This window comes from Pyrus communis, chromosome 7 (assembly GCF_963583255.1).
Source record: "Pyrus communis chromosome 7, drPyrComm1.1, whole genome shotgun sequence".
Taxonomy (NCBI): domain Eukaryota; kingdom Viridiplantae; phylum Streptophyta; class Magnoliopsida; order Rosales; family Rosaceae; genus Pyrus; species Pyrus communis.
In genome coordinates, this window is record NC_084809.1 from 18,012,446 (window position 1) to 18,084,534 (window position 72,089).

The 72,089-nt window shown below is 38.5% G+C and overlaps 1 protein-coding gene across 3 annotated transcripts; it reads right to left on the reverse strand.

Moving 5' to 3' along the window:
* Positions 1-32,019: 32,019 nt before the first annotated feature.
* On the reverse strand, positions 32,020-35,726 carry LOC137740043 (uncharacterized). Of its 3 annotated transcripts, none has more exons than XR_011069125.1 (5): positions 35,492-35,726; positions 35,245-35,356; positions 34,863-34,981; positions 32,847-33,087; positions 32,020-32,659 (listed from the first exon to the last, which is right to left on the reverse strand). XR_011069125.1 is itself a non-coding variant. In XM_068479830.1 (4 exons), the coding sequence occupies exons 1-4, from the start codon at positions 35,507-35,509 to the stop codon at positions 32,944-32,946; spliced, it is 393 nt and encodes a 130-aa protein (XP_068335931.1). In that variant the 5' UTR covers positions 35,510-35,726; the 3' UTR covers positions 32,020-32,943. The 3 variants fall into 3 exon arrangements, 1 of the variants encoding a protein (XP_068335931.1); XR_011069126.1 differs by having other exon boundaries at positions 32,847-33,928; XM_068479830.1 differs by having other exon boundaries at positions 32,020-33,087.
* Positions 35,727-72,089: the final 36,363 nt, after the last annotated feature.

The window sequence follows — 72,089 nt, forward strand, 5'->3', positions numbered from 1 at the left end:
CGCGGCGCGCCCGCATCACTGCTAAGGCTCAATTCCAAGCTAAGGTTCGATGAGTTTGCCATTTTTCAAAAGTGTTCAAGGGGTGGATGGAATTAATTCTCAAAGGGCCGGAGTCGATTTTTCAAGAATGGGATTTCTTCAGAGTGTATTTGTTGGGGTGATCGATAGCTCCATAAAAAGCCATGGCGACGCGTCCACCGATTCAGAGATCCGGATTTTCCTCCGCAAATTTCGACGACGCATTCGCGGCTTTTCAGAAAACGCGCTCAGCTTTGTCAAAAGATATCTGACAAAGCTGATAACACGTGGAGGCCATCATCTCAATTACACGTCTTTAGCCGACAAGCGCAAAGTTCGGCGACGCTTTCTCTGCTTTTCAGCAAACGCGTGCAGCTTTGTCAAAAGAGCCGCACCCGTGACTACTTTTGCCATGCAGAAATCGAAGAGCCGTTCGTTCAGAAATCGAAGAGACGTCTGTCGACAAAGGGTAAAAGAGCAGTACCACCACTTTCTATTCAGAAAATCCCTATATTTGTCGACCTTCATCTCTTATGGCAAGGCAGACTTGAAGAAAATGCCCACCAACTCTCTCTCACCTCTGAGGGCGCACTCCCAGCAAAGCCTTTTGAATTACTCAAAATTTTCTTCTTCCCCAAAGATGATACCAGACGCCTGGAGTAAAGATGACCCAGGAGGAAATGCATGTGCTGATTCATGCACCGCTTCTTCAAAAGCAAAGGTATCTCATATCATAAAGGTCAAAAGCAAAAGTATCTCATATCATGCTCTTTCCCTGTCTTTTTCTTTGTCCTTGTTCTTACTCGCATGGCAAAGTGAAAGAAGCAATCAGCCGGCACTTGGAGTCAGTCTTCCGATCTGGAGCCAACTGCCTGGAACCTATTCCTGATTGCTTACCTAGCGTTGCTCTTGAGTAGTCATCTTCAACGGTTGATACACTTCCAGAAAAGGGACCACTCCTGCACAGATTGAACAAAGAAATAGATAAAGGGATAAGCTCAGACCTTCGGGGGAGACCAAAAGAACCATCCTGCTGCCCAGTTCAAGAAGTAGCACAAAGGAAAATCAACGATGGGCAGAAACCAGTTCAAGAGTAAGCCTGTGGAATCACCAAGATAAAGCCTCAATGCAATTACCAAGGAGAAGATGGAATTTACACTCTATAACCAGATTTGCGTCTCTAAACTCTTCTCTTTGTTAATTACATTCTGCCATGTTTAGTATGTTTAAGTGCTTTTTGTGTATTTACTTATGCTTTGTGTGAATCTATGCTTAAAACATTGAGGACAATGTTTGATTTAAGTGTGGGGGGGTAACTAAGTATGTTGATGCAAATTTGTTGAATTTTATCACCCATAACTTCAAGTGTTGTTCCTTGTTGTTTTAAATGTTTTTAAGGTGTTTTTAAACTGTTTTAGCGTGTTTTGTTTTATAACTCCGAAAAGAGTGTTTTGAGTTGTTTTTGTGTCTTAGGGTACCTTCCAACACAATGATAAGGATTTGGTTTGTAATTGCATGACTGTTAAAGAGAGTTATTAACATAGAGAAAAGTTTGATTTACTCTTGGTATATGCTTGGTTATGGTTATAATGTATGACTTCACATGCAATCATAAAAGAAAAATTCGTTTTTGTAACATGCTTGAAGGAAGGAATTCAAACAAACGCTAAAACCCTGTGAGACTCGAGCCATTACCTTCTTTGGAGAGTTATTTTCTGTGATTCTGTGTTTTCTAAAGTTGTTGCATGATCTCATTATTCCTTGCTTGGTTGCTACTTAGGATGCAATTGTATCATGATAGAACTAAATGCCAGAACTTATATCCGTTTCATTCAAAGCATGACATTGAATTGCATAACATATATCAAGATGAAGTTGTGTAGTTGCCACCATAACCAAATAGCCTTACTTCCCATATTTCGTATTTGTTGTAAGTTTTAACCCCGTTGAGCCGCGTTTAGCCTATTTTCTTTGCTAACCACATCACCCCTTACCTAGCCTAGAGTAGGACCATCCGTACCCTTTGTTCTTGAAAGATAGTGAGCATGACTTAATTGAATTCCTTTTTATTAATATGTTGCAGAAAATAAGTGTGGGGGAAGGGATTTTTGTGTGTATGTATGTGCCTAAGTCTTAAAGGAGGCACGAAAAAAAAAAAAAAAAAAAAAAAAAAAAAAAAGTGAAAATAAGTGAGAATGGACTCACAAGTGTGATTGTTGATGAAAGGGCCCAAAAAGTTTGAATATGGCCCTAAGTTTTGTGACTTCCCCTTGGGTGTTCAAAGTTAACTTCTGCGTTCTAAAGGGAATTCTAAGTGCCTAATTCAATACTTTGCTCACTATTGCTTTAAGAACGTTTGTGTACTCTACCTTTCTTTGTTAAACCATTACCCTTAGCCCCGTTACATCCCTCAACTTCTATCTTGAGTGTTATGTGTTTCAATTTGCGGAGTTTGAAATTGATATGAGCTTATGGAATCACTGGTTCTCATTCTAAGTAGTAGCATTCCATTCATGAGATCATATTCATGTCATTATCGTAAATCCAGAAAATGCTTTCTTTGTTATAACATATGTGAGATACTAGTCTTTCATGTTTACATCAATCTTCTCACATATACCTAGTGTAGGGAGTGTAGTCAGAAAATCTGTGTGAAAAACGAGTGCATATCTTGTAAGGATTTGAGCAAATTCTCTAAGGCATGTTACTACATTCAAAACATGGTTTTAAATGCTTAATTGTGAAATAGTATGTGGTGACTATGATTAAGAATGTACTTAAGTGTGAAGATGACTAAAATATGTGAGAATGATGATTTTTAACATGTCATGTGCATTGGAAATCCCTAAGACGGTTGTTGGAAGGTTTAGGTTGTGTTTTACGTGTTTAGTGTCGTTTTGTTTATTTGTTTTTATTCTATTTTGCTCGAGGACTAGCAAAAGCTAAGTGTGGGGGTATTTGATAGGAGCATATTCATGCGACTTAAATGGCTTGTTCTCGTGCATTTACGTTATGTTTCTCTCGTTATTTTAGTCCTTTATGCTTCTTTTGTGTGTTTTCAGGTTCTAAGGGCCTAGGGAGCAAGAAAGTGCATTTTGAGGCCATTTGGAGCATTTTTGGGCATGGATTGGATAGCTTATCCATGGAGCCAAGAGGATGGACGAATTTGAAGGCCTTGTATGCACTTGAAGACACAACACATTATGCCATACAAACCAACCTATTTTAGGCCCATTCTATGTACTTAAACCCTAGCCCTTTAAACTAGTTCATTTATCACTTATCAAACCATTCACTTATCACTCACCACATATCATATATTTATTACTTATCATATCATTCATTCATCTACATATCAATAACCACATATCAATAACCACTTATCTTATCACTTAACATAACATCCACCTACTTCACCTACAACATCCACCCACTTCACCTACAACATCCACCTACTTCACCTACAACATCCACTTCACCTACAACATCCACCTACTTCACCTACAACATCCACCTACTTCACCTACAAATGACATAGCCATATGTTCCCTCCACTACTCCTATAAATACCCTTGCATTCATTCAATTCATATCTCATATTTCCATTCACAACACTTCACACAACACAAATACCATTCCATTGCCGTGAGTCCCATTCCATTTTCTGTGCAGTTTTTCTCCTTCATTGCAGCCACTATCCAACCACTTCCCATCCCTCCAAAACACTTCACATAATCCCCAAAGCTCACTTAGACCTTGTGCTACAACAACGAGGAAGAAAAGAGTGCCTAAACGTTCATACAATTCAAGTTTGAGTTGTTGGAATTTTTAGGTGTTTCTTTGATTTCAAAGTTTAAATTTAATTCTCTTTGTTTTGTATGGAAGAGAAGAGTGCCTAAACGTTCATACAATTCAAGTTTGAGTTGTTGGAATGTTTAGGGGTTTCTTTGATTTCAAAGTTATGAGGAACTAAACCCCCTTTAGCTAGGGGGTGATTCGAAACTATGTTTATATTTGCAATATGAATTGATTACTTTTGGTTGGTATTTCATAAGTTGTGGATTCAATTCGTTTAACTGTTTGATTGATAAATTATTTATGTATGTTCATTAAGATTGCAAGCTTAATTTTCATGCATGAATATGACGCTAGAATATAAGTGAGTTTCACCTAATCGTTATGAACTTATATTCACAAGTAGTGGAGGTTGCTTATAAACAATCGCGTTAAACGAATTCTTGGCATAAGTTTCATGCGTATTCCATAGTAACGAGTGCCTCGTCAACACTTATAATTTTCATTGAACTTAATGATCTTTGTTGAATGTCTCTATCATGCGTATTCCATAGTTAGGGACTTTGATTAAGAATAATTTGGTTGTAATGCGTATTCCATTCAATCCAATGAATTTAGGGAAATTTGAAAGTTAATTTAAGCGGACCTAATTAACTTGGAGCATTGAGTTTCATAATTTATCGAAAGACCAACCGAAAATCAATCTTGTATTGCAAGTGTAACATGTGTGGAGAAGAACCCCTTAGCTATTCCATCATCCATATTTTTATCACATTCATATTTACATTTTGCCTTCAATTATATTCTGTCTTTTTAATTTAATATCGTCCAACCACAATTCCCCCCCCCCCTTATTTTGTTAAAGTCTTAATCATTCGTATTTGTTTTATTTGTGTATCTTTAAAGCTTTTGGAGTGATAAACAATTGCAAATTCGTCTAAATCAAGTTCTAGCTTCTATTTGAGTCAATTTGATTGTTTTAGACAATTTGAGTTTTTCAAAGCCATTCTGAGTCATAGTAGTCTTGTTAAGAGTATTTTAATTTAGTTTTTATGTTTTTAAGTCAATTTAGAAGGTTTTAGCAAGCCCTCCTAATCCCCGGTCTAGAACGATCCCTCACTTATCCATTCTACTACAATTGTCAAACGAGGGTTTAATTTGTGTGCGTATAAATCCCACATCAAGGCTCAATGGGGTTAACACCTAAACATATAATGGAGTAGGGCACACGGCTTTTTGGCTAAAGTGGTGGTCACTACACAACTTCATCTTGAATATGTGTTATGCTAATCAATACCATGCTTTGAATGAAATGGGCATGACTTCTAGTGTTTGGAACTAAATGATGAAACGCCTTCTAAGTAGCAACCAAGCAAAGAATAATGAGATCATGCAACGATTTTAGAAAACAAAGAATGCACAGATTTGAACTCTCCAAATACACGTTTAGGTTCAAGTCTCACAAGGTTGTAGCGTTAATTTGAGTTCCTTCCTTCAAGCATGTTACAAAAACTGATTTTTTATTTTTATTTTTATTTTTTATGATTGCATGTGAATTCATAAGTTATAACCACAACCAAGCATAAACATAGAGTAAATCAAACTTTCATCCATGTTAATCACTCTCTTTAACAGCCATGTATTTAAAAACCAAATCCTCATCATTGTGTTGGAAGGTACCCTAAGACACAAACAAACACACAAAAACAACTCTTTTTTGGGTTTTTTAAAACAAATTTTTCAAATTTTTCTTTGATTTTCGGATTTTTACTTCAAAACATACTAAAACACACCAAAACTGCTTAAAAACACTTAAAAACAGCAAGGAACAAGTTTTGAAATAATGGGTGATAAAATCCCACGAATTTGAATGAAAAACACTTAGTTACCCCCCCACACTTAAATCAAACATTGTCCTCAATGTTTTAAGCATAGAATCACACAAAGAAACACACAAACAGCAAGTAAAACAACTAAATAGGCAGATTAGAAGGAATCAACAAAGAGAAGGGTTTAGGAACGCAAATCTGGAATTGGAGTGCTTTCTAGGTCTTCCTTTGTTGAATGGCATGGGTTGCCTCCCAAGTAGCGCTTTCTTTAACGTCTTGCAGTGATAGGAGCATATTCATGCGACTTAAATAGCTTGTTCTCGTGCATTTACGTTATGTTTCTTTAGTTATTTTAGTACTTTAAGCTATTTTCGTGTGTTTGTAGGTCCAAAGGGCTAAAGGAGCAAAAAGATGCATTTTGGAGACTTTTGGAGCACTTTTGGGCTAAGGACGGATAGCTTATGCTTGAAGCCAAAGTGTTGGACGAAATTGAAGACCTAATTGGAGCCAAAGTGTTGGAACCTTGTTCTCTTTAGTTTTAGGACATTTAAACCTTTCCTAATCCCAATCATGCCATGCATAACACACATCCATTCTAACACATTGTCATTGCACATGCATTTCCTTCATTAGTTAACCCACATGCACTTATCACTTATCATCACCACTTAACCACTTATCATATCATAACCACATATCATATCACTTATCACTTATCACTTAACATATCATACACTTATCACTTATCACTCATAATCATCTACACATTTCAACCATCCACCTACTTCACCTACAACATCCACCTACTTCACCTACAACATCCACCTACTTCACCTAAAACATCCACCTACTTCACCTACAACATCCACCTACTTCACCTACAACATCCACCTACTTCACCTACAAATGACATAGCCATATGTTCCCTCCACTACTCCTATAAATACCCTTGCATTCATTCATTCATGGAGATCTCATTTCATACACAACACACCACAAACACATCCCTTTCTCTCTTAGCCGTGAGTCTCCCTTAGAATCCAAAAACCATCTTTCCATTTCCATCACTCCTCACTCCATTCCACACTTCCATTCCCCCAAACCAACTATCCTTAGACCTTATGCTACAATAAAGAGGAAGAGAAGAGGGCCTAAACGTTCATACAATTCAAGTTTGAGTTGTTGGAATGTTTAGGTGTTTCTTTGATTTCAATGTTTAATTTTAATTCTCTTTGTTTTGTATGAGGAACTAAACCCCCCCTTAGCTAGGGGGTGATTCGAAATATATGTTTATGCTTGCATTTTGATTTGATTACTTCTAATTGCATTTCATAAGTTGTTGATTCAATTTGTTTAACCGTTTGATTGATAACTTATTTATGTATGTTTATTAAGAATGCGCGCTTAATTTTCATGCATGAATATGACGCTAGAATATAAGTGATTTTCACCTAATCGTTATGAACTTATATTCACAAGTAGTGGAGGTTGCTTATAAACAATCGCGTTAAATGAATTCTTGGCATAAGTTTCATGCGTATTCCATAGTAACGAATGCCTCGTCAAAACTTATAATCTTCATAGAGCGTAATGATTCTTGCTTGTATCTCTATTATGCAATCATGTAGGGGACTTGTGGGGAATGTTTTGGGTTGTCGTATGCAATCATCCAATTCAATAACGTTAGGAAGATTTAAAGGTTAATTTAAGCGGATCTAATTAACTTGGAGTGTTGAGAATTAATGATTTATTGAAACGCAATTGGAAATCATTTTATTATGCAAGTGTAACATGTGTGGAGATGAACCCCTTGGCTAGCATCCATTCATCCATACTTTCATCATATTCATATTTACATTCTGTCTAGTTTATTAACTTGTTTCGTTATTTCAATTTTCGTCAAGTCCTAAACCCCCCTTTACTTTCTTGTTCTTTAATGCTTAGAATCTGTTTAGTTTATGTTTTAAAGTATTTTTGAATTCTTTGAGTCTAGTATAGTGTTTTATATTGTGTTTTTACGTTTTTGAGTCAGTTTCCAAGAGATTTGCAATCCCTCCTAATCCCCGGTCCAGAACGATCCCTACTTATACTTATACTACAATTGTCAAAAAGAGGGTTTAATTTGTGCGCGTATAAATCACGCATCAAATTTTGGCGCCGTTGCCGGGGATTAGCAACTTTGCTAATCCCTTGGTTCTTTTCTTTTTTTTTTTTGTTTAGTTGTTTTCGTTTTAGTTTCTAACTTAGTGTTGTTTTCTTTGTTTGTTGTTACTTTTGATATTTGATTTAGTTCTCTTTCTTTGATTTTAGGTACTAGAGAAGTAAGATATGGATTTTGCTAGCATTCAAGCTCAATTGGCAAATCTTACTTCTAAATTGTCGCCGTATGCCGAAAGGACCACAATGCAGAGTGTCCCTACATTTGGTGCTTCATATAGGCAAGGATTTCAAGCCAATCAATGTCCACAAAGAGATTGGAGGGATCATTCAAACTCTATATGGTGGGAAGATCAACAAGTTCAACGTGAAGCATATTGGCAACCATATGAGGAGTTCTATTCAAGACCTATGCAGCCACCACAACTTCATATGCAATATGCTCAATTAAATTCAAGTTCGCCAATAGATTATATTCAAATTCTTAATGAAATAAATTCTTTGGCGCAGGGGTCACAAAATCAAGCCAAGGAGGCTCAACAAGAAGCATATTGGCAACCATATGAGGAGTTCAATACAACACCTATGCAGCCACCACAACCTCCCCCACAACAATTCCAATCAAGTTCAAGTATGTCCATGGATAATGATAAAAATTTTCAATTACTAACCTCTTTGACGCAGGACGAACAAAATCAAGACAAGAAGTTGGGTAAATTGGACGAGCAATTTGGGCAGATTATGGAGTTCATGAAACAAATTCAAGAGCAAAGTGAACTTTCCAACTCAACTATTGAAAACTCGAAGGAAGATTTTGAAATCCATAATGCTATCACTTTGGGAAGTGCTATGGAGGTTGGAGCTGACCTAAAAATGTCCAAACATAGCCTAGAAGTGGAAGAGCTGCTAATTGAGGAGGAGGAAGAAGACATGCACACGGCAAGGGTAGAACAACCCTTGCCGCAGCCCCCTAAGCCCTCTAAACCACCCACCACCAGTAAGGACGTCCCAATTCCATGTTATTCTGATGTTATTCCACCCAATGTCCCTTTTCCTAGCAGGTTTTTGATTCCCAACCAAGAAGAGAGTAAAAAGGACATCGTGGAAGCCTTCCCAAATGTGCAAAATGCTATTCCAATTCTTGGTGCAACACAGCAAGTTTTAGATGGTGTTGAATTCTTCAAAGGACTTTGTACACCAAGAAGAATGATTCAAGAGAAGGTAGTGGCTGGAGAAGATGTAGAAGGCATCAAAGAGGACATATTTGAAACCACAATTCCCAAGGAAGTTGGATTTTATGACACGGGACAAGTCATAACTTTCGAAGGGGTGTTTATTCTGGAGTTCATTTTAGAGCACACAGGTAAGCCGCCTCCCCGAATTTCAATTTTCTTTTATACTAACATGTGGTTAATGATTCAGGCACCCAATCTGGAATTTAAACTATTACCGGATCATTTCAAGTATCACCGCCCATTCAAAGATAAATTCCATGCCGTTTGATTTTATTTATGTAAAAAAAAAAAAAAAAAAAAAAAAAAAAAAAAAGAGAGAAAGAAAGATACTAAACATGGAGAAAGGTGGAGCTTCACAAAGGTTGTTTGCGTGAAGCCCCACTACGAGGCGCAGGAGCGGGAGGCATCGGAGCGGAAGCCATCGGAGCGGGAGGCATCGGAGCTAGAGCATTCCAGGCCTCAATACTTGGCCAAGCGCTGGATGACCCAGGAAAAAGGTGCCTCTGGAGATAAGACGCAAGCCTTTGACGGTCACTGTGAATTCGACCCTCAGATTCTTGCAGCTCATCAAGCTTCCTCTTCATCCCCGACGAATAGTTATTTGCAAGCACATGCAAACTTCTATTCTCGTACTTAAGCTGCTGAATCTCTTGCTTAAGTCTTTCCACCTCTGCCATCAACGATTCCACTTGGCGGGACCGAGCAAGCAGGCGTTGGCCCATGTTGGACACAGAACTCGCACACTGAACACTAAGTGCGAGGGACTCTTGAACGGCCAACTCATCGGACCGTCCTGACAGCAGCCTACTATCTTTTGGAGTGAGGAGGTTTTTAGCTACTATTGTAGCTGTTGTGGCGTCCTGCATCACAGAGTCTTCACCTGAAAGAGGACCGTTAGAAGATAAAAAAGAAGGGCGCCATACATTACCTTGACGGGGCCCAACCGGATCGCTGCTGAGACTCAAATCTAAGCTAAGGTTCGATGAGTTTGCCATTTTTTCAAAAGTGTTCAAAGAGAAGGGGTGGATGGAGTTAAAATTTCACAAAGGGCCGGAGTCGAGTTTCAGGAATGGGAAATCTTCAGAGTGTGTATGTTGGCGGTGATCGATAGCTCTATAAAATGCCAAGGCGACGCGTCCACCGATTCAAAGAGCCGGATTTTCCGGCGTAAGTTAGGCGACGCTCCCTCGGCTTTTCAGAAAACGCGTTCAACTTTGTCAAAAGATTTCTGACAAAGCTGAAAACACGTGGAGGCCATCATCGCATCTACACATCTTTAGCCAACAAGCGCAAAGTTCGGCGACGCTTTCTCTGCTTTTCAGAAGACGCGTGCAGCTTTGTCAAAAGGAGCCGCATCTGCACTACCACGTGTCGTTCAGAAAGCGAAGGGGCGTCATTCAGAAATCGAAGGGGCGCCTGCTCAGAAATCGAAGAGGCGTATTCAAAGATCGAAGAGGCGCCACTATTTCAAAGAGCCGGATTTGCGGGATCAAAACGTTTGTCGACAAGGGTAAAAAGTACCACCACTTGATATTATCTCTATATATGTCGACCTTCGTCTTTTATGGCAGGGCAAACCTGAAGAAAATGCCCAACTCTCCCTCACCTCTGAGGGCGCACTCCCAGCAAAGCCTTTCAAAATACTCAATTCTTTCTTCTTCCCCAAAGATGATACCAGATGCCTGGAGTACATATGACCCAGGAGGAAACGGCGGATTAAAGCATGTGCTGATTCATTCATCGCTTCTTCAAAGCAAAGGTATCTCATATCATCAAGGTCAAAAGCAAAAATATCTCATATCATGCTCTTTCCCTGTCTTTTTCTTTGTCCTTGTTCTTACTTGCATGGCAAAGTAAAAGAAGCAATCAGCCGGCACTTGGAGTCAGTCTTCTGATCTGGAGCCAACTGCCTGGAATCTATTCCTGATTGCTTACCTAGCGTTGCTCTCGAGTAGTCATCTTCAACGGTTGTTACACTTCCAGAGAAGGGACCACTCCTGCAAAGATTGAACAAAGAAACAGATAACAGGAGGAAGCTCAGACCTTCGGGGGAAACCAAAAGAACCATCCTGCTGCCCAGTTCAAGAAGTAGCACAAAGGAAAATCAACGATGGGCAGAAACCAGTTCAAGAGTAAGCCTGTGGAATCACAAAGATCAAAGCCTCAATGCAATCACCAAGGAGAAGAGGGAATTTACACTCCATAACCAGATTTGCGTCCCTAAACTCTTCTCTTTGTTAATTACATTATGCCATGTTTAATATGTTTAGTTGCTTTTTGTGTGTTTACTTATGTTTTGTGTGAATCTATGCTTAAAACATTGAGGACAATGTTTGATTTAAGTGTGGGGGGGTAACTAAAGTGTTTTGATGCAAATTCGTAGGGTTTTATCCACCATAACTTCTAATGTTGTTCCTTGATGTTTTAAGGTGTTTTTAAGTTGTTTTAGAGTGTTTTAGTGTGTTTTGTTTTATAATTCGAAAATCCCATAAAAATTTGAAAAATTGTTTTGAAAAACCCAAAAAGAGTTGTTTTAAAAGTCGTTTTTGTGTGTTTGTGTCTTAGGGTACCTTCCAACACAATGATAAGGATTTGGTTTATAATTGCATGACGGTTAGAAAGAGTTATAAACATAGAGAAAAGTTTGATTTACTCTTGGTATATGCTTGGTTATGGTTATAATGTATGACTTCACATGCAATCATAAAAGAAACATTCGTTTTTGTAACATGCTTGAAGGAAGAAACTCAAACAAACGCTACATCCCTGTGAGACTCGAGCCATTACTTTCTTTGGAGAGTTATTTTCTGTGATTCTTTATTTTCTAAAGTTGTTGCATGATCTCATTATTCCTTGCTTGGTTGCTACTTAGAATGCAATTGTATCATGATAGAACTAAATGCTAGAACTCATGCCCATTTCATTCAAAGCATGTTATTGATTTGCATAACACATATTCAAGAAGAAGTTGTGTAGTGACCACCACCATAGCCAAATAGCCTTACTTCCCATACTTCGTATATGTTGTAAGTTTTAACCCCGTTGAGCCTTGTTTAGCCTTTATTCTTTGTTTACCCACATTTTCCTCACCTAGCCTAGTTTAGGACAATCCCCACCCTTGTTCTTAAAAGATAGTGAGCATGACTTAATTGAATTCCTTTTGAGTTACATTATGAAAGAAAATAAGTGTGGGGGAGAGAATGTTTAAGTGTTTATGTTTTGAGATTCAAAAGAAAAGAAAAAGAAAAGAAAAAAAAAAGAGAAAAGAAAGAAAGAAAGAAAAAAGAGCTTAAAAAAAAAAAATGAAAGAATAAGTGATTGAAGAAAGGTTCCAAAACACCAATTCTGGGCGTAAATTGTCTAAATTCTCCCTTTTTGTTCAAAAGTTGAGTTTTCATTCAAAAGTGAATTCTAAGTTGATTCAAATGCTTTGCTCACTATTTCTTTAAAAACCTTTGTTTTCCATATCCCTTCTTTGTTATCCACATACCCCAAGCCCCGTTACAACCCTTGACTTCTATCTTGAGTGTTGTGTATTTCAATTTGTGGAGTTTGAACTTGGTATGAGAGTATGGTATCACTGGTTCTCGCGTCTAAGTAGTAGCATTCCATTCATGAGATCATATCTTAACATGCTTATTAACTCCAGAAATTGCTTCCTTTGAAATACATATATGTGAGTGTTCGTTTTTATGATTACATCAATCTTCTCACATATAACTAGTTTAGGGTGTGTAGTCAGAAAATCTGTGTGAAAAACGAGAGCACATCTTGTAAGGATTTGAGCAAATTCTCTAAGGCATGTTACTACATTCAAAACATGGTTTTAAATGCTTAATTGTGAAATAGTATGTGGTGACTATGATTAAGAATGTATTCAAGTGTGAAGATGACTAAAATCTATGGGAATAATGATTTTTAACTTGTCTTGTGCATTGGAAATCCGTGAGACGATTGTTGGAAGGTGTAGGTTGTGTTTTGTTCGTTTTGTCTAGTTTCGTGTTCTTTTGTTTTGTTTTGCTCGAGGACTAGCAAAAGATAAGTGTGGGGGTATTTGATAGGAGCATATTCATGCGACTTAAATAGCTTGTTCTCGTGCATTTACGTTATGTTTCTTTAGTTATTTTAGTACTTTAAGCTATTTTCGTGTGTTTGTAGGTCCAAAGGGCTAAAGGAGCAAAAAGATGCATTTTGGAGACTTTTGGAGCACTTTTGGGCTAAGGACGGATAGCTTATGCTTGAAGCCAAAGTGTTGGACGAAATTGAAGACCTAATTGGAGCCAAAGTGTTGGAACCTTGTTCTCTTTAGTTTTAGGACATTTAAACCTTTCCTAATCCCAATCATGCCATGCATAACACACATCCATTCTAACACATTGTCATTGCACATGCATTTCCTTCATTAGTTAACCCACATGCACTTATCACTTATCATCACCACTTAACCACTTATCATATCATAACCACATATCATATCACTTATCACTTATCACTTAACATATCATACACTTATCACTTATCACTCATAATCATCTACACATTTCAACCATCCACCTACTTCACCTACAACATCCACCTACTTCACCTACAACATCCACCTACTTCACCTAAAACATCCACCTACTTCACCTACAACATCCACCTACTTCACCTACAACATCCACCTACTTCACCTACAAATGACATAGCCATATGTTCCCTCCACTACTCCTATAAATACCCTTGCATTCATTCATTCATGGAGATCTCATTTCATACACAACACACCACAAACACATCCCTTTCTCTCTTAGCCGTGAGTCTCCCTTAGAATCCAAAAACCATCTTTCCATTTCCATCACTCCTCACTCCATTCCACACTTCCATTCCCCCAAACCAACTATCCTTAGACCTTATGCTACAATAAAGAGGAAGAGAAGAGGGCCTAAACGTTCATACAATTCAAGTTTGAGTTGTTGGAATGTTTAGGTGTTTCTTTGATTTCAATGTTTAATTTTAATTCTCTTTGTTTTGTATGAGGAACTAAACCCCCCCTTAGCTAGGGGGTGATTCGAAATATATGTTTATGCTTGCATTTTGATTTGATTACTTCTAATTGCATTTCATAAGTTGTTGATTCAATTTGTTTAACCGTTTGATTGATAACTTATTTATGTATGTTTATTAAGAATGCGCGCTTAATTTTCATGCATGAATATGACGCTAGAATATAAGTGATTTTCACCTAATCGTTATGAACTTATATTCACAAGTAGTGGAGGTTGCTTATAAACAATCGCGTTAAATGAATTCTTGGCATAAGTTTCATGCGTATTCCATAGTAACGAATGCCTCGTCAAAACTTATAATCTTCATAGAGCGTAATGATTCTTGCTTGTATCTCTATTATGCAATCATGTAGGGGACTTGTGGGGAATGTTTTGGGTTGTCGTATGCAATCATCCAATTCAATAACGTTAGGAAGATTTGAAGGTTAATTTAAGCGGATCTAATTAACTTGGAGTGTTGAGAATTAATGATTTATTGAAACGCAATTGGAAATCATTTTATTATGCAAGTGTAACATGTGTGGAGATGAACCCCTTGGCTAGCATCCATTCATCCATACTTTCATCATATTCATATTTACATTCTGTCTAGTTTATTAACTTGTTTCGTTATTTCAATTTTCGTCAAGTCCTAAACCCCCCTTTACTTTCTTGTTCTTTAATGCTTAGAATCTGTTTAGTTTATGTTTTAAAGTATTTTTGAATTCTTTGAGTCTAGTATAGTGTTTTATATTGTGTTTTTACGTTTTTGAGTCAGTTTCCAAGAGATTTGCAATCCCTCCTAATCCCCGGTCCAGAACGATCCCTACTTATACTTATACTACAATTGTCAAAAAGAGGGTTTAATTTGTGCGCGTATAAATCACGCATCATGCAGCCGGACGAAGAACACGTTCAGGCACCATTGGTGCCCACGACATGGAGTGAGATCTCCTCCACAACCTGCCCCATGGCATTCTCATAGTATGGCTTCAATCTATGTCCGTTGACCTTGAATTCCACCCCATTCCTTAAGCTTTGGACTTGAACTGCACCATGTGGGAAAACATTAGTAACAACAAAAGGTCCAATCCATTTAGAACGTAACTTTCCGGGAAATAAACGTAAACGAGAATTAAAAAGTAAAACTTTCTGCCCAATTGTGAAGGTTTTGCCCCTAATCATCTTGTCATGAAACGCCTTCGTCTTTTCCTTGTAAATGCGGGCATTCTCGTAGGCTTCATTCCTTAGTTCCTCAAGCTCATTCAATTGGAGCTTCCGATGCATTCCAGCAGCATCTAAGTCCAAATTGAACGTTTTGATGGCCCAATGTGCCTTATGCTCTAGCTCCACGGGTAAGTGACAAGGTTTTCCATAAACTAGCCGAAATGGAGACATCCCTAGGGGTGTTTTGTAGGCAGTGCGATATGCCCATAGTGCATCGTCTAAACGCATGCTCCAATCCTTCCGGTTAGGCCCCACGATCTTCTCCAAGATTTGCTTGACCTCTCTGTTTGATACTTCGGCTTGGCCACTTGTTTGTGGGTGATAAGGTGTTGAAACCTTATGCTTGACATTGTACTTCTTGAAGAGTGCCTCAATGGTCCTATTGCAGAAATGTGAACCTCCATCACTTATAAATACCCGCGGCATCCCAAATCTAGAGAAAATGTTAGTCTTGATGAAATCTGAAACCACTCTAGAATCGTTAGTACGGGTAGCTTTTGCTTCTACCCATTTAGAAACATAATCAACCGCAAGCAAAATATAAGTGAAACCAAATGAAGAAGGAAAAGGACCCATGAAATCAATACCCCAAACATCAAAGATTTCAACATTGAAGATGGGTGTTTGCGGCATTTGGTCTTTTGCACCAATAGAACCTGTTCTTTGACATCTATCACATGTTAAGCAAAACATTCTAGCATCTTTGAACAATGTAGGCCAATAAAAACCAGATTCTAACACTTTACGAGCTGTCCTTTGGGTACCAAAATGGCCTCCACATGCATAAGAATGACAAAATGCTAGAATTGAGTTAAAATCAGAAGTTGGCACACATCTTCTAATAATCTGATCTGGGCAATATTTCCATAGATATGGATCATCCCACACATAAAATCTTGCATCATGTATCAATTTATCACGTTGGACCTTGCTTAGGGTGTTAGGAACTTGCTTAGTCACCAAGAAATTGACCAAATCGGCATACCAAGGGGTACTTACCTCAATGGACAGAAGTTGTTCATCCGGAAACATCTCAGAAATGGGGAGGGACTCTTCTTCACGCACCAATCTACTCAAGTGGTCAGCCACCACGTTTTCACAACCTTTCTTGTCCCTAATTTCAATATCGAACTCTTGAAGTAGGAGCATCCAACGAATGAGCCTTGGTTTGGCCTCCTTTTTGGTGAAAAGATACTTCAAGGCTACATGGTCAGTGAAAACAATTACTTTAGTGCCAATAAGATATGATCTAAACTTATCTAAAGCAAATACAACCGCCAAGAGTTCTTTTTCGGTTGTAGAATAATTCAATTGAGCATCATTTAAAGTGCGGGAAGCATAATAAATAACATGTGACTGTTTATTTTTCCTTTGACCCAAAACAGCCCCAAGTGCATAATCCGAGGCATCACACATCAATTCAAATGGAATGGACCAATCCGGGGGAGTTATGATGGGTGCCGTGGTTAGGAGCTCTTTGAGATGCTTGAATGACTTCTCGCATGCCTCGTTGAACTCAAAAGACACATCTTTTTGGAGGAGGCGGCATAGGGGTTGTGCAATCTTGGAAAAGTCCTTGATAAATCGTCTATAGAATCCTGCATGACCAAGAAAAGAACGAACCTCTCTAACCGAAGTAGGAGAGGGTAAGTAGCGTACAAGATCTACTTTAGACTTATCAACTTCAATTCCTTTTTCAGAGATTATATGACCCAAAACAATACCTTGTTTAACCATAAAATGGCATTTTTCCCAATTTAAAACAAGGTTTGTTTCAACACAACGTTTCAAGATTAACGTGAGATTATCCAAGCATTTATCAAAAGAATCACCAAAAACACTAAAGTCATCCATGAATATTTCAATAATCCTTTCAACATAATCAGAAAATATGCTTACCATACACCTTTGAAACGTGGCAGGGGCATTGCACAAACCAAATGGCATGCGTCGATATGCAAATGTTCCAAAGGGACAAGTAAAAGTGGTCTTTTCTTGATCATCCGGGGCAATGACAATTTGATTATAACCTGAATATCCATCAAGAAAGCAATAAAAAGAATGACCCGCTAACCTTTCCAACATTTGATCTAGGAACGGCAGTGGGAAGTGGTCCTTCCTTGTGGTGGCATTTATCTTCCTATAATCGATGCATACACGCCAACCGGTTTGGATTCTCATGGGTACAAGCTCATTCTCGACATTCTCCACAACCGTCACTCCGGATTTCTTAGGCACACATTGGATAGGTGAAACCCAACGACTATCGGAGATAGGATAAATGACTCCACAATCAAGAAGTTTGATTATCTCTTTTTTCACAACTTCCATCATTGGAGGGTTAAGACGGCGTTGAGCCTCTCTAGTTGGTTTGGTCCCCTCCTCAAGAAATATGTGATGCATACAAGTTGTGGGGCTTATACCTTTGATATCGGCCAATGTCCATCCTAGGGCAGATTTGTACTCCTTCAACACATGCATGAGTTTTTCCTCCTCTTGTGCCGTGAGGGATGATGATATGATGGCAGGCAGTGTCTCATTTTTTCCCAAGAAAATGTACTTCAAATGGCTTGGCAAAGGTTTGAGTTCAAGGATAGGTGCCTGAATTATGGATGGAAGCAACTTGTTAGTCGAAATGGGAATGGACTCTTTGTTAGGAAACTTACCATCATGTATTGGTGATGACTCAAGGGCAGCAACTACTTCAAGAAAATCCTCACTAGGAGGCACGGCATAGGATAGTGTATTTGTGCCGTGGGGTTGCATGGATGTTGCTCCCTTGGTTTTGACTTCTACACCACTTGTAATGACTTTTTCAAGCATATCATCATTCAAATCTTCAAGGTACCCCTGCGCCAAAGAGTCAACAGTATCAATAGAGAAACATGAATGATCTTCACTAGGATACTTAATAGAATCGGAAAGATTGAAATTAACAACTTCCCCATCAAATTCCATGGACAAAGTTCCATTAAACACGTCAATCTTAGTCCGGGCCGTTTTCATGAATGGCCTTCCAAGTAGAATGGGCAGCGAGGTTGCATGATCCGATTCATCCATCTCAAGTACATAGAAATCCGCCGGAAAGATCAAATGATTAACCTGCACCAAAACATCTTCCAAAACTCCCTTTGGATAGGCATTAGATCTATCGGCCAATTGTATGATAACACCATCCTTTTTCAATGCTCCTAGGTTCATAGATGCATATATGGAATATGGCATAACATTTATAGAAGCACCTAAGTCAAGCATGGCAGATTCAAATCTAGTGTTACCTATGACACAAGGAATGGTGAAACTACCCGGATCTTTGCATTTGGGAGGTAGTTTGCGTTGCAAGATGGCGGACACATTCTCACCTACTTTTACCACTTCCTTGGTCGACATCCTCTTCCTAGTGGTGCACAACTCCTTCAAAAACTTGGCGTATCTAGGGACTTGCTTGATTGCATCCAACAAGGGTATGTTCACTTGAACTTTCCTAAATGTCTCAAGGATGTCCTTTTCAGCTTCTTCCTTCCTTGTTTGCATAAACCTACTAGGAAAAGGAGCATTCGAAGGAAAAGCATTAGTAGAAACTGAATTTGACACATTCTTACCCTTTTTGGCCGAATTAGACAGTTTTGGGGCACTAGGAACTTGCGGCAAAGACTCTCCCACCTTTGCCGTGGGTTTGCTTGATTCTTCCTCTTCAATTTGCAAGTTTTCATCACCTTTGGGACCTGATTGTGATGGTGTAGGATCTGCCCCAATCTCTTCTCCACTTCTCAAGGTTATGGCCTTTGCACTTTCGAAGCTTCCCTTTGGATTTGGAACGGTGGAACTAGGGAGCTTTCCTTGTTCACGAAACTGCCCCATAAACTCGGCAATTTGCCCCATTTGTTTCTCCAATTGATCCACCCTTTTGTCTTGGTTTTGCATAGCCTTAGCTTGATCGTCCTGCCCATTAGACAACTTAGTTAGTATCTTAAGAAGTGCATCATTGTCAAGGGACGTACCTGAGGCACTTGGGCCGGATTAGGCTTGATTTTGGGGTGGGCCGTAGGTTTTGGGAAAGAACCCAGGGGGTTGTTGCCTAAAGCCTCCTTGGTTTTGAGATTGTTGGGGCTCCCTCCATTTGAAATTTGGGTGGTCTCTCCAACCGGGATTATATGTGTTGGAATAAGGATCGTTCCTTGGTTGGTTTTGGCCTTGAAACCCAATTGCATTGGCGCTTTCCCATCCACCATTTTCAATCAACTGTGGACATTTTTCAGAGGCATGTCCATGCATAGAACATACGCCACATACAATTGGTCCTTGCATCTTCATGCCCTCGGCCAACTGAGACACAATAGAAGTAAGATTAGCCAATTGTGAATTAATGTCGGAAGTAGAACTTACCTCATGAACATGTTGCCGTGGGGGTCCTCTTTGGCCTACTCCTTCGTATTGTTGATCGTTCAATGCTCGATTAGAAATCAAGGTCTTGGCAGCCATAGGTGTTTTGTCCACTAATGCTCCACCTGCCGAGGCATCGAGCATTTGACATTCTAATGGTAGGAGGCCCTCGTAGAAGTATTGCAAAAGTAGCTCCTCCTTCATCTGATGCTGTGGACAAGAAGCAACAAGTGATTTAAAACGTTCATAGTATGCAGGAAAAGACTCACCTTCATCTTGTTGAATTCCACTTATTTTTTTACGAAGAAGAATGATGCGAGAAGTTGGGAAAAACTTATCCAAAAACGCTCTTTTCATACTCTCCCATGAAGTGACAGTGCCAGGAGCCAACTCGTATAACCAATCCTTAGCTTTATCCATTAAAGAGAACGGAAAAGCTTTCATCTTCAAAATACTTCCGTCAACATTGACTCATGCTTGAACAAACTACTTCAAACTCTTTAAGATGCTTGTTTGGATCTTCCATGGAAAGCCCATGGTATTTAGGAATGTGGTGCAACAAGCTTGACTTCAACTCGAATTCATCGGTCTTGCCTTGGGCAGCCGCGGGGTATTGAATGCATAATGGTGCGGCATTGGCCAACCCTGAGGCCGAAAGCTCTTTAATGGTCCGATTGTCCGCTGCCATAACTTCTTCTTCCACTTCTTCAAACTCAGATTCGGCCTCTGAACTTGAACTAGGTTCACTATGTTTGGGATGCCTCATCTTTCTTCTCAAATCACGTTCAAAATCGTCGTTAAAGTCTAAGATATGTGCATGCACAGTTTGAGAACTCCGCGTCATGCACTAGTACCCTAAAAAAAAACAAGAAACAAAAATAGGTCAGAAACTAAAACAAAATCAGAAACAAAGTGAAATAAATGAAACAAAAACAATCCAAGGGATTTAGCAAAGTTGCTAATCCCCGGCAACGGCGCCAAAAATTTGATGCGGAAATATATTAAGCACACAAATTAAACCCTCTTCTGACAATTGTAGCAAAGTATGTAAGTAGGGATCGTTCAAAACCGGGGATTATGAGGGATTGCTAAACTCTTGAAAACTGACCTAAGAAGTCCAAAACAAAGTTAAAAACACTAATTTGGACTCAAAGAATGAAAAACCAAAGTTAAAACACTAAAACAAAACAAAAACTCAAAACAGCAACTAGAAGACTCAAAACTGCCTAAAAACCACTTTCTGGGCAGTTTTGAGCACCTACACTGATTTGGACGAAATTGGTTGAAAACATGACTCAAAACACTTAAAAACATGAACCAAAACAATTTCTAACTAAATTGAGACTTCAAAGTAAAGGGGGATTTGATTTGGACGAAATTAAAGTTGAGAAAACAGATTGCAAAGTAAAACTGATCTTGAAATGTTTTTGGGGTTTTTAATGGATGATGGACTAGTTAGGGGTTCTTTCTCCACACATGACAAGTATGCAAATGACTCGATTTCCAGTTATTCCTTCATAGAATTATGAATGACAATGCCCCAAATTAACCGTGACATCACTAGTTAATTCTCAAGTTTTCCTTGTGTTATTGAATTGGATGACATCATACGACAACCCAAAGCATTCTTCAAAAGTTCCTTACATGACATCATAATAAAGATACAATCAAAGATCATTACGTTCAATGAAAACTATAAGCATTAACAAAGCACTTGTGACTATGACATCATGACACTTATGCTAGGAATTGAACTTAACGCGATTGTGACTAGTAATCTTCACTACTTGTGCATATAAGTGTGTGACAATTATGTGAAACAAACTTATATTCTAGCATCATATTCATGTAAGCCAATTAAGTGTCGACCCCTAATTAACAAACACAAATACGTTATTACTCGCACAGTTAAGCCAATTGCATTCACGATTCAAGAACTCATAACTGGAATTTATCAAATCAACTTGCACACATAGTTATGGCTTCGAAATCACCCCTAACCAATAGGGGTTTAGCCACTCATGTTCATAGCAAAATGAAAGGAAAATAAATTAAACATTGAAATCATAAAACGAATTACACCTAGAATGCACCAACGACGAAGCTTGAGCATCCAAGAGTCCTTCCTTCTTTCTCCTTGCTACGGCACAAAGGTGGATGGGATGGTTGGGATGTGTTTTAGGATCAGGGATTATGGAATTGGATGGAGGATAGGCACGGCAAGGTGTAGTGTTTGGTTGGAATTGTGTTTCTAGGATTTTAGGATGTGGAGAGTGGTGTGGCTAGATGAATGGACGAAAATTGGGTGAATGAGTGATTCCCCAAGTGCCTTGCTGCAAAGCCTTATTTATAGGGCTAGGAAAGGTTTTGAACTTAGTTGAAACCAAAAGGTTTTTTGTACCAGAAATTCTATACATGAAACACTTAAAGGATATATGTGTGTAGCTTGGACAAGGTAGGAGACAAGATAGGACGGCTAAGAGACAAGCTAGGACGGCTAGTGACAAGCTAGGACGGCTAGGAGACAAGCTAGGACGGCTAGTGACAAGCTAGGATGGCTAGGAGACAAGCTAGGATGGCTAGGAGACAAGCTAGGACGGCTAGTGACAAGCTAGGACGGCTTGTTCTTCCAATACAGAAATTAGGCACCATGTGTGAATAGATAAAGCCTTCTAGAAATAAGGTTTTTAGGCCCCCTTGCAGCTCCCTAACTGAATTCAAGCCTTCAAATTCGTCCATCCTCATGCCTCCATGCTTGCACTATCCAATCTTGGCCCAAAAATGCTCTAGAATGCTCCAAATTGCTTCTTTTTGCATACTTTGACACTAAAACCTGAAATTGCACGAAAATGACTTTAAACACTAAACTAACTAAGGAAAAACAACATAAATGCATGAGAACAAGCCAATTAAGTCACATAAAAATGCTCATATCAATATTTCTCTGCAGGACGCTCAGAACAACCCAGACTTGATTATGGGTACGTTGAACATTCTTGGTTGTTTTGCTAGAGTCTTAATTGATTGTGGAGCTACACATTCCGTAATTTCTCATACGTTTGCTCAAGCGACGCAACCTCGCCCCACACCTCTAGGGTATGATTTAGAGTTTGTTATGCCTAGAGGAGAGAGTTGTGTCGTAGATTGTGTGTACCCAGGATGTCCAGTGATCGTAGAGGGAGTTGCTTTGTCAGCCGATCTTATCCCGTTAGATATTGTGGACTTTGACGTGATTCTGGGCACGGATTGGTTACACTTCTATCGTGCCAACATTGACTGTTACGGGAAGGTAGTTACGTTTCACCGACCTGGACTACCTGTGGTTACTTTTGTGGGTGAACAGAGTGGGGTGAGATATGGCGTTATTTCGGCGCTTCGAGCGAAAAAGTTGTTAACTAAGGGTTGTCAGGGGTATCTGGCTCATGTGATGCTGGAGGAGGCTGTTACTAGCAGAGTGGAGGATGTGAGAGTGGTCAGACACTTCCCTGATGTATTCCCCGAGGATTTACCTGGTTTACCCCCAGATCGAGACGTAGAGTTCACCATTGAGTTGCTTCCAGGTACTAATCCTATTTCTTTAACTCCTTATCGTATGGCTCCCGCGGAGTTAAGGGAATTGAAAGTTCAGCTGCAGGAGTTAGTAGATAAGGGATTTATCCAGCCTAGTACTTCGCCTTGGGGCGCTCCAGTGTTGTTTGTGAGAAAGAAGGATGGAACTTTGAGGCTGTGCATCGACTACAGGCAACTCAATCGGGTGACGATTAAAAACCGTTATCCCTTGCCTCGTATCGATGATTTGTTTGATCAGCTGAGAGGTGCTTGCGTGTTCTCTAAGATAGACTTGAGGTCTGGTTACTATCAGCTGAAGATCAGTAGGGATGATGTCCCTAAGACGGCGTTCAGGACTCGTTACGGTCATTACGAGTTTCTGGTTATGCCATTTGGGTTGACGAATGCACCAGCCGCCTTTATGGATTTGATGAACCGAGTATTCCAGCCTTACTTGGATAGATTTGTCATTGTCTTCATTGACGATATTCTGGTGTATTCTAAGTCGAAAGCGGAGCATGTTCGACATCTTACTTTGGTGTTGAAAAGGTTGAGGGAACACCAGTTATATGCTAAGTTTAGCAAGTGCCAGTTCTGGTTAGACCAAGTTGCATTCTTGGGGCACGTCATTTCTGCTCAGGGTATTTTGGTTGACCCTCAGAAGGTTGCAGCGGTAGAGAGTTGGGAGCAACCGCGAACCGTCACCGAGGTGAGAAGTTTCCTTGGATTGGCAGGGTATTATCGGAGATTTGTTAAGGATTTTTCGGTGATCGCCTTACCACTGACGAGGTTAACGAGGAAGAATGTCAAATTTGAGTGGGATGATAGGTGCGAGCGGAGTTTCCAACAGTTGAAGCATTGTCTCACTCATGCAACTGTTTTGGCACTCCCAGACGATAGTGGTGATTTCGAGGTTTATAGCGATGTTTCCTTGAATGGTTTGGGATGTGTATTGATGCAGCATGGTAGGGTGATTGCTTATGCTTCGCGGCAGTTGAAACCTCATGAGATGAATTACCCTACACATGACTTGGAGTTGGCTGCTATCATCTTTGCGTTGAAGTTGTGGAGACACTATCTTTATGGGGAAAAGTGCAGGATCTTTACAGATCACAAGAGTCTCCAGTATCTCTTTACTCAGAAAGAACTTAATCTTCGTCAGCGGAGGTGGTTGGAGTTGCTCAGCGATTACGATTGCACGATTGATTATCATCCTGGTCGTGCGAACGTAGTGGCTGATGCACTTAGCAGGAAGTCACAGGGCCGTATTAATGCGTTGTACGCTAGTCGTGCTCCTCTTTTGGTGGACTTGCGTACTACGGGAGTAAGGCTAGAAGCCAAAGATCGAGATGTGGCATTACTTGCTAATTTTCAAGTTAGGCCGATACTTGTTGATCGGGTGCTTGAAGCCCAAGTAGCTGATCAGGAGACTCAAGAACTTATTCAAGCTCGAGAGCAAGGAAGGAGGCGAGACCTCAGAGTTCGTGATTCGGATGGCATGTTGATGCTTGAAGAAAGAAATTCTCGATGAAGCACATATCTCGGCTTACGCTATGCATCCAGGAGCTACGAAAATGTATCATACCATTCGACCATTTTACTATTGGTCGGGTATGAAGAGGGAGATAGCCGAGTATGTGAGCAGATGTGCTGTTTGTCAGCAAGTTAAAGCAGAGAGGAAGAAGCCGTTTGGGTTGTTGCAGCCACTTCCCGTTCCGGAGTGGAAATGGGAAAATATCACCATGGATTTTGTGTACAAGCTCCCGCGTACACATAATGGCTTTGACGGCATTTGGGTGATCGTCGATCGACTCACTAAGTCGACTCATTTTATTCCTGTGAGAGAGAAGTATTCTCTGAGCCGTTTAGCGGAGTTGTTCATTTCGAAGGTTGTGAAGTACCACGGTGTCCCAGTGAGTATTGTCTCGGATCGTGATCCACGATTCACATCGAAGTTTTGGGTAGCTTTCCAGGAAGCTTTGGGCACGAGATTACTTTATAGTACGGCATATCATCCACAGACCGACGGGCAGTCAGAGAGAACTATTCAGACTTTGGAGGATATGCTGCGAGCTTCGGTGTTGCAGTTTGGTGATGCTTGGCACCAGCGGTTAGATTTGATGGAATTTGCTTACAACAACAGTTTTCATTCAAGCATTGGAATGGCGCCATTTGAGGCCTTGTATGGCAGAGCTTGTCGCACACCGTTGTGTTGGTCAGAGGTTGGCGAGAGAGTTTTAGTAGGTCCAGAGATTGTTGAGGAGACTACTCAGAACGTTCAGGTGATCAAGTCTAACCTGAAAGCAGCTCAGGACAGGCAGAAGAGTCTAGCGGATCGGCATGCTACGGACAGGGCATATGAGGTCGGAGATTGGGTATTTCTGAAGCTTTCACCGTGGAGAGGTGTTGTGCGGTTCGGAAAGAAAGGGAAGTTGAGCCCCAGGTACATTGGACCATACGTAGTCACAGAACGAGTTGGTGAGGTAGCTTACAGGTTGGAGTTGCCTCCGGAGTTGGCTAGAGTGCATAATGTTTTTCACGTGTCCATGCTCCGACACTATGTCGTTGATCCATCTCATGTGATACCTCCTCAACCGCTTGAGATTAACCCAGATTTGACGTACGATGAGGAACCGGTGACGATCATTGATTGGAAGGAGAAGGTTCTGAGGAACAAAACAGTGAATTTAGTGAAGGTTCTGTGGAGAAACCATTCAGTTGAGGAAGCAACGTGGGAGACAGAAGATCGGATGAGGGATTTGTACCCTCGTTTGTTCTTTGGCTACTAGGGGTGGTTACTAGGTTGTTTTGAATTTCGGGACGAAATTCTATTAAGGTGGGAAGGTTGTGACATCCCGTCCCGGGATTATTAAACGCACGTGTGAAATTACCTTTTTACCCTTAGTTCGTTTTTTTTTTTTTTTTTTTTTTTTTTTTTTTTTTTTTTTTTGTCACGTTGTGGGTTGTTTTGGTGTGGTGTGGCATGTGTTGGACCACACACACACTCCCACAGACAGACACTGTCTCTCTCTCTCCTTCTGTCTTCTCTCTGTCTCTCCCGTGCTCTCTTCCTCCCTTCTCCTTAGAAACGGTACGGACAACCCCAAAACCCCTCAAATCTTAGTAGATCGAGGGAGCCAGGTACACCTTCAAGCTCGTGAAGTTGAGAGGAGTCTAGTGGTACCATTTTCAAGTAAGAAAACTACCATTTTCACGTCGTTTCGAAGTGGTCCGAATTGTGTACTGTTCATGCAAAGTTTGTACATTAAGTTTTTGGGTTTTCTGAACTCGTAGTTGTGTTTGTGAGGTTCCCAGGAGTGTCGGAGAAGCTCGTTGGACGATTTTGGACGTCGGGAAGGCCTGGTTCGAAGTTGGCCGAACTTAGAGTTTTTGGGCAGGTATAATCTCTTAGTTTTAGCCCTTAAAACTTGTTGGGACTTGTTCTTCTAGTCTAGGGCTTTCATTTGGTCCAAAAATCACGAAAAACGGTTGAAAAATGAGTGAGAAAACCTGAGTTGCAGGTTTTCCCAGTTTCCGGCGCCGGCGACGTTGCCGGCGATCGAAGGAAGAAGGCGACGGAATATTCCGTCAATTCTGACGGAATATTCCTAACGCCGTTAATGGAACCAGTTAGATTTAACGGAATATTCCGTTAGTTTGACGGAATATTCCTGACGGCGTCTGTTGACACCGTCAGTGTGCCTGGCACGTGGCCGCGCGTGGGTGGCGCGTAGGTCCGTGCCTGTGCTGGCGCGTGGGGGCGCGTGCGGGGTCCAAAAATTTTTCTAAAAATATGGTTGTGATCCTGAGGTTGTGTAGAGCACGTGGGTATATTCATTTGTCCATTTTGAGCAATGTATGAGAAGTTATTACGAGAAACGGGTTATGTGCTTTAAAGTTAACGTTTTTATAGTTGTTTCGCATCTAGGTGACACGTACCCAGAGGACGAGCGTGCACACGCGAGACAGGGGGGCTACGACCCTTCTACATACCAGTGAGTGGGCTTTTGTTTTCCGTATATACCTATATACATTTATATTCCCAGAAATTGAATTAAAAAGGGTTATTTGCCTTATGCCATGCACTTTATTATTTATCGTTTATGCATCTTTGCATGCATTATTTGTGGCATACATATACATATGCATATGTCATATATATTTATATGTGGGTGCTGTGGAGGCATAGGTAAGTGCCAGGTAAGCGTTAATTAACGATTGCATTACATAGTGTTTAGAGATGCTTAGAGAGCTCATAACCTGCACCCCCGGTGTTAGTGCTCCCGCCCAAAGTAGGGCACAGTCCTTCACGTGTTGTTCACCTCCCGCACCATACGCTCAGCTTGGATCCAAGCTAGGTGCATAGGCCTGTCGTACAGACCACATTAGGTGGTTCCGACTCGTAGGTGACCCGCGATTATTCGCACAGCCTTCACGTGATCGTAGCACTAGAGCGTATATATGTATTACACCCAGGCCTGTCGTACAAACCACATAGAGTGGTTCCGACTCGTGGGCAGGTTTAGTTATTGAGATTGAGATTTGAGCTCTATATACAGTCGTACAGGTCACGTTAGGTGACTCCGGCTGCCAGAGGATTATGTGATTGATACGACTCATACCTGAGCACTTGCACATCATTATGAGATTTTGACATAGCATATATTGAGCATGATTGGGCATATATATACATACGTACATATGTTATTTTTCTGGGAAGTATACAGGTTTTACGGCGAGGGGTTAGATTGTGTTTTGCTAAATGGTTTTCAAAGAGCTTTGTTTTTGCCCACTCACGCTTTTGTTTTGCGCCCCTCCAGGTTCTAGTTGCTTAGCCGTTGCGGTGGTTTCCCTTGAGAGCTTTTCGGCGTTCTGACAGACACTCCACATTGTAGGGTCGCCTTCGGGCGTACTACCGTTGTTGTTTTATTTGGACTGCTATAGACCTGCTCTGAATTTGTATCGCACTAACTAGCACTTATTCTAGTACTTGTATGCTAGTTTTTAATTATTCGTACTTTTATATTACTACTCTATTAGCTTCCGCACGTGCACATGGCTACGTCGCCTTTGTGTGACGGCCAGCACGCTCCGATCTCGGTCGGGGTGTGTCAATCTGCTAGAAATTCACTCTCCATCTTATTGTGAATTCTTGTTTAATAAGATTCATTGCTGAAAAAGGTCGCTTAGTAGTTGTTGTAGAATCGGAGAGTGTCAATACAAGTCAAATTAACCTATCAATCAAATAGTACCTTTCAGACCTCTTTGTTTCAACTAATTCTTGACATAATTCAGAAGTAGTAGACATTCTTTTGAAACACAAGATGAGGTGATACGTTTGATTCATAGATTTTCAACTCACACCTCAACAAATGTAACTCTTTTTAGTCAAATCATAGGGATGAAATTTCTTTTCAGGCTTGGAAATGTTATCAATGCTAAACACCTTAAAAGTATCTCTCGGTTCTAAAATTGCAAATAAGAAGTTCAATTGGTTAATGACACACCCCGATCGAGATCAGGGCATGTTGGCCATCACGTGGAAGTGACGTAACCATGTGCACAGTGCGGAAGCTAATAAAATAATAATAAAAGTACGAATAAACAAAAACCAGCTTTACACAAAGTAAGAACATACATGTGCAAGCGTAAGTGTGAAAAACAAAGTTCAGAGCTCGAAGACCTAATGCAGTCCGGGAGAAATAACACTACAAAAACACATCCAAAGGTGGTCCTACACTGGTGATAATCTGTCAGATATGCCGGGGAAATCCTCTGGGGAGCCACCAGAAGTGCTAGCCAACTAGAACCTGGATGGGCGCAAAACAAAAAGTGTGAGTGGGCAAAAACAAAGCTTTTCAAAAACCATTTCATAAACAAGATCCTAACCCCTCGCCGTAAAACCTGTATACTTCCTAGAAAAATAGAGTATACATATATATAAGTTATGCACAGAAATATGCCATGCCAAAAGCCTCGAAATAAAATGCAAGTGCTCAGGAAATGTCAAATCAATGCCATGTAATCTGTCAGCCGGAGTCACCTAACGTGACCTGTACGGCTGAATCTAGAGCTCAAATCTCCATCTCACTAACTATACCTGCACACAAGTCGGAACCACCTAAAGTGGTCTGTACGACAGGACTGGGTGTATAATAAGTACGCTCAAGTGTTACGATCACGTGAAGGCTGGGCGAATAATCGCGGGTCACCTATAAATCGAAACCACCTAAAGTGGTCTGTACCACATTTCACCCCTACGGTACGAAAAATCCGGGACGGGCTGTCACAGTTAAAGTAAACAATTTATTTTACTTTTATTAACTTTTTTTTTAAGTAGTCTTAGGATTCAGTTTTTTATTTACTAGGTGGGCTATAACATTTAAAAATAATAAAATAGCCCAAATGATTCACATTTTTTAAGCTTAAATAACTAAAACTCTTCCTATGCTACAATCCACCACAGCCTGGTTAATGGTTCCACCAGTATTGAACTGGGCTCACGTTCATATTCGTGCTATGTGGCAAGGCCGAAGCTGATGAAGGACAGGAGGGCACATGCCCCCTTGATCAATTTTTCTGGGTTCTCTTTTTGTCGGAGATCAACAGTTGGAATTTAAAATTTGCAACTTGTTGGAATCAAACCAATAGTTACAAAGAGTCGAAATCTAATCTCGGTTAGAAATAATTAATTATAACATAAATAGTAATATAATCATGAGATCTTGGATGTGGTCACTAGCTACTAATAGTCTTTGACTAAAACTTTATTTGTTTTCAATTTTTTATTAAAGTCTTTTGATTTTGTACACATCAACATATTAATATTGGGTGCATTTTTGCTCACCTACATTAACTTTGATGTATACTCATCATACATCTTATTAGCTGCTATTTGTCATATTCTTTAACCTTAGTAAACTTGTTAATTAAATATATCTTTTTCAAATTTTGAAACTAATTTTAAGCATTAAAAATAAAAATAAAATTCCAAACCCCTCCAGCGTTTCAACTTCTCCACCCAGGAACCCCATGAGCACCCACCCACCCACGGCCAAAGATTCGATGATGACGATGAGAACGTTGTTTTAACCTTTTCTTCAACTGTGACTATATGATCGTCAACTCGATAATGGAAGACCATACAACAATAGCTGGAGACAACTACGACGGCTGCACCATTGCAGCCATGAAATTCGATAGCGGCCGCACCTAAAGAACTAGCCCTTTCTCTTTCTTGGCGAGGACATTTCTGTGCACATACAGATTTGAAATTTTTTTCGATTTGGGATATATTTTCTTGGCGAGGACATTTGTTGAGTTTTCTTTATAAAATAAATTAGAGTTACAGTGGAATAAGAGGGATGGCAGAGGGCGGACGACAGAGATGGCTGATTCGCCATGGCTTCTGAACAAGAAGATGGAAAGGGTGGCGTTTGTGGGTGGCGGTTGGCTAGTTGGGGAAGTTGAAAAGCTTCTAGGAGTTCACTTTATTTATTTAATCATGTTTAAATTAGTTTTAAAAATTAAAATAGTTATATTAATTAACAAGTTTACTAGGATTAGAAGATGGGACACATGGGAACTAACAAGGTATATGGTGAGCATACACCAAAGTTAATATTGGTGAGCAAAAATGCACCCATTAATATTAATGTATTTCCACATCCGCAATAAAACTTGAGATTTTATGGTATTTAAATCTCAAACTTAACGACCACTTAAAACTACAGTCTAGTGATATTTCTCTTCACTTGTAAGTAAGACGTTTTAGATTCGATTCTCGTAAAAGGTGAATTTGAATTACATTATTGTTAGTTCATTGTGAGACTAAGCTCATCACCTCCTCTTTAGTTAGATAATATCATCTATTCAAAAAAAAAAAAAAAAAAAAACTTAAACTTAGTGAGGTACTAGCCTCAGGCCACTCTGTTACATGTTTTTTGTTTTTTTTTAACTTGTAATTTTATTCGTTTATTTTTATTTTTTTAAATTAAAGGAAAATTACTATCTACTACATGGGTAGTTTTATTATATTAGTTGGGATTTTCTTTAAATTAAATCATTTTATTTCAAAATATTAATTAAGGAGGGGTATTTTTGGAATTATAAATGATTCATCATTTTTGCCTTTTTGACTTTATGTATATAGATAAATTATTTTATTTCAAAATATTAATTAAGGAGGGGTAATTTTGGGATTACGAATGATTCATCTTTTTGCCTTCTGGCTTTATACATAGATAGAGACTAGCAGGTGTCCGCACACATTGTGTGAACAATTTCATTTCATTTTGTTTTGTTTTTTTTTTTTTAATCAAGAAGTGGGATTAGTTTTTAAAATTCTAAAAAAAAAAATTAAAAAAAAAAAAAAAAAAAAACAATGAAGAAAATTGAGATAATAATGAGCAATTTCTTCTATCGTGGGAATACTTTTTATATTTTTAATTTTTAAATAAGGCATGCTATGCTAACCTGATTGTGAGGTTACAATAAAAAACGGCCAAATTTATATTCATACTATATTGCCCCTAATTTTTATTTGAGTTCAATTTTGGTACGGGGGTTAAAATGGTAATTTTTTGGAGTTTTGGTTGACAACCAAAGTTTTATTAATAGGTAGGTTAGATATTAATAATAAAAAACGGCCAGCAACAAATATGGAAATATTTTTCAAAATTTTGATTGAATAATGAATAAAAAGTCAGTATAACTATATATATATATAACAACATTATCTATACTAAGAAGAAGAGGGTGAACTTAACCTCACAATAGGCTAGCAATAATATAGTTCAAATTCGCCTTTGTCGAGAATCAAACTTAAGACCATTCACTTACAACCAACCATACAACATCATGCGTACCGAATCCAATTAAGATGGTAGATCATAGATGCAAAGCACATTTTCTTGGAGACAAGGACATGGCAATGGCAGGAACAATAACGTGACTGATATCACCTTCTATATCCTCGTAACAAGCTGTGTGGTTTTAGATACAATGGAAATGGCAGGAACAAATAATGGGGACGAAAACATTGAAACCGATTGTACGGCAAACAATCAAATCAAATCTCTGAACTTGGCTCAAAATAGCTCAATAGACAATGCCTTTTTGACAAGTCTTGCATCTACTTTCCCCAATTTGGAAGTGCTCGATTTGCGCGGCTGCAAGGGAGTTACAGAAAGCGGCATTGTACAAGTACTGAAGAGATGCTCTGAGATTAGGGAATTGATGATAAATGGTAGAGTGAGGAAGAACCTTTGTTTACTCCTTGAGTTTGAACTTCCCAAGTTGAAGGTATTGAGTTGGATGTATTCCGGAATCGATGATGAGGCGTTGGCTATGATCGGAAAAAGATGTCCCAGCCTACAGATATTGAACTTGGCAGGCAGCGGCAGTTTGACCTCAGAGGGACGAAGGGAGCGGTGAAGAACTGCAAAAAGCTGAGGTAGATAAATTTACAGCAACTCTTTACGAAGACAAACCATCGGAACAGAAAGCAGCAATGCTTGCGTCAGTTAAACACTCTATTACTTGAACATAACCGTCATCACTAATGGAAAATACATGAGCTACTTATTCACAATGAGGGAAAAAGTAAGACTGAAACTAGTATGGACCTTCAATTTCACTTTTATTCCCTACGCAACTGGAAAAAATAATAGTTGACAAGGCACGAATCAAAATGCTGAGGAAACAGAGAGAGTGCCGACTGGTCTAATTCTTGTGATTTTCCTTGTACCGGAGACCAAGTTTAGAGAGAACAAGGCAGTAAGAATCCCAGTCAGTTCTTCGAAGATACTTCAATAACCTCTTCCTCTGCTGCACCATCGCTTGAAGACCCTTCAGAGAATGCTTGTCCTACACAAAACAAATATGCAAAGTTTTTATATCGAGTAATAAACCAACTTGGCACACATTCAGCATCCTAAAATCCAACACCAGTATATGGTTTTATATTTTTGGTCACGAGGTAAACCCTGACGACTCAATTCCTTTATTGGGTACATGGCAGTAACAGATTCCAAAGGCGTATAATCACTCACAAACCATATCTATCGAGTAAACCTGAGTAGGTTCTGCTCCAGTGAGGTTTAAAGTTCACCAATCTATGTAAACAGTAGTGAAGATGGGGAAAAAATAAGGCTAACAATAACTACAACAGCTATAGAGTGATGGGGAGGGGCAAAGTATGTACCAGACATGTATGTCGGTGTCCGAGTGTTAGATATGTATTTACAAATGTCTATGTACTCCCCTTTGTATTTACAAGAGAGCAGCATTTGGAAAACAGAATCACCAGAAAATCATAGTGTAAACCCAAATACACCAGCACCTAGATATTTGCACAGAACTAGTGTCAACATTTGTTTTCAAGGTCAACGTTTCAGAGTAACAGCTAGGATAAGCTACATTACGTTGATCCACCCAACATGCCAACCATTAATTTATCTCTAATTACTGTGGACTATTAAAACTTCACAAAACTATCTTAAACCCCACAAGTCAAAGTTGTACCACATAAATTACGCACTAGAAACAGAATGAGTCGAACTACTAATTAATTACCTGGACTATTAGCATGACAATAAAATTTTAAAATATGAACATGAAAGCATAAAACGGAAGATTATTGGTTCCATAGTGACCATTTTGAGTAAAACTGAAGATAGATGCTTGATTTTTGTCATCAGTTGTGCCACTGCAGAGCAACCAAAAAAACAAAATGTTTATTAACCTTCAAGTCGTGTTAGAAGGGGTAAACATGCTATGAACGTACTAATTTCAGCACAGTTGAACACTTTATTTTTCCCCGGCAAAGGGGTATAGGGTTGAAGATTTTTTCTCTTTAACTAAGTTCTAGGCCATAAACCATTTTAACTCGTTTAACAGCTAAAATAACAAATCCCAGTTTCGACTTATTCTTTTTCTCCCCTTCAATGGAGACCTTAACAATTGTTCTGTGCAGGTTGGAATGCTTAAAGGACCCCAATTGGGATCATATTCTAAAAATGTCTACTGTTTCTTTCTCTTCATATACACAAGGGAGCCGTCTGCCAAAGAAAACCTTTTATTGAGCCAGACATAACCAACTGAACCACATAGAAGAAGAGGAAAGTACACAACTCTGAACTCGAGTATAGCAGAAAGTGGTCAACTGATTCCTAGCAACTTTTTTCAGATACAAAATATTTACCTAAGAAGACCTCCACTTCCTGAAATTTCAAAGGTGAAGACACCCCATACCAAAGACCAAGCAAAGAAAGCCATTTTGGCAGTACTCCAGCTCAACAAATGGCCCTAAACGAAGGGGACGGATTCAAGCCAATGACATTTCTGTAGAATCTACGAACTTAAAACACCCTTATTGAACCCCACAGACCATCTAAATACATCTCTAAAACTCTTGAATTTTCAATACATGTAAATCCAAAAACATAAAACATTTCTTCCTATTTGTCTGTTTAATTTCTTTAGTTAGCTGCATTGATGATGGAAAGGGGCCTAGAAATATTTTTTATTGTACTGATGTTTATTTGCTAAAAGCAAAAGTAAAGGGGGCTATCACCCATTAAAATAATAAGTGGACACAACCCTGCGATGCAAACCTTCGTGCAAAGTGTAACCTTTCTCACCTTTTTCTTCTCCAGGAATAGTATAATGTGACAGCACAAAGGAAGAAAACTTTCAAACGATAACAAATTTGTTATGGGTGAAAGGAGATTGAAAGATTGTTTGCAAGTCAACTGAAAACCTGGAAGAAAAAAAGAATTAAATTTCTGGACAATTCAAACATTAGCTTGAATGTATGTGCCAATGATAAAGATAGAACACTTGCATGATCGACAAGAAAATCAGAAAAATTCATTATTCTACAAATAAAAAATGTAATGAACCCAAAATCAAAACCGAGTTTTTATTTGTTCCTAGAGTTCCACCTAAAAACACCTCATTGACAGTAAAAGTCATTATTCTACAAATAAAAGAGTGTAATGAACCCAAAATCGAAACTGATACCTTGAACTCGAGCAGAATCACAATCCGACTCTGACATTTTAAACTCATCTCTAACTTTGGCAAGCTCAAGCTTCAGTTTTTCTGCAGAAGACATGTTATCTGGATGGAAATACTGCATAAACATTTTATTAATGTATTAGGCACCAAACTATTGATCAAAATTAACAAAATTTGCGATGTGGAATTATTTCGTGTGAGAACCACAACAATTCAAGTATCTATTAAGTGAAACCAAAATTTCTCTGACCTTTCCAACAGATAGCATACAACATTAACTCAATAAGACCTCTCAAGTGATAACAAGGCAGTTGTGCGTACTATGGGTTGTTATGAAGGCTGATTAATAGAGGACAACACCATAGCACAAGGTGGAGAAAGGACAATTTTAGTATCTAAATTACGTGAATCTTTACTTGCCTTTTCCACCAAATTTTCCTTTGGAGGTTGCAGCATAAAGTTCAGAGTTCGACCTATATGTGACAAGATATCAATTCTCTGTACTGCAGCAAAAACAGAATCAATCAGTAAATTGCAAGATACTCATCAAATACAATCGATCGACCAACATAATTTGAAACTTTTGTTGTATCTTTAACTGTAAATTTAAAACATACAAATCAACAAGCTGAAATTTGTTAATTCACTTTTTTACTTTACATTGTGATAATCCAGCACTTCTCTTTGGAAAGAAAACAGAAGACAGAACTTAAGCCAATTCCTGTACCTAGGCCCCGTCTTCAAATTTTAATCAAACTGGGAAGAGCGCGAATATGCTTCAGTTGGGTAAGATCACTATATCTGTAGCACATCTAACTTACTCCAAACATAGAAAATCTTCACGTGTAGTATGAAAGTAAACTTAAACCTATGACTTCTGTAACAAGCGAAAATCTAGTACGCAAACAACAGAATACTATAAAGCCTGGAGCTATTACAGTCATAACAAACTTTGGAACTAAATCCAATTATAATTTTAATGGTTCTTATTCAATAATTAGCGATACAGAATTGTGGCTCCTATAATGCAAGTAGCACAACAATTTCATCCCATTCCATCAGTACAACATCTCAGCGAACAAACTGTTTAATTCAAAAAGTGAACTTTTCAAATAACACAACACAAAAAAGAAATCCTGCAGAGAACTGCTCACTTACTCGATGATTTCTTTGCCTTTTCCTGGTCCGACCTTTGCAACTTCACCAAGCTTTCCCGTAAATCCTCGAATGTAACGTTGCCAATGGCGGCCTCAACTTCTCCCCCAACTCTGCGTAACTTTACATCTTCACGAAATCCGTCTTCATTTCATTCCAGCCATTTTCTGCATTTTTCTCGTTTCTTAACTCCTTATCGAAAATTGACCATGGCAAAGAAGTGCCAATCCCTCCTATCACATTCGGCTGGTTCAGCTTCTGGCGCAAACTCTCCGTATACTGCGACAATGACGAAGGGTCCTTCTATCATTTTGCACACTGGGATTATTTATCTTCCTCAAACTCTCTCGAATCGTATCAAAAGAGAGCTTCCGGTCACTATCGGCATTGCCGCCCTCGGCCTTGCCAAGCACATTTCTCTTGTAGAGCTCTTGAAAAGAGATTTGCTGTGGGAAACCTGAAGCCGTAGAAGAATGTTGCGAAAATGCAGGGCCTGATTCTGTGGGGTCCGGCACGGAGGATCCGCGCCGAAACTCGGAGAGGTTTTTGCGGATTTCTTCCAAGGAAGCAACTTTGGAGGTCCCGGATGGGGAAGGGTTTGTACATGACGGATTTTGAGGAGTGGGTCTACTCTGTTCCGGCGGCGGCGGCGATTGTTGCTGCTGTTGGTGTCGCCTGAGGCTGGCTTTGACGTCGCTGAAATAGGAAGAGAGCGGAAGAGTGAGAATGGGGGTTTGGGTCCGTGGGTTCCTTCGGGTCAAAAGGGTCCTTTTGGTCAGATGGAAATTTGAGAGAAATATTGAAATGTGGTGTAAGGTGTAAGATAATAGTAAGGTATTTATAAAAATTATATAATTTTAAAAAATTTGATTTTTTTTTTGAATTTTTATTAACTTAATTAATTTGGACCATTGGATATTAAAAAAGTTGAAATCCAACATCCAAATTGTGACATGTGGCCTAACGATAACATTTCTAATTTCTTTATTTTTTTTAATTTTTTTTAAACCCGAAAAAGTGGACCGTTGATCTGAAAATCAAATGGTCGAGATTGTGTCACGTCACTAGTCGTTGGGCAAGGTTTGAATTTTTTTAACCTTGGAAATCCAACGGCCTAGAAGCAGTCGTGTTGCTCCAATGCAACAGTAATTGAGTGGGCTACCACGTGGGGTCCACCTTCTGAAAACATTATCAGAGACGCACCCCCACGTTCGTGTATATGTGCCTGAAGCATGACGTCAGCCTTGCGTTACATCCATCCAGGGGCTTTAGCTGTGGACTTTCGCTTGACTTCTTTATCGGGCTTGCCTTGAGCCCAATTACCCGAGTAGGCTAGAGGGTTTTGGGTTTTTTTTTTTTTTTTTTTTGGGGGTTGGGGGGAAGTAGGGGCAAGACAATGGGTTTCATTGCCCATCACGGAAGTACTCTTATACCTTTTCTTTTTGTTTTTTCTTTTCCATTTGAGAAATCAATTGTCTCATGGGCTAGGCCAATAGGAAATGAAGCTACTCTTGAAAATAAAATCCAATTCCTTTCTTGACTTTGCGATACCTCCACAAAACCAAATTCATTCATCTTTTAATTTCTTAAAAGATCAACACTTTTAGGTCAAAGCTAAATAATTTTACCAACTAAGTCATTTTGACCAACAATACATATTAAAGCACAACTTAATAAATTACTAGAGAAAAATTACTTAACGGGTATAATAAAAGCACGTTAGACAAGCACTTTGAGCAATTATCATCTCCCTCTTTTCAAACAAGTGGACGTGCACAAAAATAATTACGGTTTAAAATAAATAGTAAAAGTAATTTCTTTACCCTTACTCTCCTAAAAAAGGTAAATTTGCTCTTAGAGATCAAGTTGACGACCTTCCTATTTTAGAGGCCACTTTTAATTAAAATATATAATTTCAAGGAAAAATATGGTCTTTGGATCTCTTCTACCAATACCGTCCGGATCACTAATAATTTCAAGGAAAGAGATCCTTTCTGGATCTCTTCCATCAAGATTACCGGATCAAGTGATCGACCCTTCCAAATTTCATCAAACGGCCCACTTGTTTTGACCTATTAAAAGTTGTGATATTTTTTAGCCGTTGGATGAAATTTGGAAGGTCCGGATCACTTGATGGAAAAGATCCGGAAAAGATCACTTTCCTTATTTCAAGAACCTATCGTGATAAAAATCTGACAATTAAAGTTTAAAAAATAAAACTAAAAGGAATTGCCAACATCCGAAGCCAAACGCGTCGCATCGTCAACTGACAAACATCAAGTAATGTCATTCATATCATATTTTTGTATCACATTTTCATACTATCTTAAGTGACATTTGATGTGGACATCCATATCATTTGAATTAATTAGATTTTTAAATTTAATCTATACATATAAAGGGAGAATGCCAGTTTGGTGAAGCTTTCCAGAATGCCAAAAATGCCCATTTGTTTCTTTCACATCAAAACCCAAAAAATTCAAAAAATGAGGACAAACTGGTAAAAAATCATAACTAAAAAAAAAGCTGTATTGGAAATCAAAATAAATAAATAAAAAAGAAAATGGAATTTAAAACCAATACTGGTCAAAAGTCCATGTAGTGAGTAACTGATCAATGCAATATTGCAAATTGATCTTTATTTGCCACTCACTACTACGATCTGATAGTATTCCTCTTCACTTGGAAGTGAGAGGTTTTAGGTTTGAATCTCGTGGATGGCGAATTCAATACCAAATTAGGCTGCCCATTATATGCCTTAGCTGAACTCTTCATCCCCGTAGTCTAAAAATGTCGATGTAGAAAAAAAAAATTATTGATCTTCATTTGAAAAAAGAATTTAAAAAAAAAAAAAAAGTAGATAAATAGATGCAGCAAAAAAACCAATCCAAAAAAAACGAAAAATGAAAAAAATGTTGGAGGGAAACATGGGACTTTGGGAGATATTGCAGTTTTCAAACTGCTTTCAATAATTGAATAAAATATAAAAAATAAAAAGAAACCTAATACGTTTACAGTTATAACTGCTATTCTACAATTGAAGGCTTGAACTGTGCAATGGGATTATGGGAGCGATAGCCGTGCAATGGGATTGAGCGGTTCTGTGGAATGCGAACGTGCATGGTGTTGGAAATGTGCCTTAAAACCAATCATATGATGATACTTTACGGACATTTCACAAAGTTAAACTAATGTAGCTTAAATGTAAAGGGCAAAGATTATTGTTTGAGCCATCTCATATAAATGTTATATGCTTAAACGATAAGTCCAAGGAATATGTGATTGGAAGAATGCGATCTAAAGAAGTTAGATTCATGAGACCATTCTTTCGTTGACACATCCTAAACGTTCCTGATCATAGGATTGTCAATTGGGCATTGACAGTCCGTTAAGATCAGTACATGCTATGTCTTCTCTCAGGGAGAGTGACTAGTCTCGAGTCATTGGTGTGTGTGTGACATCAAGACAAGTACGTAGGTGCTCAATAGAGAATGAGTTCACTGAACACGATCAACGAAGAGTTCTCATATTCATGTCACATGAGAACTCATGGTTGGGATAATGCAAATTAGTCTTTTGACCTGAGGCATCACAATGAATGCAAATCTTATGTTAAAGTTATTCTATAATGATAGAATGTATATGAGAGATATAGTCTATATAATGGAATGGAAATCTATAATGATATATTTCAAGATATAATTGGATTATATCAATCCCTAAAATAGACAAGAAATGCTAGGAAGTTTCTCATTTGATGATAAACTTCAATTAGAATGACAATTCTAGTGAGACTAGGAAGTTGTTCTTCTCAAAGAGAATGTACCCTTTGACTCCCAAAGAAATAATGCGTAAATAGAATCCTTTATGCATAAGCAGAAAGGTGATTTATGTATTTCATATTGTATGAAAAACATTGATATAAGATGTACCTAGAAAGGTACAAGACAATATCAGTGCAAGCCTCGGATCAGAACCATGGCAACTGTCAAGTGAGTCCTTAAGTATTTGAGAAATACTAAAGGATATATTACTCAATAATTGAGAAAGAATTAGAGTAACGTAATGAAAGCGTAAATGTATTAGATTATGAATCTAATCCATCATTGGATATTTCTTCATTATGAATGAAGAGATAAACATATATCTCTTTATTATGACTAAAAAGATATTTGGATGGAAACATTAAAGTAATGACTTTAGTGTGTTCCATTATGAATGCAACATATATTGCCATATAGAAGTTTACAACAATGTTGTTTGGATGGGAAAGTTCATTTATGAACTCTCTATTCGGTTCCAACCAGAAAGTGTATGACACTAATGGGGCGATAGCTCAAGCCAGGGAAATCAAGGTCCGAACTCAAATGAGAGACTGAACCACATGATTAGGAATCATGAATAATGGTGACGTCGTTATTCTCAAGGTTGCTTCTATGGATAACATATAGATATTCATCTTATTTAGGCCTACTACTCAGCCATTTATGAAATGAATTACAGAAGAGGTATCATCACTGATAACCAAGCTGATTGGCTCTAGTGCAAGTGGGAGATTGTTGGAAATGTGCCCTAAAACCAATCATATGATGATACTTTACGGACATTTCACAAAGTTAAACTAATGTAGTTTAAATGTAAAGGGCAAAGATTATTGTTTGAGCCGTCTCATATAAATGTTATATGCTTAAACGATAAGTCCAAGGAACATGTGATTGGAAGAATGCGATCTAAAGAAGTTAGATTCATGAGACCATTCTTTCGTTGACACATCCTAAACGTTCCTGATCATAGGATTGTCAATTGGGCATTGATAGTCCGTTAAGATCAGTACGTGCTATGTCTTCTCTCAGGGAGAGTGACTAGTCTCGAGTCATTGGTGTGTGTGACATCAAGACAAGTACGTAGGTGCTCAATAGAGAATGAGTTCACTGAACACGATCAACGAAGAGTTCTCATATTCATGTCACATGAGAACTCATGGTTGGGATAATGCAAATTAGTCTTTTGACCTGAGGCATCACAGTTGTCTTGTGGTTAGGTCCTTAATCTTTGATTATGTCAAAGTCACTCCATCAGGAGGGTGTCCACGGCATCGTTAGGGTTAAGCCACTTAGCCATGGAGGCAAGTGAATGCGCAACAAGGGATCTCTAACCTTCAAACTGTTTGAGGGAGAATACTCTATGATATGATTAAGAATCTTTGGCCAAAGTATGAATGAGATTTAGGAATGTGTTCCAAATCACATTCAAGGTAATCATATAAGCACAAGACTCACATTGGATAGTAGACATGAATAAACTATCAAACCAAACAATGTGGTCAAGAGTATTGTATTAGAGAAAGACCGTATTGCATTTGTAATCCTAAAACCGAATAGGTTCTCCACCTCTTCTGATTAGCTTGGGTAACCATGACATGCTGCTAGGTGTCAACCATGGTTTGTGGAAGCCCTAAAAGTGTATTATCACTAACGGGAGAATTGAAAGTAAGTTTCAATTCACAATCGATTTGAAAGAGTTTGAATCGCCCACTGCCTCGCTAAAAGGAACCTAATGGATCGTACACCGTGTAAGGTAGAGATTGAAGATTCAACGGAGATGAGTGAGAATAATTAAATGGTTTAATTATTTATGGCAAGGATTAATTAATATGATTATTAATCAAACGAATAAGTTCGTTAGAAGACCTCGGGATAGTTTTGGACCTTAAGGCCCAATGGGCTTCGAACGTCAAGTCCATTGACTTAAGTTGTGTGACAACTTAATGAATAATGATTCACAAAGGCCCAAATAGCCCAATAAATCCCATATGGCCGGCCATGTTAGAGAATGAGTGGTTTTGGACTTATTTACAAGTTTGCCACTCAAATGAATTAAAGAATAAGTATGACTTTATAGCCAAAATTCATCAAGGTTTTTTTTTTGGAGAAAAGATGAGAACACAAACCTCTCTTTGCTCTCAAAGAGGCTGGCCACCCTAGAGGAAAATAGCTAGCAATCTTACTTCCTCTAGGTCACTCATTTCTTCTACAATATGCCTTGGTGTGGAGACTTAGAGGTTCTCAATTTTGGGAACTTGGAGAAACCTTTTCATCCATCCAAATCCATGGATCTAAGATGCAAGGAATGAAGGCCCTCTCTTTGGGTGATTAGCCTTTGCTTATGCAAAGAGGAATCTACAAAGGTATTGATTTCTCAACTCACTTTGTTTTGAGTTGAGTCTTGGTTCACCTATCTACTAGGCTTTGAAGTTCATGGGTTAAGTTTTGTTTTTGAGTGCATATAAACATGATTCCGCCTTTTAATTGTTAATTGCATGTTGTTGATGTTGCTCAAATGAACTTGTTTTTCACAAATCTTCCTTCACATGGAAATCAAAGCGAACGTGGGATATGATCATATGAAGCAATTTTGCGGGAAGAGCTAAATAAAACACAAAATAAAAGAGAGAATCTGAAGAGAACAAATTGAAATTGTTTTGCTGGAGAAGATGAAATTGGAAAAAAACCAACAAGAACTCGTCCTTTGAGAAAGTCAGTAATAAAATTTCTTTTGTGGTTAATCTTTTGTGTTTTGTTCTCTGCTCCTTATTCCTTAATGTTAATCTTCTCATGCATTTTCACACAATTATTGAATCGAATTTCTTCTACGTGAAGGACTGTGCCCTGGCCACGGGCGGGAGCACTAACACCGGGGTGCAGGTTTATGAGCTCTCAATGCATCTCAATATAACATGTGCAACTCATGGCAACCAGTACGACAGTATCGAAGTTGCCTAACTCATAACTGTATTCATGCTATAACGCAATCGATTCAACTATTACCATAAACTCATCTGAACTTACCTGGGTGTCCTGAGTGCACCTTTGCACTTGGAAGCATTCCCAATAATTATATGCAAGTAATATACGTATGGATATATCATGATGCAATCTACTACTTAACCATGTCGTAGCATTTTCAATTATAAACAATATGGTGTGAAGTGTACAATCAGTAACGCCCTACTCCCAAACTACTTATTTTCAGGGATAATTATCCATGACAACCCAATTAACTCTAATTTAACTAACTAATTCACAAAACTAAAACTTGCCTTTACAAATTTCCTTCGCATTACTCAATTTCCCAAGCAAGGCTTTTGTCTCAAATATTTTATGGTTGCATCTAACGTCTCGTTAGACTGCCTACGTACCCTAGACAGGGATCAAGCCATTCGTAGTTCATATAATACTTCAAGCATTCACAATAAATATGTATGAAAGTAATATGCCTAATCAATTCAAAAGTGTCGATAGAAGTCCCAATAATATGTACGATAAAAAGGAAAAGATGCACTTACCTGGAGTCCATGCTATGATTCTCTAGGGCACGCATCGAGGCGTCCTGAATGATTGGTCCCTGTGACCAATTATCAAATCACATCTCAGAACTCTTATCTGTAGAATATGTAATTCACATAAAACACAACCTCAACGACATTCTAAAATAGTTTGATACCCATTGACCACAAGTCAACCGTCGATCAAAGATCGACGATAGGGTTTACAATCCTGTATAACTTGACCCAGAAGATCCGCATATCAGATTTCCAATCCGCAACACCCAACGATCCACAATATGTTTCTAGAAAAACATATTAAAATTTCATTACGATCCAACGGTCAGATCTCCGCCAATTGCCTAAAACAAGTGGCCGTGAACATTTATTTTACTAACTTACAAATCCAATTCAGGAAGATCCGTAAGTCGGATTCCCGATCCGTAAATTCCTATAATCTTTAAATATTACGTATTATAATGTATACAATTTTGGTGACGATCCAACGGTCGGATCATCGAGTCACATTTTATCAAGTAACGTATCGTAACGAATTTAGGTTCCAACTATCAACCTACGTCATTCAAATGACAAAACTAAATTCAAGAAATTTGACATTGCCTAAAAATAGCATTGGCGGCCCACTGGCCACGCGCCGCCGCGGGTGGCGGTCGGCCGCCCCGACTCGCCGGAAAATTCAACTATTTCCAAAAATTCTCAAACTTCACAGAAATGAAGATCTCAGTGAGTGGAGCAACTTTCATACCTGCCACGAAGTCCAAAAGTGGACGGAAGATGGTCAATTTTGCCCACGAAACCGGCGGGTGCCTAAAACTTCCCGACATCGATTCGTCGTCTACGGTGGTCCAACGGGGTCAAGGTTGGTTGGGTTTTGCTCCTGGGATGATGGGCTACAAAGCCCAAGTGGTGGCATGGGCCATTGCTTTGCCGATTTGCCGGAAAATCGAGAAGGGTGGCCGGAGCACCATTGATTTTCGTCAACTTTCGTGGCCTCAAACCGCCTCATACCATGGTTAATCAAGGTGGTTCTTGGGTGGGTTTTGTAGAGGGGAATGAGAGCTTCAAGATGGTGGTGGTGGCATCGAAAAACTCCACCGGAGTTGGCCGGAATCGGCCTTGGAAAGTGGGTGGTCGCGAGTGGGAAAAACCCACGGGAAGCTGGGATATATTTTTATTTTTTTTTTCTTTTCTTTCCTTTTTCTGATTGGGCTTCACCTTAAATAACCAATTTCTGATTGGGGATTTAATTTAATCAACACTAAACCTTGAATAACCAATTTCGAACGTCCGTAACTATACCGTTATAATTCGGACTCACAAACGGCTTTCGCCTATGCGTTCACATCCACGAGTATTACGAGAATATGTTAAAAGAATAAGTCATACGTCTCTCTAGACGATGGTCAACAGAAGTCAAAGTCATTGCCTCTAGGGCAATTTTGTAAATTCACGCTTTTTAAATAAAATAAAAACGTAAAATTTGGAACGGGTTGTCACAATCTACCCACCTTAAGAAAATTTCGTCCTCGAAATTTAAAATCGTCAGTCCAACGTTGAATACTCAAATTTAAAGAGATAGGTATGTAAATACATACACGAGGAAGACATCAAGTTATAGCGACTACATAAAAAAAAAAGATGACATTCTGTCATGATCGGAGTGTAGTGACTCTTCTTTCATGCCTCCAAATTCCTACTATCCTCGCATAAACATATTCAAAGCGTAATGCACTTCGAAATTAAGCATGTAATATTTTTGGGTCAAGCCCACCTAACAATTAACGAATTAAATAAGTAAATACGAATATTGACGTAGAATAATCTACTTGTTTACTTACTTAACAACCCAACGAATAAGTTATTAATATTACGGTCTGTACCCCACAAAACCGACAATTCACTGTTGTCTTGATAAGCAAGTAACAATTCCCGAGGGTACAATATTACCATCTTGCCCCTTAATGGGAAATACACATACCAGCCTCGATCGTACTCATTCACTACCTTCTGAGGCAACATCGTCAATAACATAAATTTTCAACATCACAATCTCAATCAAATATTTGTTCGCAATAATCTGCTGTAAATCACAAGTTGCACATACAATATTTGTATTATATTTCGAAGGATACCATACTCCTAAACAGGAATGTAACCGTAGTTACCCATAATTCTAACAAAAGTATACGTCTATTAAATATGCACTGTGCGTAAAATCTTCATACATCAACTCCAATGATACCATAGTTAACCCGAAATTGTAACTGTGGTTACAAGTGACTAGAATGGAAATAAGGATATACTGTAACCATGCTACTGGTGGGACAAACAAGATGCAACTCGTCCACAAAGGTCTGAGTAACTCATTTCAAACTAATCGTTAATCTAGGAGTAGAAATGCAATACTGAACAACTTCTAATACTCAAAACCTTCATAACGACTTCCAAAGGCTTGGAAGTGAAACATGTAACACGATGAAATATACATACACCAAGATGATAATCTTGTCAGGTTTCTATTTGTTGAATTTGTATAGAAGTCTAGGAGTAGTTTTCTCAAAAAGTCATCGTCCTCTGGACGCAATTAGAAAATTGTAGTTGCCCAAGGAAGTTTGAACTCTATATCCTCAATATCCCCACGACATTAATCAAAAGTGGGGTGCATCTAGAGTGAGGATTCATTTAGAACACATCAAAGGGAGCCTTGATTTATCTTTTTCCTACTTCCACATTTGATCACGTCACAAAGAGAACTTCTAGATCTCATCCCCCGAAGAGGTTGACTACGTCCCACTTCTATCTTAGTGGTCTTCACAAGTGTCTTGTTGTTGAAATTTCAACACCCATTTTAAGGAAATAACTATTGCCAATACTTTAATTTTTAGAGCAAGAAGAATATTGTTTTCTACTTAAGTAAACAACCACCAATTGGAACATCATATAAGCGTATCATTGGTTTAGCATCACGATTAATGAATTTCACATTCTTTACATATACAACATATCTCGAACTGCGCATATAAAAAGATACTTCCTAACTCCATTCATACAAAATGATTAAAATCATTTGAACCATTTCTTGGTAGATTAAAGGCAACTCTATATCGATACTCATACTTCCCAATTAAATAGAAAAGGACAGGCTGGAAGTGTGCGAGAGTAGATACACCATAGTGCACTCATAGATGCCAATTTAATTCTACTATTGCCTCCGACAAAACTTAGCTTGTTCCAAAAAGTAAATGTAATAAAAAGTTCGAAGATCAATGAAGATTTGGACACACTTTTCTACATAAGAGTCCCAATCAATATTCCAATGAAATTAGAAATTGTTAATTCTAGGTCATAAGTATGATGGTTCATCTTTAGCGGTTCTACCACCGAGAAACATAAGCGTTAACATACTAAGAAAGTCTGAATCCGAATTGACTTATCACATCAATCGATAATCACCATGCATCATCAAAATCTCCCCAGAGAAGTGTCATCTAGCCTTCGAAATAAGGTAATGACTGTTGACTTTAGGTCAATGAATAAGATGGTTCGTTTCAAACGATTCTAATCGTGAAAAATAAAAGCAATACTCTGCCATGTTGCCATACCAACTTAACAATGTGGTGGTATCCGCGGTAAGATTTTTGGGATATGACGCCAAAAGTATACGTCCTCGAATTTACAGTACTACTAACCAACTCTACGACACGAACTAAAAGGTCTTCACAGTTTCCTTGACACTCATAACAATCTAACAGTGAGATATCATCCCGCATTTCGATTCTAATGTCTACCTATGGAAGTGATCGAGAGGTGGTTAGTCAAAGGGTTTTCGTTTACCTAGATAAGTGATAGGGTAAAAACAACAATCATGAGTTTACCGTCCTATTGCAAAGCTTATTCCTAAGCTTCCACAATCCTAATTTATTCGGCTCAAGCGAAGTAGTTCATTGATCCTAGGAGGATTTGATGATTGCTTTTCGGATTTCTATAACTCCCAGGATATGATAACTTACATTCGCAAGCCTATTCTTACCCATTTAATAAGTACAACTACGAAAGCAAAAATCTGGAATAGTGTTGATTGAAAAATCCCAATGCTAGAAAAAGACCTTGCCTAAGATCTACTTTCAAAAAGACTTCATCGACAGTCGATCTTCCTCCTAAAGATCCAACATGAACACAAGTATGCTTGAAGATATTAGTGCTAATAGGGACCAAACAATAATTATCCCTCCGATGATCTTCCGCGAAATGCTACTAAGAAATCAAGACTAACTAAGATTTCCAATCTTTAAAGAATCAATACTAACGGCGGTAGGACAATGATAGAATTATTTGGTAATATCTCTGGCGATACCTGATTATCAAAACATTAATTTAGGTCATCAACTTGCCTCAAATCTACACTTCCCCCCCTTCAAGGGAAATCTTCGCTTTAGTTCTATGGACATCGCCAAAATGATTTTATAAAATGTCGTCAAGGCCACAAAATTGTCCAAAACTGAAGAAAAGTTAACATATTTTTCCATATTCGACGATGTGGCATCATTCGAACGTCAAACAAAAAAACCAAGAGTGCTCACGTCACGCGTGTGATGAACACAATACTGCCCAACATATGCTCTGATACCAAACTGACACACCCCGACCCAGAAAGTCCACTTGGACCCTGAATCGAGCTGTGCTGGCCGACACCTGGAAGGTGACGAAGTCATAAAATGTGATAGTGTATAAAAAGTGAATGAATTTGAATCTAAAAGTGTCTAAATACCAGAGTGCGCTACGAGTGGGAGCGAACCCATTTCACACGCGATGTCAGAGCATAAGTAAGGTACAGTAGTGTGGGTAAGAATCATACCCTCAAAAATATCCATCAATACTAAGATTCGCCACAGATTCTTGTCGATACAAACTCAGCAGTTAAAACCTGGAGGGCACCAAACAGAAGGTGTGAGTAAGCAATAAAACCAAGCTTCCCAAAGTTACTACCTCTCAAAAAGTAATGCCCCTAAATGTAAAACCCGTATCGTTTTCCATAAGACAGTACAACATATATACATATATCCAAACCATACTCAGAAATGACCAAAACCACGGTTTGCCATCAACTCCACCATACATTAATAAGTAGGCCAAATGAACTAAATCAATACAAAGTGATATATCAGTCAGAGTCATCTAAAATGACTTGTACATCTTATCCATATCTCATCAATCATGGCTAGCATATAAGTCGGAGTCACCTATAGTGACCTGTACGACTTATCCATATCTCATCAATCATGGCTAGCATATAAGTCGGAGTCACCTACAGTGACCTATACGACTTATCCATATCTTATCAATCCTGGCTAGCTAATAGCTCAATAAGCATACCTGCACACGAGTCGGAACCACCTAAAGTGGTCTGTACGACAGGACTGGGTGTAAATAAATACGCTCAAGTGCTACGATCACGTGAAGACTGTGCGAATAATCGCGGGTCACCTACAAGTCGGAACCACCTAAAGTGGTCTGTACGATAGGACTGTGCACCTACCTTGAATCCAAGGTGAGCGTAAGGTGCGAGAGGTGAACATCACGTGAAGGACTGTGCACTGGCCACGGGCGGGAGCACTAACACCGGGGTGCAGGTTTATGAGCTCTCAATGCATCTCAATATAACATGTGCAACTCATGGCAACCAGTACGACAGTATCGAAGTTGCCTAACTCATAACTGTAGTCATGCTATAACGCAATCGATTCAACTATTACCATAAACTCACCTGAACTTACCTGGGTGTCCTGAGTTCACCTTTGCACTTGGAAGCATTCCCAATAATTATATGCAAGTAATATACATATGGATATATCATGATGCAATCTACTACTTAACCATGTCGTAGCATTTTCAATTATAAACAATATGGTGTGAAGTGTACAATCAGTAACGCCCTACTCCCAAACTACTTATTTTCAGGGATAATTATCCATGACAACCCAATTAACTCTAATTTAACTAACTAATTCACAAAACTAAAACTTGTCTTTACAAATTTCCTTCGCATTACTCAATTTCCCAAGCAAGGCTTTTGTCTCAAATATTTTATGGCTGCATCTAACGTCTCGTTAGACTGCCTACGTACCCTAGACAGGGATCAAGCCATTCGTAGTTCATATAGTACTTCAAGCATTCACAATAAATATGTATGAAAGTAATATGCCTAATCAATTTAAAAGTGTCGATAGAACTCTCAATAATATGTACGATAAAAAGGAAAAGATGCACTCACCTGGAGTCCACGATATGATTCTCTGGGGCACGCATCGAGGCGTCCTGAATGATTGGTCCCTGTGACCAATTATCAAATCACATCTCAGAACTCTTATCTGTAGAATATGTAATTCACATAAAACACAACCTCAACGACATTCTAAAATAGTTTGATACCCATTGACCACAAGTCAACCGTCGATCAAAGATCGACGATAGGGTTTACAACCCTGTATAACTTGACCCAGAAGATCCGCATATCAGATTTCCAATCCGCAACTCCCAACAATCCACAATATGTTTCTAGAATAACATATTAAAATTTCATTACGATCCAACGGTCAGATCTCCGCCAATTGCCTAAAACAAGTGGCCGTGAACATTTATTTTACTAACTTACAAATCCAATTCAGGAAGATCCGTAAGTCGGATTCCCGATCTGTAAATTCCTATAATCTTTAAATATTACGTATTATAATGTATCCAATTTTGGCGACGATCCAACGGTCGGATCATCGATTCACATTTTATCAAGTAACGTATCGTAACGAATTTAGGTTCCAACTATCAACCTACGTCATTCAAATGACAAAACTAAATTCAAGAAATTTGACATTGCCTAAAAATAGCATTGGCGGCCCATTGGCCACGCGTCGCCGCGGGTGGCGGTCGGCCGCCCCGACTCGCCGGAAAATTCAACTATTTCCAAAAATTCTCAAACTTCACAGAAATGAAGATCTCAGTGAGTGGAGCAACTTTCATACCTTCCACGAAGTCCAAAAGTGGACGAAAGATGGTCAATTTTGCCCACGAAGCCGGCGGGTGCCTAAAACTTCCCGACATCGATTCGTCGTCTACGGTGGTCCAACAGGGTCAAGGTTGGTTGGGTTTTGCTCCTGGGATGATGGGCTACAAAGCCCAAGTGGTGGCATGGGCCATTGCTTTGCCGATTTGCCGGAAAATCGAGAAGGGTGGCCGGAGCACCATTGATTTTCGTCAACTTTCGTGGCCTCAAACCGCCTCATACCATGATTAATCAAGGTGGTTCTTGGGTGGGTTTTGTAGAGGGGAATGAGTGTTTCAAGATGGTGGTGGTGGCATCGAAAAACTCCACCGGAGTTGGCCGGAATCGGCCTTGGAAAGTGGGTGGTCGCGAGTGAGAAAAACCCACAGGAAGCTGGGATATTTTTATTTTTTTTCTTTTTCTTTTCTTTCCTTTTTCTGAGTGGGTTTCACCTTAAATAACCAATTTTTGATTGGTGATTTAATTTAATCAACACTAAACCTTGAATAACCAATTTCGAACGTCCATAACTATACCGTTATAATCCGGACTCGCAAACGGCTTTCGCCTATGCGTTCACATCCACGAGTATTACGAGAATATGTTAAAAGAATAAGTCATACGTCTCTCTAGACGATGGTCAACAGAAGTCAAAGTCATTGCCTCTAGGGCAATTTCGTAAATTCACGCTTTTAAATAAAATAAAAACGTAAAATTTGGAACGGGTTGTCACATTTTACACATTTTCATGTAAGCATAATATGTAATTGTATGAATATCCAGGTTTAGCTTCATATGGGTTCTTTTAACTTCTTCCTTTGAAATCTTCATTGTGTGTTTTTTAAAATTTCGGTCAGATTATGAGTTTCACTTTTGATTATCTTAATGTGCTATACGTGTGCTATGGTAATTTTAAAAATTATTTGTTTTCATTCTTAGGATATTTACAAGAATACCCACAAAAAATGAAGAAGGAACCTATTGATAAGATCTCAAACAGACGTGTCCATATTTTTACACCTGGTTGAGAGATATCTATCGGAGTAAAAACTACTGATCTAAGCCAACTGATTCTCAAAGAGTGGAAAAAGAAGAAGCATGAGCAGTATGTATCCTAAATTATATACAAATTTGTTACAAGAAATCTAACATTATATATACCTTCAATATATAGGTGGCGCATGAAAAAGGTTGTGGAAGAATTAAAACCTTCAACAACTCCTCAGATCATACGTATTTGGAATAAAGTCCAACAAATAAGGTACAACACCATTTCTTACCTATTTATTTTTAATTGCATTCTCTATATCATTCTACAAATTAATTATCTCAAATTATAAAATAAAATAAACCAATTTATGGGTGTAGAAAAAAGATTAACTGTGACAGCCCGTCTCAGAAATATTACACAGTACTTGTGAAAAGACAAAATTGCCCCTAGTTCGATTTCTTTACGTTTATTGGTTGTTTTTGGAGTTGGTTGGCATGTTGTAGGCCACACACATTTTCCCACACACCACAACCTTTCCTCTTGTTTCCTGCACACTGTCCCGAGTCCCCTTTCCTTCCCATTTCCATTGAAACGTACGGACACACCCACACACCCATCAAACCTTCACAGATCGTGGAATCCAAGCACATATTCGAGCTCATGAGGCTTGTAGGAGTCCAACCATACCTTTTTCAGGTAAGAACACCTTCATTTTCACGTCGAATCCACGATGTCCGATTTCGAGTATTGTTCATGCACACGTGATTTCTCACGTTTTAGGGAATTTCAAGCTTGTATGTAGCTTGGTGAGGTCCCTAGGAAGCTCGGGGTGGTTCGTTTGAAGGATTTGGACGTCGGGATCACTAGTTTCGAAGTTGGCCGGAGTTAGGTTGATTTTTCAGGTGAGATTTCGTGGTTTTTAACCCTTGAAAGTAGTATGATTGTGTTCCTCTAGTTATAAGCTTCATTTTGGTACCAATTTTGTGAAATTTGGGTGAAAAACGAAGAAGATATCGAAGTTTGAAATTTTCCCGATTTTCCGACGCCGGCGACGACGCCAGAGGCTCGTCGGAGAAGACGACGGAATATTCCGTCAAGTTTGACGGAATATTCCTGACGCTGTTGACAGAATCTGTTAAATCTGACGGAATATTCCCTACGGCGTCAATTGACGCCGTCAGCGTGCCTGCGCGTGGCCGGCGCGTGAGGGCGCGTGCGGTGGTGAAAAATTATTTTAAAAATATGGGGATGTTCCTGAGGTTGAGTAGATCACGTTGGTGTATTCATACACCCCATTTGAGCATTGTATGAGAAGTTATTTCCAAAGGTTGGTTATGTGCTTTAAAATTAACGTTTTTGTAGTGGTTTCGCATATAGGTGATACTTATCCCGAGAACGAGCGTAGTCACTCGAGGCAGGGGGGCTACGACCCTTCCACATACCAGTGAGTGGGCTTTTGGTTTTCTGTATATACCTATATACTTATATTTTTCCCAGAAATTGATTTGAATTGTCATTTGCCTTATGCCATGCATTAGATTATCGTTATTTATACATCATTACTTGCATTATTAGTTGTGTATATATATATATATATATATATATGCATATGTGGTGTTGCGGACGCTCAGGTAAGTGCCAGGTAATTGTTATTCATGTTTACATTCAGTAGTGATTGAGATGCATATAGAGAACTCATAACCTGCACCCCCGGTGTTAGTGCTCCCGCCTAGAGTAGGGCACAGTCCTTCACGTGATGTTCACCTCCCGCACCACACGCTTAGCTTGGATCCAAGTTAGGTGCACAGTCTTGTCGTACAGACCACTATAGATGGTTCCGACTCGTAGGTGACCCGCGATTACTCGCCCAGCCTTCACGTGATCGTAGCACTAGAGCGTTTATATGTTACACCCAGGCTTGTCGTACAGACCACTATAGGTGGTTCCGACTCGTGTGTAGGTCCAGTTAGTGAGATTAAGATTTGAGCTCTAGATGCAGCCGTACAGGTCACGTTAGGTGACTCCGGCTGCCAGTTTATATGTTATTGATATGATTTATACCAGGGCACTTGCATTTCATTTTGAGGTTCTGGATGGCATACTCTTGAGCATGATTGGTATATATATATGTGTATCTATTTTCTGGGAAGTATACAGGTTTTACGGCGAGGGGTTAGAACGTATTTATTAAATGGTTTTCGAAAGGCTTTGTTTTTGCCCACTCATGCTTTTGTTTTGCGCCCCTCCAGGTTCTAGTCGTCTAGCAGGTTTGGTGGTTTCCCAGAGGACTTTCCCGGTTTTTCTAACAGACGATCACCAGCGTAGAACCACCTTCGGGTGTACTATTGTCGCATCATTTTCATTTGGACTGCTTTAGGCTTATGCTCTGAACTTGTGTCTCACTTGCGCTAGCACTTGTTTTTTTTATTACTTTGTGTTGCTAGTTTTTATTATTTGTACTATTTACATTACTATTTTATTAGCTTCCGCACTGTGCACATGGCTACGTCACTTCCACGTGACGGCCAGCATGCCCTGATCTAGGTCGGGGTGTGTCATTAACAGTGGCCAAACAACTTTTCTAAATATGGCTTATTTTCATACAAAAGTATACTATAAATTCAAATTACATTCAATTTTCAAATATAAATAAAATTGCATTTTTTGTCAGTTTTACAAGCATCACACTCGTCTCAAAGTACAAAGGTTGAAGTACAAGATTAAGGTAATATTTCTTATTATTTAATTTTGTAAATATGGTTACAATTTGTTACCTCAAACTTGACAAATATATTTATCTTTCAGTATTCTACAAGTAACTGGAGTAAAAGTATTGCCATGAGAAAATTGTCAAACTTAAAGGTATTTAGGTTAAGTTGCTTACAATCTTAATAGTTGGGATTGTGCATTATAGTTAGACTTCTTATTTTATCATCATTGCTTGCAGATTAACCATGAAAATCTAAAGCATCAAGTGCAAGCAAATGGGTGGCAAGCATGACTTTGATTTCCCACGTAGGCGCTATGTTTACATATGTACATGTTGTCCATGTTGGAAATGTGCCCTAAAACCAATCATATGATGATACTTTATGGACATTTCACATGTTAAACTAATCTAGTTTAATGTAAAGGGCAAAGATTATTGTTTGAGCCGTCTCATATAAATGTTATATGCTTAAACGATAAGTCCAAGGAATATGTGATTGGAAGAATGCGATCTAAAAAAGTTAGATTCATGAGACCATTCTTTCGTTGACACATCCTAAACGTTCCTGATCATAGGATTGTCAATTGGGCATTGACAGTCCGTTAAGATCAGTACGTGCTATGTCTTCTCTCAGGGAGAGTGACTAGTCTCGAGTCATTGGTGTGTGTGACATCAAGACAAGTACGTAGGTGCTCAATAGAGAATGAGTTCACTGAACACGATCAACGAAGAGTTCTCATATTCATGTCACATGAGAACTCATGGTTGGGATAATGCAAATTAGTCTTTTGACCTGAGGCATCACAGTTGTCTTGTGGTTAGGTCCTTAATCTTTGATTATGTCAAAGTCACTCCATCAGGAGGGTGTCCACGACATCGTTGGGGTTAAGCCACTTAGCCATGGAGGCAAGTGAATGCGCAACAAGGGATCTCTAACCTTCAAACTGTTTGAGGGAGAATACTCTATGATATGATTTAGAATCTCTGGCCAGAGTATGAATGAGATTTAGGAATGTGTTCCAAATCACATTCAAGGTAATCATATAAGCACAAGACTCACATTGGATAGTAGACATGAATAAACTATCAAATCAAACAATGTGGTCAAGAGTATTGTATTAGAAAAAGACCGTATTGCATTTGTAATCCTAAAACTGAATAGGTTCTCCACCTCTTCTGATTAGCTTGGGTAACCATGACATGGTGCTAGGCGTCAACCATGGTTTGTGGAAGCCCTAAAAGTGTATTATCACTAAGGGGAGAATTGAAAGTAAGTTTCAATTCACAATCGATTTGAAAGAGTTTGAATCGCCCACTGCCTCGCTAAAAGGAACCTAATGGATCGTACACCGTGTAAGGTAGAGATTGAAGATTCAACGGAGATGAGTAAGAATAATTAAATGGTTTAATTATTTATGGCAAGGATTAATTAATATGATTATTAATCAAACGAATAAGTTCGTTAAAAGACCACGGGATAGTTTTGGACCTTAAGGCCCAATGGGCTTCGAACGTCAAGTCCATTGACTTAAGTTGTATGACAACTTAATGAATAATGATTCACAAAGGCCCAAATAGCCCAATAAATCCCATATGGCCGGCCATTTAGAGGAGGGTAGTGAACTTGGCTTAATTGCAAGTTTGCCACTCCATTGTGAGGTGGTATAAAGACATCTTTATAGCCATTTCATCCTTAGGGTTTTCTTAGGAGTAAAGATGAGAACAAAACCTCCCTTTGCTCTCAAAGAGGCCGGCCACCCTAGAGGAAAACATCTAGCAATCTTACTTCCTCTAGGTCACTCATTTCTTCTACAATATGCCTTGGTGTGGAGACTTAGAGGTTCTCAATTTTGGGAACTTGGAGAAACCTTTTCATCCATCCAAATCCATGGATCTAAGATGCAAGGAATGAAGGCCCTCTCTTTGGGTGATTAGCCTTTGCTTATGCAAAGAGGAATCTACAAAGGTATTGATTTCTCAACTCACTTTGTTTTGAGTTGAGTCTTGGTTCACCTATCTACTAGGCTTTGAAGTTCATGGGTTAAGTTTTGTTTTTGAGTGCATATAAACATGATTCCGCCTTTTAATTGTTAATTGCATGTTGTTGATGTTGCTCAAATGAACTTGTTTTTCACAAATCTTCCTTCAAGTGGTATCAAGAGCCTAAGTCTAGTAGTTGGTGAATCCTTTTGGGTTTTGTAGTTCATAGTTTGTGATTTGAATGTTGTAATTGTTACAAGCTTTATTCTTGCTTCTTTGAATGTAAATTTTGTTAGAAAATTTGCCATCTCAAATGTTGTAGATGTAGTTCATATGAGCATGAATTTTGGAGCTAAATTTTGGTGCCATGTTTTTGGGGAAATTCGGCCAAATCCAAAGGGTGGATTTTTGGGTTCTTGTTTGACTTGTTAAAAGTGTTTTAAAGTGACTTTTGGAACCCCTATGTACCCTAGTATGGTTGTATGTTATTTCCCTTAAGTTTGAGTGGTTTTGGTATGTTTTTGGGTGAAGAATGTTCATGGAGCTCTTATGGGTTTTCATGGATATTCTTCATTGTTCTTGATATGTTCTTGCCAAGAACAAAAGGTTTGGTGTTTTGATTCAAAGTTTTGATTTATTTCATAAAGTTTTTGTTTTAAAATATTTCTTATGTTTAAATATCTTAGATATTTGTTTTGAAAAATTAAAGAAATTTTAGTGGGTAGGTGTGTAATGATTTATTCCATTTCGCCCACCCCACTTACAAAAACTTTGAAATTTTTTTTAATACTTTGCTTCAATGGCCGGCCACCCTACTCAATTAGGGTCCTTGTGGGGCTTTTATGCAATTACATAAAGTTTTGATACTTTTGTGTATTTGTAGTTTGACCCAAAAATTTACGTTTTTACGTAAAGGTCCAAAATCACTAAAAGGACAAATTGTTTTGCTCCTTTAATGAAGTTTTAGCTTTTGTGGAAATTTTTGGGTTCTAGTTGTAATTACATGAAGTAGTGGACTTTTGTGTTTTTACAAAGTGACCCCAAAAGTTTTTGTTTTAACATAGTGACCCAAATTGTTGTGGTCATTGTTTTTGGCCCAAAACAAAATGAGAACAAAAATTGTTTTGTCTCTTTAAATGAGAATTGGATTTTCATTTCATTTAGCTCCATTTAAATCAATTCTATGGATGCAAAAACCAAATGAAAATGTTGCATTCATGTTTAATTAGTTAAAGCGTTAATTAATTAAAGAAAGGATGATTATGAACCTTAGCCTACGATAATTGAGCTATGTTAAAGGCCGTTTCAAATTTGTTTGAACCATGGGAATGTGTAGATTAAATTTTGGTTGTAATTTGATATGATCAATTGTTGTAAAAGAGCATAAGCTCTTCTTTACTTTAAAGTAATTTGATTTGATCAATTGTTGTAAAAGAGCATAAGCTCTTATTTACTTTGAAGTACTCCTTTCTTGTTTTATTCGATATGCATGAAATTGGAGTAGTTGGGTCCAACGCCCAATAAGACAACACGCCTTAATGTGATTAAACGCGTAACTAAAATCAATCACCATCCCTAGACCGAGATTCAACACTAGGCTCGTGTTGAATCAAATCAAAGGTTCATAGTCATCCTAAGGCCCTAAGGCAACTATATAGTCCATCAATGAATGCAAATCTTATGTTAGTAGTACCATATAGTCTTGCTTTAAAAACCGTTTTAAAAGCATAGTGGGAGTATTATATACTACTAAATCAATCATATGGACCAATAGTTGTAATAGGACCAAAATGTTTTAATTGGATTAAAATGTATGTTTATATGTGATGAGACCTAAAAACCCTCAACCAAATGATTATTAAGTTGATAAGCGAGAGATGCTTTGAATATCTCTTCGTAGGCCTTCCACCATGGTGGGCTCTAATCGTTTGTGACTCATGCACCGGCTTCACCCTATAATGGGGAAGTACAAAGTATGTGCTTACATCCAGGAGGAGTCCATAAACATATGATGAGGTGAGTGTAGACAACGAGTATGACCAACATGATATAATTCTGAGGTTGTGCTTGAACCTCTACATAAACTAAGCATGGTGGGAATAACTTAACTAAGTGCAATGGTGCCAACATGATATAATTCTGAGGCATTCATTCTCTAGAGGCCAAACTAGATGGGTAATTACAAGAGTTGTAAATGACTAAAGTGTTATTCTCTCATCATTATTTTTGCTAACCAACATGATATAATTCTGAGGTGGGCTTGGTAATGGTGAGTCTCTCATACCCCGCTAAGAGTTCAACAAAACTCTCGAATTCCGATGAGGGATATGGAATTTGCCAAAAATAGTGGGTGGTGCTATTTTGATTTAAAGACCCGGATCAAATAGCTTAAAAGCAATCAATTTATATTCGTTATGTATTTGTTTACCAATATATTTGCAAACGCTATCCAAAAATTGACAAAGAAAAACCGAACGCTTAAGTTTCCGAACTTGGTACCACAATCCCATAGATTGTCTTGAATGGATTGTAAAAGTGCCTAAGTAGTCTCATCCTCACAATCTTCCTATTGATAATGTATCAATGGAAGAACATGTTAGATAAGTCTATCATGAAGAGGACAATGCAAACTCTAGTGCTTGTCTCTTTGTTACACGAACAAGGAACTTGAGAAGTAAGCACAAGGGCATGGACACTTTATGTGCCATGATTCTTCACTTACAAATTGTTGTATGAAGAAATGAGAGTTGCCTTGAACAACTCTTGAAAGCTTGTAATTATGTTGAGAACATAATGGTTGGTTGACAAAAATAGTCCATCAACATGGACTTATGATGATTTTGAATCATTGAATGTTGAAGTGTCAAAACACTTAACGAGACGGAAACTAGGCAAGGACTTCACCTTTGTGTCCCTATCCTAATGGTTCACTAAGTTTATTGTAAACTATATAGTGAACAATAACCGCACGCTCTCCAAATCGTTTGATGTGTATAACACATTTGAAATAAGTTTCAAGAGAGATAGTGGGAGTTTAGGGACCATGACTATTGTAGTCAAAAGGGAAGTCAAATGAAGAAGGCAAAATAACTCCAAGGGAACAAACTTTCTTTATGAAAGGATGGACATTGGAAGGGGTATTTGCAAGAAATGTCTTGCAAGTGTCAAGAACACACCTTTCAAAGGTGTTGTAAAATGTTCTTGAATAATTCAAAACAGTTGGTTCTTCTACTTGAATACATGATTCTATATTAGCAACTATGTTTTACAATTGTTGTAAAAGTGTGCTAATAAAAAGTAGAAGATTAATGAGAGAAGAGAAAGTACTTCACATTCGGAAAGTGAATAAAATATAGATCTCTGCGAAAGCGGATTGTACTTACTTCCTCATATGAACTACCAAAGAAATTGGAAAATACTAAAGATTGTCTTTACATTCCAATTTTAAGGAACTTAAATCCGTCACTATAGTAGAGATGGATAAATATTTTGTTTGACAAAACATTGTTCTTTATTAATCAATAATTAGATTATTGTCTCTATAGTAGAGATGATGTGGTAGTTTAACTGTTTAGAATACGATGATGCTTAAAACCCAAAAGGTTGCAAGGTAGTGACTAATCCCAACTGAGTTGTGATACCTCTAAAACATAAGTTACGAGTTGGTCATAGATGGATGCTTTGGATCGTTAGATCCGGATCCAATACCTTCTTGTTAAAATTGTATAGAGGCGAAATGTTCGAATCTTTATTCTTTTGGAAAGAAGAAAGAATCACAAAGTTGTTGAGGTTAATTCACTTAGATATTAGTGGCACTTGTCCACAACATAATACTACTCATGCTGTATGACATTCACCGAAGATCACTCTCGGTTGGACTATAGTTTATTTTGAATAAACATAAGTCCGAATACTTTGCAAAAGGTTTCAAAGAATTCAAGAAATGTAAGTAGATGAGTAAGACGTCTAAAGTATTTACCTCCTTAGATTTGATCCAAGGAAAGATAACACTTTAGATGAGTTTCCTTAAAAGATATCAAGGAAAAAAGCATCATAAGATAATGAATTTCTCCATTAGGAGAAGAACGAACTTGAATAAAATTTAGTTCGTTGGATGTTATCTATTACCCATATATAGGATATATATACTTCTAAAACAATATGATTGTTAATTAGAAGATCTTCCAAAAATTTTCATAGCTCCATAAGATGTAGTTGGAAAGAAAGACAAATCTTAAACATGTTAAGATTTGGGGTTGTGTGCTAATAAGCAATATTTGTTTGATATGATCAACAAATATAACAACCTAGTTCCTACACCACAAGCTCCAAGGTAGTCGAGAAGGATTTATAAATCGTCTCAGTTGAATGGTTTGAACTTTATGACTATGTCATAGAGTTACACCTCTTAATTCGAAAGAAATAAGAATAAAAATCCTTATGACTACACTTAGTGGGAGCTATAACCATCTTATGAGAAAAAAGGATCAAATCGTTTGATTTCTCATAAAGATGTAAATGAATCTTTTGTTTACTAGGTTTACAAAAGATTAGTGGGAGTTAATCATATTCCTAAATTTGAATATATATACATGATATATATTAATTTTGAAAATGAAAGGAATTCTTCATCGTTAAAGTTATGACTTTAAACATTCTATAATGATAGAATGTATATGGGAGATATAGTCTATGGGATGGAAATCTATAATGATATATTTCAAGATATAATTGGATTATATCAATCCCTAAAATAGACAAGAGATGCTAGGAAGTTTCTCATATGATGATAAACTTCAATTAGAATGACAATTCTAGTGAGACTAGGAAGTTGTTCTTATCAAAGGGAATGTACCATTTGACTCCCAAAGAAATAATGTGTAAATAGAATCCTTTATGCATACGCAGAAAGGTGATTTATGTATTTCATATTGTATGAAAACATTGATATAAGTTGTACCTAGAACGGTACAAGATGATATCAGTGCAAGCCCAGGATCAGAACCATGGCAACTGTCAAGTGAATCATTAGGTATTTAAAAAATACTAAGGATGGATTCCTCAAGAATGAGGAAGAATTAGAGTAACGTAATGGAAGTGTAAATGTATTAGATTATGAATCTAATCCATCATAGAATATCTCTTCATTATGAATGAAGTGATAATGAGATATCTCTTTATTATGACTAAAGAGATATTTGGGTGGAAAAGTTAAAAGTAATGACTTTAATGTGTTCTATCATGTATGCAAAATATATTGCCATATAGAAGCTTACAACATTGTTGTTTGAATGGGAAAGTTCATTTATGAACTCTCCATTCGGTTCCAACCAGAAAGTGTATGACACTAATGGGGCGATAGCTCAAGCCAGGGAATCAAGGTCTCATCAAGGTCCGAACTCAAATGAAAGACTGAACCACATGATTGAGAATCATGTATAATGGTGACGTCGTTATTCTCAAGGTTGCTTCTATGGATAACATATAGATATCCATTGTCTAGGCCTACTACTCAGCCATTTATGAAATGACTACAGAAGAGGTATCATCACTGATGACTAAGCTGATTGGCTCTAGTGCAAGTGGGAGATTGTTGGAAATGTGCCCTAAAACCAATCATATGATGATACTTTATGGACATTTCACATGTTAAACTAATCTAGTTTAATGTAAAGGGCAAAGATTATTGTTTGAGCCGTCTCATATAAATGTTATATTCTTAAACGATAAGTCCAAGGAATATGTGATTGGAAGAATGCGATCTAAAGAAGTTAGATTCATGAGACCATTCTTTCGTTGACACATCCTAAACGTTCCTGATCATAGGATTGTCAATTGGGCATTGACAGTCCGTTAAGATCAGTACGTGTTATGTCTTCTCTCAGGGAGAGTGACTAGTCTCGAGTCATTGGTGTGTGTGACATCAAGACAAGTACGTAGGTGCTCAATAGAGAATGAGTTCACTGAACACGATCAACGAAGAGTTCTCATATTCATGTCACATGAGAACTCATGGTTGGGATAATGCAAATTAGTCTTTTGACCTGAGGCATCACAGTTGTCTTGTGGTTAGGTCCTTAATCTTTGATTATGTCAAAGTCACTCCATCAGGAGGGTGTCCACGGCATCGTTGGGGTTAAGCCACTTAGCCATGGAGGCAAGTGAATGCGCAACAAGGGATCTCTAACCTTCAAACTGTTTGAGGGAGAATACTCTATGATATGATTTAGAATCTCTGGCCAGAGTATGAATGAAATTTAGGAATGTGTTCCAAATCACATTCAAGGTAATCATATAAGCACAAGACTCACATTGGATAGTAGACCGTATTGCATTTGTAATCCTAAAACTGAATAGGTTCTCCACCTCTTCTGATTAGCTTGGGTAACCATGACATGCTGCTAGGCGTCAACCATGGTTTGTGGAAGCCCTAAAAGTGTATTATCACTAATGGGAGAATTGAAAGTAAGTTTCAATTCACAATCGATTTGAAAGAGTTTGAATCGCCCACTGCCTCGCTAAAAGGAACCTAATGGATCGTACACTGTGTAAGGTAGAGATTGAAGATTCAACGGAGATGAGTAAGAATAATTAAATGGTTTAATTATTTATGGCAAGGATTAATTAATATGATTATTAATCAAACGAATAAGTTCGTTAAAAGACCACAGGATAGTTTTGGACCTTAAGGCCCAATGGGCTTCGAACGTCAAGTCCATTGACTTAAGTTGTATGACAACTTAATGAATAATGATTCACAAAGGCCCAAATAGCCCAATAAATCCCATATGGCAGGCCATTTAGAGGAGGGTAGTGAACTTGGCTTAATTGCAAGTTTGCCACTCCATTGTGAGGTGGTATAAAGACATCTTTATAGCCATTTCATCCTTAGGGTTTTCTTAGGAGTAAAGATGATAACAAAACCTCCCTTTGCTCTCAAAGAGGCCGGCCACCCTAGAGGAAAACATCTAGCAATCTTACTTCCTCTAGGTCACTCATTTCTTCTACAATATGCCTTGGTGTGGAGACTTAGAGGTTCTCAATTTTGGGAACTTGGAGAAACCTTTTCATCCATCCAAATCCATGGATCTAAGATGCAAGGAATGAAGGCCCTCTCTTTGGGTGATTAGCCTTTGCTTATGCAAAGAGGAATCTACAAAGGTATTGATTTCTCAACTCACTTTGTTTTGAGTTGAGTCTTGGTTCACCTATCTACTAGGCTTTGAAGTTCATGGGTTAAGTTTTGTTTTTGAGTGCATATAAACATGATTCCGCCTTTTAATTGTTAATTGCATGTTGTTGATGTTGCTCAAATGAACTTGTTTTTCACAAATCTTCCTTCAGTCCATATTTTGCTTTGCTTCATATATTAGGAGTTCATCCCTAGCTAGCCTATAACTTTGATTGAAAACTTATGAATCTGAAACATTTTGATTTAAGGACATTAAGTGTTGTCAATATGTATTTAGAAATCAAATCACATGTCATATTTTCATATTTTTTTTATTTATAAATAGTATATGTTTTCCCATTTTATCTTCGCTGTTGTTTTAAAGAAAAAAGATTACTCACATATGTGCAAATTGGATGGAATATATGCTCCTAAATTATTCAACAAATGTGGCAATATGACAATATGACATGCGATAACACCATTATCACTTTGGAATGATGGGATGATTGTACGATAACACCATTATATCATCAACCTTTCTTCAACTCAAGCAATTGGAACTACGTATCCTGGCCCTTGAACATCTTAGTCCCAACCCAAAATGGCACACCCATAATTATGTACTAACTCCTCTAACAGCATCAACTATCCCATTCACACAACCATTGAACAAATGATCTGTCAACTTGCTCGAATGACGCCAAATATTGCCCATAATACCTTTTTGTCCATGATGTGAGAATTACTTGACACTCAAATTAAACCCTCGTTTGACAATTGTAGTAGAATGGATAAGTGAGGGATCGTTCTAGACCGGGGATTAGGAGGGCTTGCTAAAACCTTCTAAATTGACTTAAAAACATAAAAACACAATATAAAACACTATTTAATGCTCGAAGAAAGCAAAACTAAAAATAAGAAAGATTAAGACTAAGACTTCAACGAAATAGGGGGGAATTGGATTTGGACGAATTTAAACTAAAATGAATACTTGGAAACAAAACAAATTGTAAATATGGATTTGACGGAAATGAATGGATGGGAAGCTAGCTAAGGGTTCTTTCTCTACACATGATATTTATGCATATGAATCAATTTCCAGTTATTCCTTCATTGAATTATGAACGACAATGCCCCAAATTAACCGTGACATCACTAGTTAACCCTCAGATTTTCCTTATATTATTGGATTGGATGGCATCATTCGACAACCCAAAACATTCTCAAAAGTTCCCTACATGTCATCATAATAGAGATACAATCGAAGATCATTAAGAATAATGAAAACCATAAGCATTGACAAAGCATTTGCAACTATGACATCATGTTACTCATGCTAAGAATTAAACTTAACGCGATCGTGACAAGCGACCTTCACTACTTTCAAGTATAAGTTAGTAACGATTATGTGAAACCTTCTTAAACTTTAGCCACATATTCATGCATGCTAATTAAGTGTCGACCCTCAATCAACAAACACAAATAAGTTAATCATCAAATAGTTAAGCCAATTGCATTCACGAATCAAGAGTTCATAACCGGAATTCATCAATTCATATCACATAAATAAACATGGTATTGAAATCACCCCTAGCCAAAAAGGGTTTAGTTCCTCATAACTTTGAAATCAAAGAAACACCTAAACATTCCAACAACTCAAACTTGAATTGTATGAACGTTTAGGCACTCTTCTCTTCCATTCCTCATATTACAAAACAAAGAGAATTGAATTTAAACATTGAAATCAAAGAAACGCGTAAACATTCCAACAACTCAAACGTGAATTGTATGAATGTTTAGGCCCTCTTCTCTTCGTCTTCGTTGTAGCACAAGGACTAAGGGATGTTGTTGGTGTGTTGAATGAATTGGGGGATTATGGAAATGGAAGAAATGGAGAAGAAAGGGAAGGGAATGGTGCAGAAAATGGAGAGACTCACGGCTAGGGAGAAGATGGAAGTGTTTGTGGTGTGTTGTGTATGAAAATGAGATCCTCCTCAAATGAATGAATGCAAGGGTATTTATAGGAGGAGTGGAGGTGTAAATGGCTGTTTGTTTAATGTGTTTGTGTGGAGGGATGATGAGAAAACAGCTAGGACACATGTGAAAATCTGGAAAGCAAATGGAGTGCACGGCATTGATGTTGGAATTGCATGTGTGTGCTGAAAATAGTGTGTGTATGCATGTGTTTGGGAAGCTTTCTTGCTCATTTTCTGCAATGATGAAGATATTAATAATTAATGCATGTAGGTGGTTGAAATGATGAAGAATGAGTGGTGGAAATGAAAGGGAAAGCTAGAAAAGCATGTGAAGATGCTGGAATTTCAAAGGGAACTCACGGCATTGAAGGTTTTGGTGCATGTGTTGGCTGTTTTGTGTTGTGAATTATGATGAATGCATGTGAGTTAAAGAGGGAGAATGTGGTGAAATGATGAAGTAGGAAGGTGGAAATGCATGTGAGATGTTTGGAAAGGAAATGGGAACCCACGGCATTGAAGTTGTTTTGTTGATGTGTGAATGCATGTGACTTGTTTGTGGAATAAAGAATGAATGGTGGAAATGTGAGTGAATGATGTGCATGTGTGAGAATGCATGTGGAATTAGGAGGAGTATGGAAGTGAAATAAATGAATGATATGTTAAGTGATAAGTGAATGATATGTGGTGAGTGATAAGTGAATGGTTTGATAAGTGATAAATGAACTAGTTTAAAGGGCTAGGGTTTAAGTACATAGAATGGGCCTAAAATAGGTTGGTTTGTATGGCATAATGTGTTTGATTGGGCTAGAGGTTTTCCATGGCTCAAAGGATTTGTTTGATTGGGCTAGGCCCTTTTGTTTGATGTCCCCAAAGAGCATACAAGGCTTCAATTTCGTACATCCTCTTTGCTCCATGATTAAGCTATCCAACTCATGCACAAAAATGCTCCAAATAGCCTCAAAATGCACTTTCTTGCTCCCTAAGCCCTTAGAACCTGAAAACACACAAAAGAAGCATAAAGGACTAAAATAACTAGAGAAACATAACGTAAATGCACGAGAACAAGCCATTTAAGTCGCATGAATATGCTCCTATCAAACTCCCCCACACTTATCTTTTGCTAGTCCTCGAGCAAAACAGAATAAAAACAAATAAACAAAACGACATTAAACACGTAAAACACAACCTACACCTTCCAACAATCGTTTCAGGGATTTCCAATGCACATGACAAGTTAAAAATCATTATTCCCACAGAATTTAGCCATCTTTACCCTTAAGTACATTCTTAATCATAGTTACCACATACTAGTTCGCAATTAAGCATTTAAAACCATGTTTTGAATGTAGTAACATGCCTTAGAGAATTTGCTCAATTCCTTTCAAGATATGCACTCAATTTTTACTCAGATTTTCTAACTACACACCCTAATCTAGTCATATGTGAGAAGATTGATGTAAACATGAAAACGACACTCACATATATGTATCACAAAGAACGCAATTTCTGGAGTTAATAATCAAGTTTAGATATGATCTCATGAATGGAATGCTACTACTTAGACGCGAGAACCAGTGACACCATAAGCTCATACCAAGTTCAAACTCCACAAATTGAAACACATAACACTCAAGATTGAAGTCACGGGTTGTAATGGGGCTTGGGGCGTGTGGATAACAATGAAGGGATATGGAAAACAAAGGTTCTTAAAGAAATAGTGAGCAAGGCAATTGAATCAACTTAGAATTCACTTTTGAATGAAAACTCAACTTTGGAACAAAAAGGGAGACAATTTAGGGCCAGAATTGGTGTTTTGAGCCCTTTCTTCATTTCTTCCGTTTTTATTTTTAATTTTTTTTTTTTTTTTTTTTTTTTTTTTTTTTTTTTTTTTTTGAAACTCAAAACATACTTAAGAACAAGCATTCCTTCCCCCACACTTATTTTCTTGCATAATGTAACTCAAAAGGAATTTATTTAAGTCATGCTCACTATCTTTTAAGAACAAGGGTAAGGACGATCATATTCTAGGTTAGGTGAAGATAAAGTGGGTTAACAAAGAACATGGGTTAACATGGCTCAACGGGGGTAAAACTTACAACATATACGAAATATGGGAAGCGAGGCTATTTGGCTATGGTGGCAACTACACAACTTCATCTTGATATATGTTATGCAAATCAATAACATGCTTTGAATGAAATGGGCATGAGTTCTAGCATTTGGAACTATATGATGAAACGCCTTCTAAGTAGTAACCAAGCAAAGAATAATGAGATCATGCAACGATTTTAGAAAACAAGAAATCACAGATTATACTCTCCAAAGAACGTTATAGGCTCAAGTCTCTCAGGGTTGTAGCATTTGTTTGAGTTCCTTCCTTCAGGCATGTTACAAAAACTAAATTTTCTTTTATGATTGCATGTGAAGTCATACATTATAACCATAACCAAGCATATACCAAGAGTAAATCAAACTTTTCTCTATGTTTATAACTCTTTTTAACAGTCATGCAATTACAAACCAAATCCTTATCATTGTGTTGGAAGGTATCCTAAGACACAAACACACACACAAAAACAACTTTAAAACAACTCTTTTTGGGTTTTTCAAAACAATTTTTCAAATTTTTATGGGATTTTCGAATTTTTAAGACAAAACACACTAAAACAGTTTTAAAACAGTGAGAAACAACATGTGAAGTGATAGGTGATAAAATCCAACGAATTTGCATCAAATATACTTAGTTACCCCCCCCATACTTACATCAAACATTGTCCTCAATGTTTTAAGCATAGATTCACACAAAGCATAAGTAAATACACAAAAAACACTTAAACATACTAAACATGGCATAATGTAATTAACAAAGAGAAGAGTTTAGAGACGCAAATCTGGTTATAGAGTGTAAATTCCATCTTCTCCTTGGTAATTGCATTGAGGCTTTGATCTTTGTGATTCCACAGGCTTACTCTTGAACTGGTTTCTGCCCATCGTTGATTTTCCTTTGTGCTACTTCTTGAACTGGGCAGCAGGAATCTTTTGGTCTCCTCCACTTGTTGATTTTCCTTTGTGCTACTGGGCTGGAGGATTCTTTTGGTCTTCCCCGAAGGTCTGAGCTTACCCCTTTGGTCTGTTTCTTTGTTCAATCTTTCCAATTCGTATTGAAAAGGGTTGGAGGATAACTCAGCCTATGTTTGTCTCCACATGCTTCAATGTATCATTTTCACTTGCCTTACTCGTTCCCCTTTGCAGAAGTGGTCCCTTCTCCGGAAGTGTATCAACCGTTGAAGATGACTACTCGAGAGCAACGCTAGGTAAGCAATCAGGAATAGATTCTAGGCAGTTGGCTCCAGATCGGAAGACCGACTCCAAGTGCCGGCTGATTGCTTCTTTTACTTTGCCATGCGAGTAAGAACAAGGACAAAGAAAAAGACAGGGAAAGAGCATGATATGAGATACTTTTGCTTTTGACCTTGATGATATGAGATACCTTTGCTTTTGAAGAAGCGGTGAATGAATCAGCACATGTATTTGTTGTGCTGTTTCCTCCTGGGTCATCTGTACTCCAGGCATCTGGTATCATCTTTGGGGAAGAAGAAAGAATTGAGTATTTCGAAAGGCTTTGCTGGGAGTGCGCCCTCAGAGGTGAGGGAGAGTTGGGCATTTTCTTCAGGTTTGCCCTGCCATAAAAGACGAAGGTCGACATATATAGAGATACTATCAAGTGGTGGTACTTTTTACCTTTGTCGACAAACGTTTTGATCCCGCAAATCCGGCTTTTTGAAATAATGGCGCCTCTTCGATCTCTGAACACGCCTCTTCGATTTCTGAGCAGGCGCCCCTTCGATTTCTGAACGACGCCCCTTCGCTTTCTGAACGACACGTGGTAGTGCAGATGCGGCTCCTTTTGACAAAGCTGCACGCGTCTTCTGAAAAGCTGAGAAAACGTCGCCGAACTTCGCGCTTGTCGGCTAAAGATGTGTAGTTGCGATGATGGCCTCCACGTGTTGTCTGAAAAGAAGAACTCTTTTGACAAAGTTGAACACGTCTTCTGAAAAGCTGAAAAAACGTCGCCTAAATTACGCCGGAAATTCCGGCTTTTTGAATCGGTGGACGCGTTGCCTTGGCTTCTTATTGAGGTATCGATCACCGCCACAAACACACTCTGAAGATTTCCCATTCTTGAAAATCGTCTCCGGCCCTTCGAAATTTAACTCCATCCACCCATTCTCTTTGAACACTTTTGAAAAAAATGGCAAACTCATCGAACCTTAGCTTAGATTTGAGTCTCAGCAGCGATCCGGTTGCGCCCCGTCAAGGTAATGTATGGCGCCCTTCTTTTTTTTCTTCTAACGGTCCTCTTTCAGGTGAAGACTCTGTGATGCAGGACGCCACAACAGCTACAATAGTAGCTAGGAACCTCCTCACACCAAAAGATAGTAGGCTGCTGTCAGGACGGTCCGATGAGTTGGCCGTTCAAGAGTCCCTCGCACTTAGTGTTCAGTGTGCAAGCTCTGTGTCCAACATGGGCCTACGCCTGCTTGCTCGGTCCCGCCAAGTGGAATCGTTGATGGCAGAGGTGGAAAGTCTTAAGCAGGAAATCAAACAGCTTAAGTACGAGAATAGAAGTTTGCATGTGCTTGCAAATAACTATTCGGCGGGCATGAAGAGGAAGCTTGATGAGCTGCAAGAATCTGAGGGTCGAATTCACAATGACCGTCAAAGGCTTGCGTCTTATCTCCAGAGGCACCTTTTTCCTGGGTCATCCAGCGCTTGGCCAAGTATTGAGGCCTGGAATGCTCTAGCTCCGATGCCTCCCGCTCCGATGGCTTCCGCTCCGATGCCTCCCGCTTCTGCGCCTTCCGCTTCTGCGCCTCGTAATGGGGCTTCACGCAAACAACCTTTGTGAAGACTCCATCTTTCTGCCATGTTTAGATACAATTGTAATTTATCGAAAAATCAATGAACAAGCTTTGTTTTATTTACTGTATTGGGTTGCCTCTCAAGTAGCGCTAAGACACAAACAAACACCAAAATGACTCAAATGACTCTAAAAATACATATTTTTGGGTTTTTCAAAAGAATTTTTTTTTTTTTTTTTTTTTTTATTTTTTTTTTATCAAATTTTCGGAGTTTTATACCAAGACACTATAAAACACACTAAAACACTCTAAAAAACGCTTAAAACAGCAAGAAACAACATTCTAAGTGAAAGGTGAATAAATCCCACGAAATTCATGCAAATACAAATTGTTTACCCCCCCACACTTAAATCAAACTTTGTCCTCAATGTTTTAAGCAGAAAGTCACAACAGAGCAAGCAAATAAACAAATACGAGAAAGAAAGCAAAGTAAAGGCAGTAAAGAAAAAGAAAGGAATAAAAATAAGTCTCTTAAAGGGGTTTCCAAGTTCTTCTCTATTCGGATGCATGGGTTGCCTCCCACGAAGCGCTTTCTTTTACGTCTTTCAGCCGGACGAGTACCCTCTTTTAATCTTCATTTGAGCCCACGGAATGGAAAGGAATGTCTTCCACCACTTGCCCCACACCATGCTCGTAATATGGCTTCAACCGATGCCCGTTCACCTTGAATTCTACGCCATTCCTTAAGCTTTTTATGTGGACTGCACCATAAGGTAAAACGTTAGTAACAACAAACGGGCCAATCCATTTAGAACGCAACTTACCAGGAAACAAACGTAGGCGAGAGTTGAAAAGTAACACTTTCTGCCCAACTGTGAAGGTCTTGGTTCGAATCATTTTATCATGGAATGCTTTGGTCTTGGCTTTGTACATCCGGGCATTCTCATAGGCTTCATTCCGAATCTCCTCAAGTTCATTCAATTGGAGCTTCCTATGAACTCCCGCTGCATCTATGTCCATGTTGAAAGTCTTCACGGCCCAATGTGCCTTGTGCTCTAACTCTACGGGCAAATGACATGGCTTACCATAGACGAGCCGAAAAGGTGACATCCCAATGGGTGTTTTGTACGCCGTACGATATGCCCACGGTGCATCATCTAAACGTAAGCTCCAATCCCTCCTTGTTGGTCCAACGGTCTTCTCCAAAATTTGTTTGATTTCTCGGTTAGACACCTCGGCTTGGCCATTTGTTTGAGGATGGTAAGGTGTGGAGACCTTATGGTTGACATGGTACTTTCTTAGCAACGCCTCAATGGTCCGATTGCAAAAGTGAGACCCTCCATCACTTATGATTACTCTCGGCATTCCAAACCTAGCAAGAATGTTAGTTTTCACGAAATCTGCAACCACCTTAGAATCGTTAGTACGGGTGGCTTTTGCTTCCACCCATTTAGAAACATAATCAACAGCTAGCAAGATATAAGTGAAACCATAAGATGGAGGGAAAGGGCCCATGAAATCAATGCCCCAAACATCAAAATTTTCAACATTAAAGACAGGGGTTTGCGGCATTTGGTCCTTGGTACCTATGTTACCCATTCGTTGGCAACGATCACAAG

Coding starts and splice junctions, on each gene's coding strand:
- LOC137740043 (XM_068479830.1), bottom strand. Junction 34,982..35,244: donor TGATTCTGCTCGAGTTCAAG/GTATCAGTTTCG, acceptor TTTTTCTTCCAG/GTTTTCAGTTGACTTGCAAA. Junction 33,088..34,862: donor TATTCCTGGAGAAGAAAAAG/GTGAGAAAGGTT, acceptor TGTTTTGTGTAG/GACAAGCATTCTCTGAAGGG.